At 44.5% G+C, this 72,089-nt stretch overlaps 1 long non-coding RNA gene across 1 annotated transcript; it reads right to left on the bottom strand.

The window, feature by feature from the left end:
* Window positions 1–14,785: 14,785 nt before the first annotated feature.
* LOC140686968 (uncharacterized) lies at window positions 14,786–16,175 on the bottom strand. The gene is made up of 2 exons (XR_012060976.1): window positions 16,121–16,175; window positions 14,786–15,304 (listed from the first exon to the last, which is right to left on the bottom strand). It is a non-coding gene; the product is annotated as an uncharacterized lncRNA (long non-coding RNA).
* Between the last annotated feature and the right edge of the window lie 55,914 nt (window positions 16,176–72,089).

Raw genomic sequence — 72,089 nt, forward strand, 5'->3', positions numbered from 1 at the left:
CCTTCATCTGCGGGTTCAGCTCAGTTCTCTAGGCCTTCCTACCCAGGCTGGGAGGAGGCACCACCACCTGCTCGGGGCTCTCCAAGGGAGCAATGCTGACCACTTTGTGCTTCCCAGGTCTGCTTATGCCCAGCAAGTCCCACACTACCCTTTACCCACCTCCAGCTGGTCCAGCCCCAATGCCCAACATCTGCCTGAGCTTAATCCCCAGACCCAGAACTTCCCCTTAGAACTTGAGTTCTGCCCCGAGCTCTGTCTGGAGCTTGGCTGAGCCCTCGATCCATCTCCAGGCCCTTGCAAAACCCTTTCCCTGGAAGGCCAGACCCCATTGCCCCTCTCCACCTCCATGCCCAGGGGCCCAGCTAAAGCTGAGTATGGCACCTGCCACACAGTAGGCCCTAGATAGATATTTGCCAAATGAATCAATTCCACAACAACCCCTTGAATACTTCAGTGATCTACTTGACCCATCCCCTCATCCTTGACCCTAGGGGTGGGATGCTTTGGGCCAGGAAATGAGAACTTGCTTGATGCAATCCTATTCATGCCCCTTCCCCACTACACACACGCACACACACGCGTGTGCGCGCGTGCACACACACACAGCCCATTTGCCTCTCCCTTCCCTGGGGAGGGTATGCCCTTCCTGATTCAGACAGAGCGCCTCCTCTAGGGCACACAGAGCAGGGCTCCAGCACCAGAAGGTTCTCTGAGTGTCACCTTTTCTGTTGCCCAGGGGTTTTCTGGAGTTTTCAGCAGGCTTGGCTCACCTTGGGCTCTGGCCTCTCTTCCATTTGGAGACCTAGCCTCCCACCCTGTCCCTCCTGAGTCAGGCATCCTCCTGTCCCCTCTGTGTACATTTCACTCTCAGAGCCTGACCAAGGGCTTCAGGGCTGCCTCAAGCCCTGGGCACAGGCAGCTTCTCTGAGCAGAGGGAGGGGTACTGATGCAGCAGGGCATGTGAGCGCCTCCCCTTCTCAGTCAGCCCTCCTCCACTCCCCCTGCCTGTGATCCTGCAACCTTCGGGTTAGAAACAAATGAGATGATAAGGTGAAGGGTTCATCTTATGGGTCAGTGTTGTTCCGAGACTTACAAAGGGTGTTAGGGTGGGTGGGACCCTACCTCCGGATGTACCGCTGAGGGCCTCCCAGCCTCATTCTTTCATGACCCCAACAGGCCTCCCTGCCTCACCTTGAAGACCAGCTGTTCCCTCAGCCCCAACACATGACATCCTGTCCAGCGTGCCCACAGCTGGACACAGAGCTCTGCCTGGTGTTGGGAGATGCCTCTGCTAGCTGGTGGCACCCCGACACCTAGCTGGCCTGTATCCCTCCAAATTGGATGGTTAATGTATTCTCTCACCCAGGAACAGATCTGCAAGTGGGATTCAGGCTTTTTCTGGGCTTCAGATGCACAGATCTTTCCAGACACTTGCCCTAAAACTTCACTCTCATGAGCTTTTGCTCTGGCCCAACTGGACAGGTATCCAGCTCTTGGGCACCTAGCCTCATTGCTGCCCAGTTGAAGTCTTCATGGAGGGAGGAACATGTTTTTAAAACACACAAAATCCCATCCTGTCTGAACAGAACATTTTCTCCTGCTTGTTCGACACCACCATTTACATTCTTGGGCCGGTTGTCGGCCAAGATATTTATAGTACTGCCCTGGCACTCCATCTTGCCTAATTGGTGTGGCCTGACGCCCCCCCCCCCCATCCATCACAGTAAGTGGGCCTTTCACTAGCCTCTAGCAGGCTCTCAGCCGGCCTGGACATTCCCAGGCCCTGGGGGAGGGGCTGCCCCCTGCCCAGGCTGCCCCCTGTGCCCCTTACCAGTGGGTCCAGTCATGGCCAGGGGCCCCCCAGAGAGCGAGTGTATGACTCAGGCTGTCTGTACCCTCGAGCTCAGGGGTGACTGGGGATCCTAGACAGCATCTCCCAGACACTCCTAGGCCTCCACACTGCCTTCAAGCTTCCTGTCGCCCCTCACTCCATCCTTCTAGCTTATAAAGTTGTCTTGTCACTCTGGACTTCGTGGGTTCCCGGCACTGCAGGAAGAAGCCTCAGCGGCTTCATTAGCCCTGGAAGGACCACCACCATTCACTCCATGTCACCTCTAGCCTCTTCTCTCTCTCCTTCAGCTCAGCCCCAGGGAGCTATATGCAATTCGCCACAAGGGAAGGTGCGCTCCAGGCCTTTGGAGGGGCCCTTCCCTCTGCCTGGCACACTTTTCCACCTTTCTCAACCCCTCTGCTCCTCCTCCAGGATCTGCCTTCAACATCCCCTCCTCCATGAAGCCTGTTTGTGATCTCCCCACCTCCCCAGCAGGGTTGGGGTCTCCCACTCACACACCTAGGAAGTCCTGGGCCTCCTCACCACAACACACAGCACATTTGTCTTGCTGGATTGTCCTTGCTCGACCTTGAACTCTCCAGGGCCAAGGGCGGGGCTTCCCCATGCTTGCGGGTGACAACAGAACAATCGTTAGCACTGCTGAGAAATCCAGCTATTATTTTGTCCCTTGGGTCCTAAGGATGGAATGGTTTTTGTTCCCAAAATACCATATTTCATCAATTCCCCCAAAATACTGTTTTCACATTTTCACATCTTTGAAACTGGGATGGCATGTCCTAGTTTAACTGTCAGAGTTTTTAACCTTTCTTAATTGGCTGTAAAATGATGGTGCCTCCTTAAATCGATGACTTCTAAGACTCTCTGGAATGTAGGCACGGCGCTGATTACATTACACCACTGAGACAGCATAGTGGTAACAAAGTTATACCTCAGATTTGACTAGCCTGGGTTCTGAACCTGGCTCTGCCATATTCTGAATTTCGGTCCTGGGTAACCAATCCTCTGATCCTTGGTTTCCACATCTGAGAAATGGGGAGCATGGATACTACCTACCTCATCGGGTGGTGGAAATGATTATATTCAACACAAGAGAGAAACAGAAGAAGAAATTGCTCAATCACTTCAATTATTCAGTCAATTATTATTTCAGTTGTTAATTCTTTCAGCAGAGATTTAAGTGCCAATCAGAAGCACAGAGGTGAGCAAGACAGACGTGGCTCTGCCCTCATGGATGGCTTTTCGGAGACAAAGGGGAAATACATAATTCTAAATTAAGGCAAATTCTTATAAAGGAGACAAACAAGGGACTCTGAAGGAATGGCCTGGGCGAGATCTAGTTGGGGACGTGAAGAAAGTGAGACACAAGCTAAGATCTGAAGGACAAGAAGGGAGCAGCTGGGTGCAGACCCATGGGGAAGAGCTTCCAGGCAGAGGGAACAGCATGTGCAAACACACAGATACAAAAAGAAGATCACGCTGGGAGACTGGAAGGAGGTAAGTTAATGCCAGGTCACCAGGACCTCAGAGCCATTGAGGGGATGTCAATTTTGCTCCAGAAGCAATACGAAGTCACTGGGGGGAGGAGCAGTTTAAGCAGAAGGATGGGATCTGATTTATATTTTAAGCCAATTCCTCTGGTTCCTGTTGGACAGGGAGGGCTGGTCGGGCAGAGGGGAGGCAGGCAGGAGGCTGGTGTTGTTGTCCAGGGGAGAGCAGGCAGTGACCTGCACACAGTGATGGCAGCGGGAACAGAGGAAAGTGGCTTGCGGATTTATTTTGGAGGTAGAATTGACAAGTCTTGGCAATGGAGGGATGTGGGTGGTGAGGCGAGGGAGGATTCAAGGATGCCTCCCAGTTTTCTGGCCCAAGCAACTGGGCGGACTACGGTGCCATTTCCTGAGATGGGGAAGACACAGGGAGGAGCAGGTTGGGGAGGAAATCAAGAGTTTACTTTTTGACGTGTTAAGCTTGAGCTGTTATTTGTCTTGCCTGGTTAATTGCTGACAGAGCTTCATGAGCCTCAGAGCTGCAGGGAGGCCAGAAAGAGGGGCATCTCTGGCCCAGAAGCTGCCCTGGCGATGTGTGGTCCCATTAGTTGTTTCAAAGGGCCAAAATTGTTCAAGCATCCTTTATCCTGCCTTCGAAGCACCAGAGGCCAAAGAGGAGTCCCTAGCAGGAGAACTGATTTGCTCCAACCTCTTCATTCTGCGGCAAAAAAGATCACAGCCTGGTCCACAGCCTCAGTGTGGAGATGTCGCATCTCTGTTGGGACTACTCATTCACTGTAAGCTCCAGGATCTGGGCCTGTCCCTTCTCTATACTCCTGTCCAGCCTCCACCTGCACATCCTGGATCTCTGCTGCAGAATTCTCTAGAACCACAGAGACTCCAGCTCAATTTCCACCTTTTCCTTCCATATCTACTAGTTATGAGCTGGGTGGCCTAGGGCCATCAGTGACCCTGCAGTGGTGCTGTGTGCTCTCATTGAGCTGATGCTTGTAAGAGGTCCGTAGCAAGGCTGCTGAAAGGCAAGTGAACACGTACTGTTCTACTTTATTATTGCCAGAACCCTTACTCAAGTCCATGGAACACCCTGAGTGTGGAATCCCTAAGCTGGGTCTCCCAGACCTTTCCCTCCTTTTCCTGTCTGCCCTTCTGTACACCCCAACAAAGCTTTGAGGATGGTATTCCAGGCAGTGGCAACCAATGGGAAGGGAGGGGACACTGAGTCACCCCCTGCTGGCACGTGGTGGCCTCTGGGGCCTGCAGGCAGGGCCGGTCTTGTCTGGTGACTGGGGCGGGAGCTGGCAGGGGGCCGGGGAAGGGGGGACAATGGGCCCTTGTCTTTGCCGAGCTTTCTCTTTCCAAGACACTTCAGCCCCTAGACAAATATGACCTCATTTCTCCTCAAGGCTCCAGGATGAAGGGCAGAAACAGGCCTGGAGTTGGACCCACCCACCCCATTTCACAGGCTGGAAAACCAAGTCACCAGGAGAAAGAAGACAAGAGGGCACTGAGGCTCTGGCTCTCATACCTGGCCTGAAATCACACCCTCCTCGGTGGCCAAGCCCAGAGGAGGGACCCCGGAAGAGGGCCACAGCCCAGATGGACGGTAGGTAAGCTTCTGGGTCAGACAGGCTATGACTGGATCCCAGTTCTGCCACTCACAGATGTGCACACTAAGCAACTCAATCAGCTTCTCTGGGCCTCAGTTTCCACATCTGACGAGGGCCTGGCAGCCCCTTCCTGGCAGGGTGGTGGTGTCCTTAGTCATCACTGACTAAGGACAAAGGCTTCAACTGGCCTGCTTAAAGCAGAAGTGCCTGCCCTCCCCCTCCCCCACCCCCATCCAGGACAGACAGGTTTCTCTGAGATGGGGATTAGGGCCCATTTAACTCAAGTCCCTGGGGCCACCAATGCCCCTATCATCCCTCCTGCAGCACGAGGTGTGGTAGGGGCCTGGCATATCCCTCTAACCAGTTTCTAAAGGACATTTTCAGGCACCCCGTTTCTCACACCCCGGCCCACTGCAGCCCTGACCTCCTATGCTGCTACTCCCCCACTCCCACTCACCCCGCGGCCAACCACACCCAGGGCCTGGCCTCTACCCCCACCTCCAACTGGGCATGCCCCCAGTACTGTAGCCTCTCTCTAATGTGGGATCACGGTAATCCACAAAGACGTGAGAATTTCAGGTAAGAGCAGGGACCCCCAGAGCCAGCATAGAGTGGGCACAAGGTCGGTGCTTATGAAATGGCAGTTTTATTGTTCATGGAAATAAGCATTCTCAAAGGTCATTTAGGACAACTTCCAACTCACAGATGGAGAAAGCAAGGCCCAGAGAAAGTCCTTTCTTGGTCTGGTCACACAGCCCATCTGTGGCAGGGCCCAGTCCAGAACCCTGCATGTTACAGGTTCTCAAAGTGGGCCCCTCCCTGTATGGTTGGTGCCGAGATGGCTGCCCCTGGGCAAGATCAGTCCAGGGACCCAGGTGAGAGAGGCAGATGATTGGGGCTGGGGCCTTCCTGGAGATGGCCCAGGTTCTGGCCTTTCCCTTGGCCTCAGCTTTCACTGCGGCTACATTCCCAGCGAGATAAACAAGGGATCAGTGGGAGCAAAATGAATGAAGTAACGGGGAAGATATGAGCGGCCGCACCCAGCCCCCGGCCCACCCCACCCACTGCCCAACAAGGAAGGCTTTGGAAGAGGCCAGGCCCACCCACACCCCCAGCCTCAGCCAGTGCCAGGCACCAAGGGAGCTCAGCCCAGGCCAAGCCTCAGCTAATCCACAGGCTCAGGACACAAGCCCCTCTCAGAGCCCCTGGATCCTCCCTGGGCTCTGTCCCTGAGCCCCACCCTCCTTCCTGGCCTCCTCAGCCCCTAGCTCTCATTGAACTGGGATTATTTCAAGTCCGGAACTTGGTGATCTGGAGAACGACTCACTCCCATGTGCAAAATGATCAAGCCCCTAAGCTGTCTGAGCAGCATGGAGTCTGTTGCCCTGGCTCAGCTGGGTAAGGGGTTCAGCCCAGGACAGCCACCTATGTCTCTGGGCACACGCTGAGCCTCAGCCTATGAGTGGTGGAAAAGTTGTTTATTACTAAGGCCTCCTCAACCCTGATGCCAGCATCCTGACCTCTCTCAGCAGAGCCCTGGAACTCTGGGGGCTTCTCTGGGGCCAGATGGGAGGCTGGCACTGCTGACGCAGCCTGGATACCAATCAAGCTGGACACCAACCCAGGCACCTTCCCCTGCTGGGATGCAGACAATGAGTATCAGTTGGACAGGGCTCCGCCTGCTGGTGATGGGGCCAGGCTTCCTGCTGTAGGAATCCAGGCCTGTCACCCCGGCCAGGGACGCTTGAGGCTTAGCCCCTGCCCTTCCTTGCCTCAGAAGGGAGAGATGGAGGGAAATGGGCCCCCTCCCTCCTGGGAAACATGCAGAGGGCTCACCTGTACCTAGAAGTCTGACACAGACAGGGCACGGGTGGGACCCCCAGGGCCTGCCTCCCTGGCTCACCCTGGGCCTCAGTCACCCTCTACAAATGGCCCCCAAACTGCCCCAGGCCCTGACCAGGCTGAGATGGGGCTATCTTCCTCTTCCTCAGATTCTTCCACCCCACCCAGCTGGAGCTGTGGGGCTTCAGGCCTGGAATCTGCATTTTTATAACTCCTCAGTTGATAGGAGGCAGGGGATCTCTGGTCACATCTGGAGAGAGACCCAGCTCACGTGATCTGCCCTTCCTGCTGAGTTTTGCCCAGCCCCTAGTTCCCGGCCCCCAGGACCCCACTTTTCCAGCTGAATTCCTGCCACCTCACCCCACGCACCCTCTGCTCTGACCACCGAGAACCACATCCGTTTCCCCAACACAATAACCTTCCCTCTTCCATGCACAGGTCCCTCCGTCTGGAACACTTGCTTGTTTATTGGCCTCCTTTCTACCTGGGATACCCCTGTTAGGTCTCAGAGGTCAGCCCCAATGACACTCCGAGAAGCCTTTCCTGATCCCCACCTTGCCTGAGCTTCCCCTTCATTCTGAAATATTTTCTAGTAGTACTTGTCACCCTGCACTAAACTTGCCTCCCCTCCTGGCTGGGGCCATATCTGAACCCCCAGCACAGAGCCAGCCCAGGACCTCTGGGACAGTAGGCAGACCAGCCTTGCAATGACACATGTGCCCAGACTTGGATGTCTCTGGGTTGCTTTAGTCCTACTACCTACTCAGCTTTTTTTTTTTTTCCACCTTATTTCAAAGAAGATTGAGCCCCAGGCAGGGGAGGTGTCTTGCCCAAGGTCATTCAGCTTAGGTGGTGGCATGGATCCTGGAACCATGCCGGTCTGACCTCTGTGATCATTCCCTGAACTGGTGGCCTCACTGACTGGGACCAGTCTTGGACAGTGGCTTGGACACAGGCTCATCCAGTACCCAGGCCCCAGATGGACCTTGAGGAGACTGCAAGAAGAAAAAGAAATTCTGATATCAAAGGCTTGCCCAGAGCCAGGGGCCTAGACACCACCTGCCAGAATAAGGGGATGGAAAATAGGACCCTAGGGACATAGGGCAGCGCTGCACGTGTGACACACCTTGTACACAGGTGCTAAGACTTGCCTGCTCTCACCCGAATCAGGGCCCAGGGCCCCCTGGCCAGTGGTTCATCTGCCCTGTGGGGCCTCTGGTTCCCAAGGCTGTTCCCCCCCAGGGAGTCACCAGACAGGGGCTGGATCTCCAAGCTGATGCTAAACACACCCGATCGTGGCAGACAGACGTGGGAGGCACCCTGAAGAGGCCAGCGCTGTTTGAGCAGAGTGAGGATGAGGTGACCTTTGACTCTCTGCCAGCAAGCCACTTAGCGGCAGCTGCCGGCACACTGAAGACACCCAATCTATCAGCACCAGCCATGTGACGGGCCAGCATCCAGCCATGGCGGTGAGAGGAGCCACCAGAGGGGGGCCAGACTCAGCTCGGGGCCCTGACTCCGAAGCAGGAGGGGACGGAGGTCACCATACTGACGGAGCCACCTTGTTTGGTAACAAGCTCAGGGTCCTTGAAGACAGCTTTAACCAAGGTCCACCTACCACCCTGGGATGCCTTCTCCATCCTCTGCCGGAGGAGCACCTAGGGAGGCTTGTCCTGGGCACCAAAGTCAAGGTCCCAGGCCTGTGCCTCAGCCACTTACCATGTAGTGGCTGTGGGCAAGTCCCCTCACTACTGACCTTCATTTTCCTTCCCCATAATGTGGACTAAAAATTGCCACTTTGAAGGGTGATGATGGAGTAATGCATATGAGGTGCTCATGGGAAGAGGGCAGGAGAGAAGTTAGGATGTTTATCCTCGGCTATCTTCAACTCTGGTCCTAACTTTGCCAGAGTCTCAGCTCCTGGGTAGGGTAGAGGCCCCTCTGGCATGGTGCCTGCTCATGGTTACACCTTGCCTTCCTGTGCTGCTCCGGGCCTGAGGGCAGATAACAGCGCCCCACACCCGCCACACTGGGCCTCTGCAACTCTTCTCTTTGCCCAGCCCCACCGCCTTCCCCACACTCCCTTCCTTAAAGTTGCTTCTGTTAATCCTTTTGGTTGTAGTACAGACCCCTTGCCAAGACCCTCCTGATGGGATGTGGTGCCCAGGGCCTGCTTGACAAATAATATTTGTCCCCAGAAACTTCTTCACCCCTACAAACCTGGGAATTGCGTACTTTAGCCCTAAGACCCCACCACCAGTTAGCTGAACTCTCCCAGTGGCCCAGACTTTGCCCTTTCTCTTTAACCACTGCATAGCCTGGTCCACAGGTCCAGGCTTCTGCCTCAGTTTCCCCACCAGGACTGGAGTCCGTGCTGAACTTCCCTGGCCCAGGCCCACTAATGCTGGCACCTCCTCCCCCAGGAAGTCAGATGTCTCTACCAATGACTGGCCTGACTCATGGTATCCTGGCCATGTGCTTCCCTGGGTGGGATGGATGGACCATCCCTGGCAGCCACCTCACCTCCACTCCTTACTGCACCCAAGCCTTGTCTGGTCTATCTCACTGCTGGACAATGCCATGGGCCTTTCGAAGCCTTGCCATGGCATGCCCCAAAGCCTGCCTCGTGAATGTGTACTCAGCTCCACATCCCTCCATATCCCCTATAGGTCCCATATGCCCACATCTGGTCTCAAGAGCTGGAGAGGCAAATGCAGTGGGTCACAGGGGCCTTGAGTGCCAACCCAAGGGGCTCAAATTTTAGCCTCAAGGCAGTGGCTCCACTTAAGGGTTCCAGCAGCAGCTGGTAAGGTAACCCATGGATAACAAAGGGGGAGAGGCAAGGCAGGAGGCTGCTGGAGCAGTGAGAAGGATGCTGGCTCCGACCAGCAGAGATGAGATGGGCTGGTAGAGAGGGGATGCTGCCATCAGAGTGGGGCTGGGTCCCTGTTGCCTGCCCTGAGAGCTGAGACTCATGTTGGCTGCACACCTCGAGGCTAGGTAAGGATGGTCCAGGGCAGTGCTTTGTGACCCTCAGGTGCCAGAGGCTCATGGGGTGGGAATAGAAAGAAAGTGGGGGACAGGAGGGATGTGAGGGAAATGGGGGCTGTGTGGCTCTAGGCAGCAGTTCCCCAGCTGTGCACCAGCCTAGGAGAATAGTGGTGACACAGCACAGCAACTCCTTGTCATACTTGAGCCACATGCCTCCCGGCTATGGGAAAGCAGGCCACACACAACTTTGCTAGAAACCCAGAGCCCACCTACCCACTGCTGTTTCCAGCACCCCTGGGAACCAGCCTGCTGCTGGGCCCTGCTCACTGGGCTGCCTGCTCACCTGCTCACCTGGCGGGGCCCGGTGAGAATCCGGCCAGCTCAGATCTCAAGTTCTTGCTGCCTACCGCTTCCTGACTCACATTTTGGTCCTGCTCACATTTTGGTCAACCCGCAGGTCATCTGCCTGGTCTTACTGGCCTCATAAGGCTCTGTACCTTCTTACCTAGGTTTTAACTCCTCCCACTGCTCCTTCCCTCCCTAGTCTGGCCCCTGGGCTTCTGCAACTTTGGTCTCTCAATCCAGACTATTCTCCTGGTTTCAAAGAAAACCTGGTTCCCATCACCCTCTTTCTTCCCAGCTTCTCAACCACTCCTTCAGACTGGAAGAGGGAGTGCTCAATCTTCTTGCTTCCTAATGCTTTTTCCAAGACATTCCTCCACTCTGAGCCTGAGGCTCAGGCCCTCTGGTTAACCCACTCTCTCTCTATTGACCTTCTAGTCACCCCTATCCTTCACCAGAGATGATGGCTTCTAGTTTGCATGCTTCATCTCTGGCCCAGCCCCAGTGCCTCTTGCTGCCCAGGGACAATACAGACAGCCTGATGGCTTCTTGGCTACCTTCACCTTTACTCTATTTCTGTGCCCCAATCCCATCCACACCTGGACCACGTCATTACCTACACTGCTCCTTCTGTAACTACTACTTAGTGACACCAGCATCCTGACCTCCTGGCTCCCATTCCCACTATGCCCCCACTGTACTAGGACCTCCAGTCTGAGGACCCTTCTATCTTCCAACATCTTTGGTCCTCATCACCCTCCCTCTCCAGGCCAGATTCCACCTCTCTTTTGCTGTATCTGTTAGGAAAAGGCTGAATCATAAGTGATGGAAAATCCAAAATAAAAGTATATTAAACAAGAAATTTATATCTTGTTTAAAGAAAAGCAGTTAAGGGTTAAGAGTGGGGCTTAAAGAAGCACCAGGATCCCAGGATCCTTCCTTCTTGCTTTTCTGCTATCTTTAACATCAACATAGAGCATCCATCTCATGGCCCGAAATGGTTGTTCAAACTCCAGCCATCACATCCTCATTCCAGTCATCAAGGAGGAGGAAGGGAAGAAGGAAGCACATCCTCTTCCATTTCTATCACCACTTCTGCTTTTGTCTCCTCTTCAACTTCTCCAAAATGGAGACAAACATTCCTTTGTGCCCAGCTTATTTTTCTCGGTTAACATGTTTCTGAGATTCATCCAATGTTTTACGTGTATCAGTAGTTCTTTCTTTTATAGCTGTGTAGATTCCATTGTATGGATATACCACAATTCATTTATCTGTTCTCTGACGATTGACTTGTGGGTTGTTTCTAGTCATTGGCATTATGAATTAAACTGCCTTCCTGAACACTCTTATGCAAGTCTTCTGGTGGACCTGTGAACTCACTTCTCTTGGCTATATACTTAGGTGAAATTGTTGGGTCAGAAGGTCATTGTGTGTTTAACTTTGTGAGAAAATGCTGAACATTTTTCCAAAGTGGTTGACCATTTTATGCTTCCTCCAGCATCATGTGAATATAAGATGTCCCCCCATTCTACCAACACTTGGAATTGTCAGTCTTTTTCATTTTGGCCATTCTGGGAAACATGTGGGAATGACTCACTGTGGTTTTAATTTGTATTCCTCTGGAGACTCAGTCCCCAGTCCTCTTCTGTGTCCCACACCTTCCTCTGGGGAGCTCATCTTCTCCAAAGACTTCAATTACCATTCCAGGCGAGGGGTATCAACCCTGGCTGCATGTTAGAATCTCCAGGGAGCTTTAGGAAAATTCCAATGCCAAGCAAAATCCTTCCTCAGAGATTGTACTGGTCTAGGGGTGGGGCCCAGCTGTCAGTATTTTTGAAAAAACTTTCCAGTTTTCATTCTAATAAGAAGCCAACATTGAGAACCACTGGACGAGACACTGGTGACTCCCAAGTCCTCTCTGTCTCCACGTAATGGCCTCCGGCACCACAAATTCAACATCCTCAAGTCTGAGCACACCTCCTCTCCCCTTCAGATCTGCACCCCAGCAGCATTTACTTGAACTGGAAACACAGGGGTTATTTTTGGTTCCTCAGCCTCCCTTGCCTCAGACATCCTCAAGTCTGGCCAAGTACCTTTTAAATGCCTCCTGAGACAATCCACTTCTCTCTGCCCCATTTCTCCTTTTATGGGACTTAAAATTTAGCAAAAGATGAGTGAGCGTGGGAGTGAATGAGTGAGCGAACGATCATGTATTTAATACTTCATCCATAGTCCTGGACATGAGCTCATGCCTCAGTGGTCGCCTGCTGTAATTTTTATGTTTGTTTATCTGTTTTGGGGTTTTTTTTACAGTTTTACTGAGGTTCAATTGACATATACTAACTGCAATTATCTGAAATGTACAATTCATATGTTTTGACATATGCATATACTCATGGACTCATCATCACATTTAAGATAATAAACACAGCCATCACTCCCAAAAGCTTCCTCCTACTCCTTCCCAATCACTCCCTCCAGTCTCCCACTACGTCCCCAAACAATTCATTATAGATGTATTTGCATTTTCTAGAATTTTACTTACTCTTTTTTTGTCTGGTTTCTTCTACTCAGAATGATTATTCTGAGATGCATCCATGTTGTAGCATGTATCAATAGCTCATTCTTTTTCATTGTTGAGTCTTACTCTACTGTATTATTGTATCTCAATTTGTCCTACTCCACTCCACTTTATAATTGTATCTCAATTTGCTTATTCATTCATTCACCCATTAATGGACATCTGGGTTGTTTTCAGTTTGGGGCTCTTGCAAATAAAGCTGCTATGAATATTCACGTATAATTTTTTGTGTGGATAAATGCTTTCATTTCTCTTGGGAAATACCTACGAGAGGAATGGCTGGGTCATGAGGTACACGTATGTTTAGCATTTTATGGAACTGCCACACTGTTTTCCAAAGTGATTGTTTCACTTTACAATCCTACCAGCGATGAACGAGAGTTCCAGTTTTGGCCCGTTTTTAAATTGGGTGTTTGTCTTACTACTGAGTTGTAAAATTTCTCCATGCATTCTTTGGTAGATACATGTTTTTAAAAAATTCCAGTCTATGCCTTGCCTTTATCATTTTCTTAATAGTGTCTTAGAACTGCTAAACTTTTGCATTTTAATGAAGTCCAACTTATTTTTTTCTTTTATTATTTGTGCTTTTTGTATTGCATTTCAGAAGTATCTGCCAAGCCCAAGGTAATTAAGGTTTTTTCCCTCTATGTTTTCTTCTAGAAGTTCCATAGTTTTAGCTCTTACAGGTAGGTCTGTGATCCATTTTGAACTAATTTCTGTATATGGTGTGAGGTAAGGTGACTTCTACCAGTCTTACTTCTTTACCAATTAGCTTTCCTCTTTGAAGGATGGTTTTGCCAAAATTCAAATCTTACCATGTAACTCCCCTGCTTTAACTGGTTCCCGCAGGCAAGGCTCAGCCTCCCTAGCCCAGCTTTGTAGCTGCCTCAGCTCACAGCTGGCCCCAGTCACCCTCTCCAGCCCTCATCTCCCGGTCCTTCAACACCACAGCCATTTCTCAAACACATCAAACGTCTCTCTCTTGCTTCTGGATTTTGAATGTGCTGTTCCTCCTGTCTGGAAGTTCCCACCCATCACCACAAACTTCTACTGTTTCTTATGGATCCTTCAGGGATTAAACTTAGATATTGCCTCCTCCCCCAGGAGTCTTGGTTGGGGCAGAGGGTGCCTCTGAGTGCCCACGTAATGCTGAACACTGAAATCATTATCTATTACCTGCCCATTCTCCCCTCTAGAATGAACTCCTTCCAGGCAAGGGGCAGATGCCCCTCATTATGGGCCTCAGTCAAAATACTTAACCACCTGTACCACCTTTCCAGGACACACCAGCTAAAACTCAACCCGGCCTTTATCTGCATCCTTGGTGGCTTGGAGGAGGCCTAGTGTGGCTGTGGAGGGAACGACTCTGGGAACTACCCCTGCACACCTTTCCTCAACCTGGACATATTGCCTCCAGGACACACTGAGCTCATGTTTGTTCCTTTAGAGGCATCCTTGGGAAAAGGAGGAGCTGGGCTGGGGAGGGAAAGAGCAGAAGGAAACAGAAGCTGAGGGTTTGGCAATGCAGGTTCGGGAAGCTGAGGACAAAGGGGCTCGGGGCCTCAGGATAGGGTGGGGTGTGGGGTCTGAGTCAGGGCACAGAAGGGCAGCCTCCGGTCAGGGCTCCCCAGGAGCTCCCACATGAGGCCACAGGGTCCCTGGGCAGCTACAGGCCTTTTGCACGGTCCTTCTGCTCCGGCCAGGCAAGGGGGGTGAACCTGAGGTCACCCTAAGCCTCTTGCAGTGCTCTCAAACAGCTGCCTGCCCCAGGAGACCCGGGAAGCCAAGTCAATAACTCGAAACCATAAAATCTTGAAGGCGTTGAGCGCTTGGACGGAGGAGCAGACGCGGCAAATGGGGCCTTTTCCCAGGCAGCTCGTGTGGAACCAGCAAAACAGATTTATGAGCGTCTGGTTGAAACCGGGTTGTGGGGGTGGGAGCTAGTCTGAGACGTGGATGTTTCTAGTGCACAGGAAAGATGATAAATGGAAATTAATCGCATGGTCCCCATGACTATGATTTAAGATGCGTGAAATGCTGCCTCTTTCTTTAGTGTGCTTTGTTATGGTGTCATTTGGAGGAACATAAATACATTTATTGGTGCTTTTATGGGCTCTCCGAAGACCTTCAACCCCCAGGCCTCTGTTCTCTGAAAGGCGGGCGATCAGAGGGATGCTGGCCTCTGTGTGTGTATGGGGCCGGTGGGCTGTGAGCCCGTCCTTGGCTGGGACCGTGGACTCCCAGATGGAGAAGCATGGTCTGCCTCAGAGTCACGGGGTGCATCTAAATTGTCTCTGTAGACTCTGGACAGACCCTGAGGCTTCAAGCATGCATGGATTTGCACACGTGCACGCTGCAGCCTTTCCTGAGCACCAAGCTTGGCCACAGGGAGGAGCTTGGCTCTCCAGAACCATCCCTCCCTCTAGCTTAGCTCTTGGGGGACTGGCTCATCTGTGGGGACTGTGGTCCCTGATCCACTGGGGAGCCTTCTGGTACCGTCCAGGAAGACACTGTGTCAATTCTTCAGACACTTTTCGGGCTGATGTGGAACAGGTGGAAGCTTCCTAGTATCTGAGGCAGCCTGCGGGGGGGGGGGGGAAGTGGGGGTGAGGTGAGCAGAGATTATCCACGTCTGGTCACCTCAGACTCTAAGGGTGCCTTGGGGAGCCCCCTGCTCATCCAGTTTAGTGGAGGTGGGTTTGCCAGGGTCAGAAGGCCCAAGAGACTCCTGCCCCTTTGGGGGCTCCACATCCTTGGGATGACCCTTCTCCCTCCCCAGGGCACCTGTGAGCCGCCCCTGCCTCAGACACAACCACCCCACTTGTCAGCTCCTCATTCAGCCCCAGGAAGCCCAGGCTGGTCCCTAGTCTCCTGATTCCTGGGCCTGGGAAACTCTGGGGGCCACAGGAACATAACTGAGGCTCCCAGGAAAGGAGGCAGGTATCCTAGGCAGGTGGCTTTGGAAACTGATGTCCAAGGAGTTTACAAACCTCCTGAGCCGGTGCTTGAGAGTCCCAGGTGGTAGTCAGCTGACGCCACCGTCAGCCTCTAAAGTTCCAGTCCCAAGGGTGTGCTTGGGAAGTGTTATGCAGTGCTGCCTGGCTGTCAGCACCCCATAAGAATGAGCAAGATCAACAGAGCTCTGCCATCTTGCATACCACCCAGCCCTGCGGCCCGGCCATGTCCTCCCCTCATGCCCATTCCCTGGGCCAGAGAGCTACAAGCCCCCAGGTGCCATTTACCCTGGTCACCCCAGCCAGGGGCCTGGTGGGGTCCTCAACCCAGTGCCACACAGCTATATGAGCACTCCAGCACCCCCATTTCTAGAGATAGGGGCACCAACCCTTGCCATCAAGTAGTCCAGCATCAAAGTGTGACCTCAGGCTATCTGCCATACCTGGCCTCAGGATGTCTGAGATCTGCTCCCTTATTTTGTTTTCTGGTGAACAGAGGAGACGGGCGTGAGTGGCAGTCCGGGTCCCTTGTTCACCTCTTGTGACATCACAGTGATGACCACTCATATTGCATTTGCAATAAGAAAACTCTAGGCCTCCTGCTTCAAAGAGAAGATTTTTCACCAAAGATTGATGGGGGTACTTCAGGGGACTTATCAAATTTTACCTCTATGTGTACAGGTGTGTTTTTCTGGGAAGGGCCTCAGAGATTAATGACTGCAGCTGAGGGAGAGGACAGAAGGATAGACAGGCCGTAGGTATGCAGTCAGAGACCAGCATAGCCCTTCTAGATGCCCCAAACCACGCTGTGAGGCCAGTATCAACGCAGCCTCCCTTTTCCCAGAAAGGAAACTGAGATCCAAATAGGCGAGTGACTTGGCCTGTGAAGGCAAGAGCAGGCCCAGAAGGTGGCCTGGAGGTCTGTGGGCATCTACATCCTCAGATCTCCAGGCTATGTCATGACAGCAGAGATGGGGCAACAGCTGACAGGCTCCAGGGGTGAGCATGTGTGTGCACAAGCACGTGCCTCCTCCAAACCCCAATACACACACGCATACACACAAATGCACACATGCACATATGTAAACACACAGGAGCACACACACCTACATGAAAACACACATGCACACTTCCTGCCCTGCTCACCCACGGGACCCTCACTCGCTCTCCAGTGGATGACAAGCCCTCCCACTGATGCTGCTGTGGGTGGGTGAGGTTCAGTGAAATTATGGATGAGAAGCCCAGGGGCCCAGGGCCTGGGCGATGAGGGAAGCCTCAGCAGGATGGCATGCAGGCCCTATCCAGACTGGGGCGTCACCCAGAAAAAAATCATGAGGCAAACACAGTGAGGCTGTAAACATGGGCAGACAATAGGGGAGACAGGCCCTGAGGTTCCATAAAGAGCGTCCGGCCCGGCCAGAGCTCAGGGCCTGCTTGGCTCAGGGGCGGCGGAGAGAATGGCAGGCGGGGGGCTGCTCTGGGCTTGGCTGGGACGGCCGTCTCGGGCCACGGCTGGCCGGTCCAGCTCCGAGTTGGCTGGGAGGCCTGGCCTCCACACAATAAACAACAGAGAAAGATAAATCGCAAATGTGTCTGGAACTGGTGGGGAGCGGGGAGAGGTACTCGGGGGTCACCAGGGGGCCCATCTCCTTCCTTGGCCGCTGCCCCCCCGGGAGGAGGACCCGGTGTTCCAGGGGGGCCTCAGTTCTGGAGCCCATAGGACTGCGGGGGTCGGGGGTGGGGGTGGGGTGGGACCAGAGACAAGATGTATTGAGTATGTGGGGCCAGAGGGCTTTTGAGGTGAATTTCCACCTGGAAAATTCCAAAGGAGTGTGAGTGTTGAGTGGAAGGCCCGGAGGCGGGGGTGGGAGGCCTCAGGCCAGGGCAGTGGGACTTAAGGGAACCCACGGAGCCATCAAGCATCGGCTGCTTTGGGCCCCCTACTCTAGCCAGGCAGCACGTGTCCTCCTCTCCTCCAGAAGAGGAAAAAGAGCCATTACAATGGGGGCTTTCTCTTCCCTGCCTCTTCCCTGTTTCCCCGACCCAGCCTCAAAATCGCTCCCTCTCCCCTGGCTGTCTCAGGGGCACATGGCAACTCCACCTGCAGCCCATCTCCTCATATTCAAACTTCTCCCAGGGCTGCATTCTGGACACCACCACCTACCCGGCCCCTAGGCACCTCACAGGTGCAGGCCCCAAATGGCCATCACCATCACTCCCCTGCTGTGGACCCTGCCTCAACTGCCCAAACCAGAACCCATGGTCCTGGGCCTGACTCCCCCATCCTGCTCCCTCCCCCAAGCCCATCAATTCTTCCTCCCCAAATAGCCCCACCCCATGCCCTCTTGTCCACTGCTCGGCAGCCCAAGCTCCTGTCTCCTGTGGCCTGCACAGCAGCCAGAAGGATCTGTAGGAATCGCCCATCTGACACTCTTGCTCTTCTCCCCAGCTCCCCATAATCTTCAGGGTGAAAGCCCAATCTTGGGGTGCCACAGGGCCCACAACCTTTCATTCCATTATTTTCCCTCCTCTACCGCTTATACCCATCACCCATGGGACCTTTCGTTGAGCCTTGAATTTGCCATGCTCCCCCCACCAACCAGGTGTTTCTAGAATGTTCTTGCAACCCCTCCCCTTCCTTAGTCCGAGCAGGAGTCATGGTACTGCCCCAGGAAGCTGGTATAATGGAGGAGGCATGGACAAAAAAGTAAGTTAATCCGAGGGGGGTGTCACAGCCCTGATTCAGAAAATCTAGACTGAGGAGGGGTGGTATACAAGGCCCTGCTCTGAGAAGTCCCAGTTAGAGGAAGGAGGTGTCACCCTGCCCTGGTTGCTGTGACCTGAGGGAAGATGTGGCCCTTCTCTGACAAGTCTTCATTCATCAGGCCTCCCTTGGGAGGGTCAGCGGGTGTGGGCCTGGCCCTAAGGCACCTTCAGCTCTGGGGAGGGCCTGCCAGGACAGGGCACAAGCCTGTATCCGTCTGCAGGAAGTGGGTGCCCAGGCAATGCCAGTGGGATGCCAGGCACAGGGCCAGGCCCAATGACAGGCTTGGCCCTGACAGTGGCCATGGGGCCAACGCTGGGCACACCCGGTACTGGCTCTAGTGGGCTGCCGAGAAGTGCAGAGGGCAGGGGCCATGGCAGCTTGTGGGCGGGAGGGGCCCGCAGGCACTTTTGTGCCCCCGACTCAGGCAGCCCTTTCTCCCAAGGCAGAGTCCTCCAACCAGGACAACTCTGCTGCCCTCATTCCCACAGGACCACCTCAGGATGGCTTATATAGCCTGGGGTAGGGGTGGGGTCCCAACTCCCTGCTTCTTTGAGGACAGGACCCAAGTGCCCCATATTGAACCAGAAATTCTCCAAAGAAGGAAGGGGTGGTGGGTAACCATCTATCAAGCACCCACTATGTGCTTTACCAGCACCACCTCACTGCTTACAAAACCCTAAGGGAAAATGTCATTGTAGACTCAGCTGTATAACTGGCTTACCCAGAATACACAGCTAGGAAGTGGGAGAGTTTAAAATTAAACCCAAGCTGTCCTGTGCTCGAGGCTACCGCAAAATAGGATCTCTCTGGGGAGGGGGCTGGGCCTCCTCATCAGAGACCAATAATCTGTACCTCCCTTTGCCTCTCAGGTCCTGTCAGCTGTCTCCAAACCCTGTGGTTTTCAGCATGACTGCCCATGGCTGTCCTGCTTGATAATATTGTCTGATCTTCAAAGAACACCTCAATAGTGTAGAATGAATGAATGAATGAATGAATGCACTTTCTGCATCCTCTCTTTGCAGCAGACCCTGTGCTGGGCCCTGGGGCTGCAGAGAGAAACAAACAGAATTCCTCCCTCTAGGAGCTTCCATTGTAGTGAGGAAGGTAGGCTAAGACCCACATCAGTGCCCCAGAGTGTAACAGTCAGGGAGGGACATGGGTGAACTGCAGCAAGTCCCCCAGGCTAGCGGCATCAGCAGGAAAGCTTCATGAAGGAGGTGTGTTTTGGCCAAATCTTATGGGAATGACTTTCTAGGCCTGGGACTGAGGAGTTGCCATTGAACACCCCCAACTTTCCAGTGGCCAGAGATGTTTCATCCAAAAGGGAGACTGGAGCCCAGGGGCCTTGACAACTAGCTAAAGCTCTGGAACTTTCTTTGCGGTCAACAGGGAGCCAGGGAAGACGTAAGGCTCAGGGTGACATGTCCCCATGTGCCACTTTTACAAGCCTACCCTGACTACTGATGGGGCTAGACAGGCAGGCAGGCAGGCCTGAAGGTAAGGGGACGGTCTCTGGCAGAGGCTGGTGAATGACTGCATAAGGAATGGAGAGGTCTGTCCTGGAGCAATGACCATGTGGCTGTCTTCAGAGGGCTGCTAGGACTCTGAGAGGGAGTGAGGGGCTGGCAGGTTCACCCACTGAGACAGGATCCACAGAGGAGTAGGGGGAGGTAGCTAATGGGCAGAAACCCAGGGCCATCCTGGGGTAGACGGTTGGGTATGTGGGCCTCAAATTGCCTCCTTTTACCTGGAAATTCTCTTCTAAAATGCCCATTGCCTGGGCCCCAGCTCCCTATTCCACCTCAGATAGCTTTCCCCTAGGTGGATGGTGGGCAGCAAGGCACTCCTTTGCCTGGGTAGTCTGAGTCCAATCAGGGCCAGAGGCAGGTCCAGAGGCCCTGCGCCTCCTGTTCGGTGGGGCTATGTGTCCATGGACAGAACCCAGCCTACCTGCTCAGCACCCATGGCTGGCTGTGTTGGGCTACAGAACTGGGGCTCACTTGTGGGTGGTGCTCTGGGCATCCAGGCCCATTGGCATGGGAAGCTGTGCCAGGGCCATGGGGAGAAAGGGTGGTGGCCCCAGAAGTTTGGGCATCGCGGCCGCCCGCGGTGCAGCAGGCAACAGGCCCTGGCAGGGAGCGGGCTGGACTGAGGGTGGCAGGGAGCCCTGGCCCACAAGGCAGCTGGCTGGGGCCACAGCTGCTCATCTTGTTTTCCACTTCTCCCCAAATCTCCATCCAGCTCATCCCTTTCCCCACAGGCTCTAGTCAAGTACATAGAGATGGGAGGCTTTGGCATGAGTCTCATGAGGGGGCATCAGACAGCCTTTGCATCCAACCCCAGCCCTGCTTAACAAAGCTCCTTGGGCAGGTGACTTAACTTCTCTGAACCTCAATTTCTCCACCATAAAATGAGGATCCTAACTTGACACAGCGCCTGGTCTCTAGTTGGACTCACTGAAGGGCAGTTCTAGATGACGGTGAAGCAGGATGACCCCCAGCATGATCGCGGCACAGGAGGGAGGCTCTCCTGACAGATCTCTGGCCAGAAACCCTAATGTTGTTGGGTCACTCTCTTGATCATTCTCTTGAAGTCCTTCTCTGGAAAAGGGCCCCAGGACCCTGATACGAGAATAAGGAGGACAGGACAGGACAAAAGTCCAGGACTCCAGCTCGTGCTTGACTACCAGACTTTGTGACACTAGACGATTGTGCTAATGGTCAGAATGACCCCTCCAGTCCAAGGTGGCAGGAAGGAGGGAGTCCAGAGACAACCCTGGTTCTGCCCCTGCCCGGCCCTTCTCTGGCTTTGCTTCTCTTTTGAACCAGGTGGGTACACTGATGGTCTCCAAGGACCCTTTCAGCATTCAGCTTTCAGAACCCAGGATCCTTTGTACCCACTGGCCAGGCATCTGCCCTCTTGTACCCACACATGCCATGTGCCCTCTGTCTCTAATACTTGCTCAGTTTCCCTTAACTGGGATGCCATCTTCCTTCCCTCTGGTGTTCCAAGACCCCCTGGCTAACACCCAACTGGCCCAGCCTTTCTGAAGCCCTCGCCCCTGAGTTCCCCAAGAACTTCCTGCTGAGCCCCAAGCCAGGCCTGGAACAGCACACTCCCTCTTGGCCCAGCTCTGCTGCCAGGGGCCCAGGCTTCTCCCCTGGCCCAGGCCATGGGCTCCAGCGCAGGAGCCGGGCCTCAGCATCCCTGTGTACCCCCCACAGTCTGGGCATGCATTCCCAAGTCAACAGGAACTCAGAAAAGGAATCAGAAGGCTCGTGGCCTGGCTCCCAATCCTTGCTCTGTCACTAAGCAGATGACCTCAGCAATTCTCCCCACTGACCCCCATATCGCCAGCACTGCATCCCCCTCTCCAAAGTGGGGTGACACCATCCTGCAGGCCTGAAGCACTGGTAAGAATGTGAACTAAGTGCTGTCCATGGATGATCTTAGTTAATCCTCATGGCAGTCTTAACAGGTACAGTCTAGTGTTTACTCGCTGCTTATAGATGAGGAAAGGGAAGATTTGCAGAAAGAATGAGTGACTTCCTTAAGGCCTCAGAGCTGGTAAGACATGAAAGCCGGAAATGCACCAGGAGGGCTGACAGGGTGCCCCATCAGGGAAGCGGAGGCTGCAGACACATTTCGCACCTGTCAAGAGCTCTCCATGGAGAAAGGGAGGATTGCTTTTGGAAGAGAGGGTCCAGAGAGACGCAGTGACTTTCGAAGGCCACCCTGAGTCCATGGCATAGCCAACGTGCTGAATCTCACTTAGGGCTCCTCCCTGACTCTGGGATCACCTGCCTTCTTTGAGGTCACATGTGGGGACAATTTCCTTGGCCCCAGAGCACATGAACCAGGTGGCCCTGACCATGAGCTGCCTCAAGATTCTCAGGCATTGCCTGCATGGACTCTAGCTAGTCACTCCACCATTAGGCCACCATCATCATGCAAGAAAAGAGTTCCAACTCATGGGCAGACAGACGTGAAACATGAGGCAGCTGGGACCTGCAGTTCTGGCCACACCTCACATCCAAGGTCACCTCTCCAACCTGACATAGACCTGGTTGTTAAGAAATGTCTAATGACATCAGGGACCCAACCTGGGAGATGGGTGGGTGGCAGTGGTGGTGATGGTAAAGGTGGTAAAGTTGGTGGAGGTGAGGATGGAGGCAAAGATGGAGGTGAGGATGAAGGTAAGGATGGAGATGAAGATGGAGGTGAGGATGGAGGAAATTATAGAGATGATGGAGACACTGTCAGTGACAATGGTGGTGGTGATGGCAGAGCTGATGAAGATGGCGGATAGAAGTGGTGGATAGGATGGAGGTGAGGATGGAGGAAATGATGGGAAGGATGGCACTATTGGTGGCAGTGACGGTGGTGGTGATGGGGATACTGCTGCGGCTAGTGAAACTGGAGGCAACAGTAAGAGTGAGAGTAATAGCCAGGGAATTGCTGTGAGCAGCTGTTGACCCAGGACTCTCCACCAAACGTAGAAGCTTCTCTAGCCACAACTTTATTTCCATCTCAGAAGCCCCTCTGACCATCAGTGACACTGAGGAGCATTTGGCTCCAGATAAAATAATGAGCAGGAAGGGGACCCAGTTGCCTCCCAAGCATTAGCTAATGTGAGTGAAGCATCAGGCATGACTCAGGCAGCTGACAGGGTAGGGGTTTCCAACTCAGTGAGAGGCCTAGTGCCTGGGGTGCCAGAGAGTCAGGAGGTAGCCTGGGGACAGGCCCTCCTGTTCCAGGAAGGAAACAAGGCCCTGGCCACAGTTAGGCTGGAGAGCAAATCCATCTACTGGGTGGGTGTAGAGCAGCCCTGAGTCCCTGAGGCCATCAAGTGGGGAGACAAGGCCCAAGAGAGGGTCTGCTGAGAATGACACTGGGCAGGTAGAAGAGGCACACTGAGTACCAGTGCTGGGTAGGCTTCTGGCCTGGAGGGAGCTGACAGGAGTGGGATAATGAGGTTGATGGAGGTATCTGAGGCAGAGGGGCTTGGGGATCTTGCTGGCAGCAAGAGTGGAGCAATAGTGGCAAGAAGATTCCAGGAGTGGTTCGAGCATATGTTCTCAGGCGGCCACTGGGAATTCCAGCATCTTTGGCAAAGGTCACAAATTCCTCTTCTATTGTTGATAACAACACGAATACTGCAGGCCCGCCATGACCAATGTTCTAGCTTTTCCATTACCCACGGGCTGTCTGGTCTTACACACCCCTCCCCGTCCCCCGGCGCACCTACTTCTGGCCTCTGCCAGGACCCTGGCGAGGGGCTGGCCTGGAAAAGCCTGGCCAGAGTGCCGGCCAGGCTCCCCTGCGTGCTGCCCAGGCGTGGGCCTTGCCAGGTGTCAGACTCAATTTCCCGATTCTTCTTGCTTAGAGAACCAAACATCTTGTCCCTCCACCCAAGCTGGGTCCTCCCAGGTCGCCTCCTTGGCAGTAGGAAGACCCCTGGGGCGGCAGTCAGATTCATCAGGCAAGGCAGGGAGGGGGCAGAAAGCAGCAAGGATATTCATACAAGTTGTCGCCCACCTCTCAGCAGGCTCCTGGCCAAAGGGAAGGCAATGCTGCAGAAGGAGTGGCTAGACAGGGGCAGCTGCAGGCAAAGTGGCTGGTGGTGGCGGGGGGAACACTGGACCAGGGAGTCTGGAGTGCTGGGTTTAAGTCCTTGACTCACCCCTTCCCTGTGCCCCACTGGTAAACAAGGTGGATAAGTAAAAGAACTTTTGAGGTCCATCCCACCTTACATGAGTCAGCAAAGTTCCCTCCCTTAGCCAACCCCATGTCCCCTGCACAATTTTGCCCTTGTTTGTTTGTTCGTTTTTTAAATAACAGCTTTATTGTGATATAATTCACATACCATACAATTCACCCATTTAAAGTGTACAACCCAGTGGTTTTTAGTATATTCAGAGTTGTACAATCATATCCACAGTCAATTTTAGAACATTTCAACACCCTGAAAGGAAACACTTGAGCTATCATCCCCAGCTCTCAAACTTTGCAGGCCCTACCTCCACCCCAACCAGCCGTAGGCAGCTACTAATCTACTTTTTGTCTCTATAGACTTGCCTATACTGGACATTTCTTGTAATCACTGCTTCTTTAGAGAAGGAGGGCACTGGGCAAACTGGATCTGCCTGCTGCCCCCAAACCAGCTCCTCTCCAAGATCCCATCCTGCCCTAGGCCCCAGCTCCAGGCTGCCAAGACTTTGGGCTATAGACTCTCCCTTCCCCCTCCAACCAGCCACAGTCCTGTTTCTCTCCCTCTCAGTGAGTCCTGTCCTCTTCCTTCCCCTACATCCACCAGATGACTCCCTCTCCCACAGTCCACTGTGACACTGTCCACTTGGGAACGTTCTAGAGTGAAAATCCAATTAAGTCACCCTGGGGGCATAACTTTCTCCAGATCTCTGTTAACCTCAGGATTCATTCCAAAACTTCTCCAGGCGTTTTAGTCTGGGATTCCCCAAATGCAGTGTCTGAGTGAGGGCATGCATTTGGGAGATAATTCCAAGAGACAGGAGGGAGGAACAGGGAATGCATGTAGGCCACTTAAGGATGCTCTCAAGGTCTGCCACAGGCAGCAAGAGCTCAATTCCACCAGAACCTCCAGGACTGTACAGAATGCTACCCAGATTGCTCTGTTCAAGTGACAGGAGATGGGCGTGTTCCCACTGATCAAGGATTACTGCCAGAGGAGTTCACCCCCATCCCCAAATCCTGGGATGCACTTGCTGTCAGGTAGAGAGGGCCCTGACTTGAAAGACTCCGAGACACAGAAAAATGTCATGGTTGAGGCTGTTGCAGGACTCCACCCAGATCCCCTTTGCCGACTGTGCATCCACCCAACTGTGAGCTGTGAACATGGGCTGCTCACATCTCACAGCTGCCCCTTCTCCAGAGAACGGTCCTCAGCTGATGAGAGCTATTAGCTTGGAAGTCAGTCAGCGGCCAGCCTACAGTCAATGGCCAGCAGAAATGGGGGCCTTCTTGCTTCCAGGGGAGTCAACACAGCAGCATAGTTTATGCTCCAGAACCTTCCTTGTGGATCAGGCCAAGAACACACTTCCGCTGAGGCCACATCCTGCCTCCCTCCCTCAAGAAATTGTGGCACCTAATTCTAATAACAAACTCAGATTCTGTTTCTGGGGAAAATAGAAGGAAAATATGGCCCACAACCAAGAAAAAAAAATCAATGAAATAGATCAAGAAATGACAAAGATAATCAAATTAGCTGACAACTCTTTAAAATAGCTACTACAAATGTGTTCAAGATTTTAAAGGAAAAATAAATGTAATAAGGAGAGAAATAGAAGATATAAAAGAGAACCAGTGGAAATTCTAGAGCTGAAAATATAATGTCTGAAATGAAAAATTCATTAGATGAGCTTAACTGCAGATAAGAGGAGAAAAAAGATATTTTAAAAATTTTTAATAAAGACTTGGAGACCTATAGAACAACATTAATTCATCCATCACATGTACAACTGGAGAACAAGAGGCTGAGGAAATAAGGGCTGAAATTTTCTCAAATTTCAAATTTGATAAAAGCCATAAACCCAAATATCCAAGAAGCTCAAAAAAATCCCAAGAAAAATAACTACAAAGAAAGCCACACCAAAGCACATCATAATCAAGTTGCTGAAAGCCAATGATAAAGAGAAAAGCTTAAAAGCAGCCAGAGAGGGAAATGATGCATTATACAGAGGAAATAAAGATAGGAGTAACTGCTGATTTCTTGTCAGAAGCAATGAGAGCTAGAGAGCAATGAAATGACATCTTTAGAGAGATGAAAGATCACCTACAATTCTTTATTTCACAAAAACAGCCTTCCAAAAATGAAGATGGAAAACAAAGGTTTCTTCTGACAACTTTATAAAAGGTGAGAAAATTCACTGCCAGTGTACCTTGCACTACAAAAAAATTTTAAAGGAAGTTTTTCAGACTGAAGGAAAAAGATACCCCATGTAACTATGATATACAAGACAGTGAAGAGCACCAGAAATGGCAAATATGCGGACTTATAGAAAATATATTTTCTCTCATTTTTCTCATCTTTTTAATTAAACCTTTTATTTTGTAATAACTGGAGACTCACATGCAGTTGTAAGAAATAATACACAGCAATCATGTGTATCCTTTACCCTACTTCCTCCAAAGATATTATCTTCAAAACTATCATACAATATCGTCAGAATATTTTTTGCTTTTTTTTCAAAAAATTGAAGTATAGTTGATTTGCAATGTTGTGTAAGTTTCTGGTGTACATATATATATATATACACACACACACACACACACACACACAGACATATTCTTTATTTTCTCTCTTTCTTATTTCCTTAAAAGATAAGTAAATTTAAAAGAAAAAATAACACTGTATTGTGGGGCCTCTAACCTACACAGAAGTAAAATGAAGGACTGTAATAGCACAAAGGATGGAAGGAAGAAGTGGAGTATACTGTTGCAAGGGTCTTATATTATTCATGAAGTGTTAAATAGACTTTAAAGGTAGACAGTGATAAGTTAAAAATCCAAAGTATAAGCTCTAGGGCAATTACATACACACACACACACACACACACACACACACTAGATAATAGGCCGAAAGTGATAAAAATGGAAGGCAAAACCAAAAGAAAAAAGCTTGATCCAAAGGAAGGAAAAGAAGCAAAAATAAACAGAGCTGAGGGAACAATTAGAAAACAAATAGGAAGGTGATAGAGTTAAATACAAACATATCACTCTGCACCTAGCCACATGGAGTAACGGGCTAGATTTGCCCTCCCACCTTAACAAGTAGAAAACCAAATAAAAGATATGACCTAGCAGTTGTCCAACGTGGACAAGAGGCAGTTCTGAAATGTGATCCATAAGAGAAGGGAAATGAAGTAAATTCTGAAATCGGGAAAATTTTAGATATTAGGAAATAAACATCCTTCTAAATAACCCACAAATCAAAGGAAAAATCACATGGGAAATTAGAAAGTATCTGGAACTAAATGGGAATGAAAATACAATATATCAACATTTGTGGGATGCAGCTCTAAAAGCAGAGCTTAGAGGGACATTGACAGCTTTAATTTCTATACACATTAGGGGACATTGACAGCTTTAATTTCTATACACAAGATGAAAAGCCTATAATGAATGAGTAAAGGGCCTATCTTAAAAAGCTAGGAAATGAAAGAGCAAATTAAACCTGAGACAGAAAAAATGTGAATAATAAAGAGAAGCACAAAAATCAATGAAACAGAAAGTGGATAAAGACAATCGTGGATACTAAAAACGGTTTATTTGAAAAGTCCAAATCATTAAAGTATTTGTTATCTATTGCTGTATAACAATATTACTATAAACATAGTGGCTTTAAACAGTATACCTTAATTTTCTCATACCTTTTGTGGGTCAGGAGACCATGCACAGATTAACTGGGTCCTCTACTTTAGGCTCTTACAAAGCTGCAATCAAGGTGTCTCATCTGAGGCGTGGCGGGCTAAGAGACCACTTCCAACTTATGTGGTTACTGACAGGATTCAATTCCTTACAGGATTCTTAGAGCATCAGTTTCTAACTGGCTGTCAGCTGGAGGCCAACCTCAGCTCCTTGCCACAGGGCTCTTTTCAAATGGCAGCTTGCAACATGGCAGCTTAATTGCTCAAAGCCAAGGTGAGGGGTTCCTAGAAATGTGGATTATTATCTCATATAAAATAATCACATACATCACTTTACCCTATTCTACTGATTAGAAGCAAGTCATGAGTAATATCCACACTCAAGGGGAGAAGATCACCCAAGGGAGTGAACACCAGGAGATGGTCGGGACCATTGGGTTACCCTAGAGTCTCTTGTCACAACTGGTAAAACTCAGACTAGATCTCTTAAACAAAAAAGAGAAAATACTATATAATCAGTATTAGTAAAGAAAGAAGGGACATCACTAAAGGGGACTTCATTATATACACATTAAATAGATAATAAGGGAATATTATCAACAATATCATGCCAATATATCTGATAACTCAAGTGGATTGGGCAAATTCCCGAAAGACACAAATTATCAAAACTAGCACAAGAATAGGGGCTAAAAGGGCAAATAATAACTGAGTGAAGAAGATAAAAGGGAAATAAATGAAACAGAAAAACAATAGAGAAAATGAATGAAACCAAAACTTGGTTCTTCAAAAAGATCAACAAAATTTACAAATCTTTAGCTAGACTGAATGAGAAAAAGAACAAAGTCTCAAATTATTAAAATTAAGAATGAAAAAAAGAACATTACTGTTAACCTTACACAAGTAAAAAGAGCTGTAAGAGACTACTATGAACAACTGTACACCAACAAAGGGGATACCCTAGATTAAATGGACTAATTCCTAGAAAGATTCAAACTACTAAAATGGACTCAGAAAGAAACTGAAAACCTAAAAGGCTCTATAACCAGGTGGCTGGCTTCACTGGTAAACTTTTCTCAAATTTAAAGAATTGATACTGGAGGAGTGACATCAGCAAGATGTCAGAATAGAAGTTTTCTGTTATCATCCCTCCACAGAACATCAATTTTGACAAACACTGATGGATGACAGTACATTTGTGGGAGTCCAGGAGTCCAGCAGAGAAGTTCTACCACTACTGGAGGAAAAAAAAAAATCTGAGAATAAGTGCATTGAAGAAGGCAGATGAACAGTTTCACTTGATCCATGTCACCCCTCTCTTAAGGTGGCATAGCTCAGCGCCAAGAGAGACCCTCTTGGCCTGCAGTTTCTCCTATGGGGAAAAGTGAGAGTGCAATGAGTCAGCACTGGCTTCTCCAACCAAGGCAGATGGTATCCAAGAGGACCACGTCTTTCTCACCCACCCAGAATCCTGGGGTGATCAGCATAGCTGAGGGGTTGACAAAGGCTGAGAGCACAAAAACGAGAGCTCAGAACTCATCAAAGGCCTGCAGATCCTACAAACCACTTTGTGGATTCCATTCAAAAGCGCATCTATGAGCCCCTTGGGATGACTCACTTGCAGAACCCACAACTGGTCCAAGGGTACCCCTAACACTCTGCACACCTAACCTACCTCTGACAGCCAGCTCCCTGAACGTGACCCCAAGGACAGCGAGTATGAATCTTTGCAGGCAACTTGCAAGCACATACAGAAAGCTGGCCTAACTCTGGGACTGAGAGTAGGACACAAACTTGAGCATTCTCAGGGAACAACCCTAGGGAAAACAAACAGGAGGCTTCCAGCCTGGCTTTAAAGAATCAATAGAAGGCATACAATCTTAAGAATTTGCCTCCAAGGGGGATCAAGAGATGTGGAGTGGGCACTTCCATAGAAAAGATCTGAGAGAGCCTCAGAATTCCTAGCTGGGCTGACCGGTGAAAGTATTTCTCTCCTAAAGACAGTCAGTAAACACTGAAAGAAGTGAATCCTTTTTCAAATGTGAAGACAACAACACAAGACTTCAAGGAACACAAAAAAATCAAGAAAACATGACCACCAAAAGAACACAATAATTTTTCAGTAACTGACCCCTCAAATATGAAGATTTATGTATTGTCTGACAAATAATTAAAACTCATCATTTTAAGGAAGCTCAATGAGCTACAAGAGAACACAACTTTCTCAACGTGATAGAGGGCATTTATGAAAAACTCACTGCTAACATCATACATAATGGTGAAAGACTGAAAGCTTTCCCTCTAAGACCAGGAATAAGACAAAGATATCAAGGCAATTAGGCAAGAGAGAGAAATAAAAGCAGCCAGCTTGGAAAGGATGAAGTATAACTACCTCTAAGTGCACATCTTCTGCTTTGAGCTACTATGGATAATGTTGCTGTGAACATTTGTGTACATGTTTTTGCATGAACATATGTTTTCAGTTCTCTTGGGTATATACGTAAGAGCAGATTTGCTTCTTTGGCAACTCTGTGTTTAACTTTTTGAGATAGGATCTTGTTCATATAAAATCCTAAGGAACACACACACACACACACACAAAACACACACACCTATTAGAACTAATAAACAAATTCATCAAGTTTGTAGACTGCAAGAGTAATATACAAAAATCAACTGAACTTACATGGATTAGAAGTGAACAATTCAAAAGTGAAAGTAATAATTCCTCTCCCCACATCCAAAAATCAATTTAAAGGATCACAGCTCTAACTGTAAGAGCTAAAGCTACAAAACTCTTAGAAGAAAATACAGTAAATCTTTATGACCTTGGACTAAGCAATAATTTCTTAGATGTGAAAAGCACAAGCAACAAGAGAAAAAATAAGTAAATTGGATTTCATCAAAATTTTAAGCATTTGTATTTCAAAGCACTATCAAGAAAGTGAAAAAACAACCCAACACAATGGGAGAAAATATTTGCAAATCATTTATCTGATAAGGGACTAGTTTCCAGAATATATAAAGAACTCTTATAACAACAATAAAAAGATAAATAACCCATTCTTTAAATGTGAAAAAGATTTTAGTAGATATTTCCCGAGAAGATATACATACAAATGGCCAATAAGCATATGAAAAAAAGTTCAACATCATTAGTCACTAAGAAAATGAAAATCAAAACCACACCATGATGTATCAAAACCACTATAATGGCTATAATACAAAGAAACACAGTAAAAAAATGTTGACAAGAATGTGGAGAAATTGGAACATTTATACATCACTGGCAGAAATATGAAATGGTGCAGCCACTTTGGAAAACAGTTTGGCAGTATCTCAAAAAGTTAAACACAGAGTTGCCAAAGAAGCAATTCCACTCTTATACCCAAGAGAACTGAAAACATATGTTCATGCAAAAACATGTACACAAATGTTCACAGCAACATTATCCATAGTAGCTCCAAAGCAGAATCAGCTCTCATACCCACCACTGATGAATGGATAAATATAATGTGGTATACCCATACAACGGAATAACATTCAACTATAAAAATGAATAAGTACTTATAAATGCTACGGCATGGAGGGACTTTGAAAACATTATGCTAAGTAAAAGAAGTCAGCTGCAAAAGGTCATGTGTTATGTGATTTATATGAAATGTCCAGAATAAGCAAATCCTTAGAGACAGAAAATGGTTGCCCGGGGCTAGGAGGAGGGAAGAATGAGTGTCTGCTAATGGATATGGAGTTTTTTGCAGGGAAGACGAAATGCTTATGAAATTAGAAGATGGTTGTACAACTCTGTGAACAACAACTGTTCAGTTTTTAAAAAGTGAATTTTATGGTATGTGATTTATACCTCAATAAAAAAGAAAAAAAGAAAAAAATCTGAATGAGTCTATATCTACTAAAATTTATGTTTTACAGTTAAAACTTTCCAACAAGGAAAAATTCCAGGCCCAGATGGCTTCACTGGTAAATTCTAGCAAGCAATTAAGAATGAGGTAATATAAATCTCACAAAAACTTTTAGAAAACATAGAAGAGAAAACTTCCCAACTAATTTTATGAGGTCAGTGTTACTCTGATACCAAAACCAGACAAAGACATTACAAAGAGAAAAAACCCTAGTAAATGCAGATGAGGGATCAGCAAACCACGGCCCTTGGGCCAAAATCAGCCTGCAATATGTTTACATAAATAATGTTTTATGAAAACACAGCCACATTCATTAACTTATGTATTGTCTATTGCTGCTTTTATGCTACAGTTGAGTAGTTGTAAAACAGATTACACAGTGTGCAAAGCCTCAAATATTTACTACCTGATTCTACACAGAAAAAGTTTGCTGATTCCCTGCTATGAATGCTTTCATGAATCAAGATGCAAAAAGATTAGCAAATCAATCAAGAAATATATAAAACAGATAAAACATCAAGCCAAATGGACTTTATCCCAGAAATGCAATGTTGGTTTTAAAAAAAAATCAGTCAATGTAATACAACATATTAATGAATAAAGGTTAAAAATGACATAGGCTTCTCAATAATGGCAGAAAAAGGCATTTGACAAAATCCAACATCCATTCATGATAAAAACACTTTTCAGCAAACTAAAAATAGAAGGGAAAGTTTCCAACCCGGCATGAAGAAGTTTGGAAGTCATCACTCAGTCCCAACAATAAGTAAAAGGCTGAACAAACTGAAATATTAACAGCTCTTCTTAGATCCAACAGAGAAGTGAGGTTACAGGGAAAACTGCTGCTTCCCCTACATTGCAGGACTGTTGTAGGGAAACCTGAACTACAATTGACAAATTGCTGAGAGCTCAGTGTGGACAGGTCTAAATTGATAAGAACTCCAGAGAGATTCAGTCATATGGTGACCTCCCTACACTTTTGTGAGTTTTACCTCCTGAAGCTCTACCAGGATCTCACAATGAATATCAGAGAAAAACCCCCTCATGCCTCTGGCAGGGGGAGAAGAAAACAAACCATTATGAAATATGTCGAGCATTCTGTTCTTCTTAACAAAGCCTGCACTCAGGAGAAAAGATCTAACCAGAGGCTTACTTGCAGACGTTTTATCAGAGCCTAACTGACTTGGGGGAAGGGAAGTACCCAGCTCCAGCCCACTCTAGCCATCCTGTCTCACCTAAGTGGGAAAAAACAACTGACAAGCACTTGTGAAGTTCACAGGCTTAGAAGCACAGATTCACTAAAAGTCTGAGATCTAATCACAGGACTATGGAATGCTCCCCCAACCCCACCTTATCACTACATCACTGAAGGTCTGTTTAAACCATTCCTTTCACCCAGTACGTCATGTCTAGCTATCAAGAAAAAACTACAAGGCATACTAAAAGGCAAAAAAACACAGTGTGAACAAAGTATGGTTACCAAAGGCGAAAGGGATTAGGGTGTGGTAAATTAGGAGTTTGGGATTAACATACACACACTACTATATATAAAACAGATAAACAACAAGGACCTACTGTATAGCACAAGGAATTATATCACTATCTTGTAATAAGCTATAATACAACAGAATCTGAAAAAGTATATAGATATGTATATATATAACTGAATCACTTTGCTGTATACCTGAAACTAACACAACATTGTTAATCAACTATACTTCAATTAAAAACAATTAAAGAAAAAACACAGTCTGAAAAGACAGAGCAAGCATCAGAACCAGACTCAGATATGACACAGATCTTGGAATTACCAAACCAGGAATTTAAAACAACATGACCAATATACTAAGGGCTTTAATGGATAAAATAAACAGCATGCAAGAACAGATGGGCAAGGTAAGAAGAGAGATGGAAATTCTAAGAAAGAACCAAAAAGAAATTCTAGAGATCAAAAGCACTCTAATAGAAATGAAGAAAGCCTTTGATGGGCTTATTAATAGACTGGACACAGCTGAGGAAACAGTCTTTGAGTTTGAAGATATCTCAATAGAAACCTCCAAAACCAAAAAGCAAGGAGGAAAAAGGCTGGAAAAAACAGAGCAGAATAGAACTGTGAGACAGCTATAAAAGGTGTATCAAATGCATAATGAGAATACCAGAAAGAGAAGTGTTTAGAAAGGCACAGAGGAAAATTTTGAAATAATAATGATTGAGAATTTCCCCACAAATTAATGTTAGACACCAAACCACAGATCCAGCAAGCTCAGAGAACATCAATCAGGATGAATGCCAAAAACTACACCCAGGCATATTACAGTCAAACTACAGAAAATCAAAGATAAAGAAAAATTCCTGAAAGAAGCCAGGGAAAAAGTTACCTTACATACAGAAGAGAAAATATGAGAATTACATCCAACTCCTCAGAAACTATGCAAACAAGAGAGTGGAGTGAAATAAAGTATTAACAGAAAAAACCCATCAGTCTAGAATTCTAGGTTGAAATTATTCTTCAAAAGTGAATGAGAAATAAAGACTTTCTCAAACAAAAATTGAGAGAATTTGTTTCCAGTAGACCTACTTTGCAAAAAATGTTTTGACAAATTCCTTTCAGAGAAGGAAAATGATAAAGATCAGAAATCCACTTCTACATAAAGCAAAAAAGTACACTGCAGAAAGAATAAGTCAAGGTTATATAAAAGCTTATTTTTCTTATTCTTAATTAACCTAACAGATAATAGCTTGTTCAAACTAGTAACAGCAACAGTGTATTCAATTATATATCTATATGTGTGTGTGTATACATACATTTAAGTGAAATGAATGACAACAATACAAGGGACAGGAGGGAGGTATTAGGATTATTTTGTTATTATAAGGTACCTGCACCACTTGTAAAATGGTAGTGTTATTTGAAAGTGAACTTGGATTGGTTGTAAATGTGCACTGCAAACTCTAGAGCAACCACTAAAAAAAGAAGTATAACTGATATGCTAAGGAAGGAGAGCATATGGAATAATAAAAACACTCAATTAAAACCACAAAAGGCAGAAATGATAAAGGGATCAGTTCTCTAAGAAGACATAACAATCCTTAATGTGTACATGCCTAATAACAGAGCACCAAAACATGTGAGGCAAAAACTGATGGAACTGCAAGGAGAAACAGATGAATCCACTACCATATTAGGAGATTTCAACACCCAGAAATGGACAGATCCAGCACGCAAAAAATCAGTTAAGGACATAGCTGAAATCAACAGCATCATCAATCAACTGGATATAATGGACATCTATAGACTACTTCTTCCAACAATGGTAGAATACACAATCTTCTTAAGTTCACATGGAACATTCACCAAGAGAGGCTACGTTTTGGGATACACCTTAACGAATTTAAAATAGAAATCATACAATGTCTGCTATCAGGCCACAATTGCATTAAACTGGAAATTAATAACAGAAAGATAGCTGGAAAGTCCCCAAATGCTTGGAGATTAAACAATAGACTTCTAAATAACACACAGATCAATGAAGGAATCTCGAGAGAATATTTAAAATACTTTGAATGAAATGAAAATTAAAACACAACTTACCAAAATCTGTGTAATTCGGCAAGAGCAGTGCTTAGAGGGCAATTTATAGCTTTCACTATATTAAAAAAGAAGAAAGATCTAAAATCATTCAACTAAGCTTCTACCTTAGGAAACTAGAAAAAGAAGAGCAATTTAAATCCAAAGTAAGCAGAAGAAAAGATAACAAAAATAAGAGTAGAAATAAATGAAATTGAAAACAAAATCAATAGAGAAAATCAATGAAACCAAAAACTGGTTTATTGAAAAAAAAATAAAATTAATAAGCTTCTAACCATGCTAAGAAAAGAAGAGAGGACTCAAATTACTAATATCAGAAATTAAGTAGAAGACAGCCCTATAGATCCCATGGACATTAAAAGGATAATTAAAGAATATTATGAACAACTTTGTGCCCACAAATTTTAAAACCTAGATGATATGGATCAATTCCTTGAAAGACACAATCTGCAAAACTCACGTAAGAAGAAACAGACAATTTGAACAGGCCTATATCTATTAAAGAAATTGAATCAATAATTAACAGTCTTTCAAAACAGACAGCACCAGACCCAGTTAAGTTCTCTAGTCAATTCTAACTATGAATTCAATTTCTTCAATAAATATGAAACTACTCAGGTTAACTACTTAATCATTTCAGAAATTTGTTTTTGTTGAAGAATTTATGTTGTGGGCTCCGTTGGGATGTCTCACATCACCACCGCAAAACTGCTTAGGGCTGTGGCATGAGAGACTGGAGGGGAAAAAAGAAAAAAAAATTCTCCCCTCTCTCTGAGCATTAGGTCCCTCTCCTGCTCCTCCAGCAGAAACTAGAAGGTTTCTCCTGGACTTCTCACTGTTCATGCCAATACCACTTCTTGGTTTCAGGCTGTATTGTGCTTAGGCTGGAGGATCCTGTAGGAAAAAAACTGGTAGACTCACCACTGCTTCAGTGGTGCTCCAAATTCTTGTCTTCTTTTCCAATGTTCCTACTAATATTGACTTTTCAGAGTCCTCAGATAGCTGTTCCATGTATTCTGTCCAGGTTTTACAGCTGTATTCAGTAGGAGAGACAGGGTGGAGTGTGCTTACTCCATTTTACCCAGAACCAGAGCCTAAAGATTTCTTTAGACATACAAAATTGAAAGAATTAATCACCAGCAGATCTTCACTTCAAAAAATGTTGAGGAAGTCTTTCGGACAGGAGAAAAATGGTACCAGATGGAAATATGGATGGACACAAAGGAACGAAGAGTGTCAGAAATGGTAAGTGTGTGAATAAACATAAAGTCTTTTTCTTATTTTTTAAATCTTTACAAAAGGGAATTGACTACTTAAAGCAAAAATAATACCTATGTATTGTGATGTTCATAACATGTAGAAGCAAAATATATGACAACAAAAGCACAAAGGCCTGGAAGAAGAAAAACAGAAATACAATGCTGTGAGGTTTTTATACTATATTTTAAGTGATATAATGTTATTTGAGGTTAGACTAACAAGTTAAAGAGGTACACGATGTCATAAAACAATCACTAAATAATTTTTTTAAAAACTAAGAGTTATATCTAATAAACTAATGAGATCAAATAAAATCATAAAAAAAATACTCAATTAATTCAAAGGAAGGCCAAAAAAGAGGGAACAGGGAACACAGAACAGATGGGTCAAACAGAAAACAAGTATCAGGATGGCAGATATAAATCCCACCATATCAGTAATTATATGAAACATAAATAGTTTATAGGACGGCTGGCAAACTATGACCTTCAAGCCAAACCCTCCCTGCAGCATATTCATACACAGCCCTCAAGTTAAGACTGGTTTGTACATTTATAAAGTATTGTTAAAAAGGAAGTGAAGGAGTATGTAGCAAAGACCATATGTGGCCCACAAAGCCTAAAATTATTTATTACCTGTCCTTCATAGAAAACATTCTTTAACTGCTGGCTTAAATGCCCCAATTAAAAATTAAAAGGCAGAGATTGTCAGGTTGGATAAAAGAGTAAGACCCAACTATGTTGCCTACATAAACCAAAACAGAAGAACAAAAAAATACATATGAGATAATGGGGAAAATATATCTGCCTTCAGTTCCTGACATGGAGCTCCCAAAACCTTTGCAATTTCATAAGTGATAAGAGCACTAGAAACATCTTTTAAAAAGTTTTTGGTCTTTGGCCCTGGTTCCTGACACAGGGCTCCTGAAACCCTTGGAATTTCCTGGGTGAGAGCAGTGTCTTTTGTTCTAATATTCAGATTGTTTGTTGGGCTCCTGGATGGGGGTTGATCACCAGAAAGACCAAGCCATGATTAGAAATTTGGAATTTTCAGTCTCACCTCCCTCTCCTATTCTCCAGAGAGGGGAGAGGGGAGAGGGGAGAGGGGAGAGGTGCTGGAAATAGAGTTAATTAATTGATCATGCCCAGATAATGAAGCCTCTGTAAAAATCCCAATAGCATGGGGTTCAGAGAGCTTCTGAGTTGGTGAACATGGGGAGGTGATGAAAGTGGTGCCTGGATACCTTGCCCTACACACCTCTCCCATCTGGATGTCCATCTGTATCATTTATCATGTCCTTTTATAATAAACTGGTAAACTGTGTTTCCCTGAGTTCTGTGAGCCACTCTAGCAGGCCATAGGAACCTCCGAGCTGAGCATCAGAAGCACAGGTGGCAAGCTGGACCTGTGATTGGCATCTTCAGTGGGGAGGGTGCGGGGAGCAGTCTTGTAGGACTGATCCCCTAACTTGTGGGATCCGACACTACCTCCAGGTAGATAGTGTCAGAACTGAGTTAAACTGTAGGGCATTCAGCTATTGTCATAGAAAATTGTTCAGGGGAGAACCTCCCCCCACCAGTATCTGGTGTCAGGAGTGTTGAGTGCAGTAGTATTAAGAGAGTAAAGGGAAGGACTGAAGTTTTTCCTTTGTTATCTTGTTCTGGACTCAAAGGTAGCCCCAAATTAGAATTACACACTGGGTACAGGCAGAAAGAGCTCCAAAATACGTTCTCTATTTATGGTTCAAGAAGTAGGAAAGGGGCCTTCTAAAGATCAAAGAAGATGGAGAAATTCCAAGTTCCCCCCACCCCATCCCTTCTCTCCTGTCCCAGTTTCTAGGCAATCCCATGTTGGCAGTGGGGGAAGGCAAAAGCGATTGGGCAGACACCACACATGCTCTGCGCAAAGGGAACATTCTCTATGACTAGAGACATTGTGATCCCAAGAGTGCTGGGGGGCACTCCTGTTGCTTTTTTTCTATCTCCCTGCCGTTTGGCACTGAAGGAAGACATTAAGGGTGAGTAATGTGTGGCAGAGCAGAGAAACTAAAGCCCAGCTTTCTAATCAGAGGACTAGGAAGAGGGGTTCTTGGGAGATGGAAACTATCAGTGAAACTGCTGAGACAGAGGAACTCAAGAAAACAATTTGGTAAAGTTGTATTATGAACTCCTGGGTTCACCTCTGAGCTTTGTGTGTGTGGATCTGGTCCTAAACAGCTTAGACTTTGAGGAGTGAACTACGGGACAGACCACTGCCACAGTCTGAGGCTGGCCACTTAGTGGTGCATACACAGGATGTATCTGGATAGAACTGTAACATCCTTGGAAACAGAACTGACTTTGCAACCACAGCCACAGAGTGTATTTTAAATGTGAAGGTATCTGACAACAGAACTTCAAATCATGAATCAAAACCTGAAAGAACTGAAGGAGAAATAAACAAATCTACAATTGTAGTCGGAAACTTCAATGCTCCTCTTTCAGTAATGGGTAGAACGAATAGAAAATCAGCAAGGATATAGAAAAACTGAACAACACCATCAACCAACTAAAAATGATAAAACACTCCATTCAAAACAGTATAAATTACACTTTCTGTACTGCACATTCTTTTCGAGAGCACACAGAGCATCCACGGAGACAGACCATATCCTCAATCATAAAATAAGCTTTAATAACTGTTTTTAAGTTAGAATTATATAAATCATGGTCTCAGATGATAATGGAATTTAACTAGAAGTCAATAATAGAAATGAAACTGGAAAATATTCAAATACCTGGAAATTAACAACACACTTCTAAACAGTCAAGTGTGAAAGAGGAAATCTCAAAGGAAATTAGAAAATATTTTAATTTGAATAAAAAACAAAAATACAGCATATCAAAACTTATAGGATGTAGGGAAAGCACTATTAAAGGGAAGCCTATTGCATTAAATGATTATATTAGAAAACAAGAAAGGTCTCAAATCAATAACCTAAGCTTTCACTTCAATAAATTATAAAAATAAGAGTAAAATAAACTAAAAGCAAGCAGAAACAAGGAAATGATCAAGATAAGAGCAGAAATCAACGAAACTAAAACCAGAAACAATAGAGAAATCATTAAACCAAAAGCTGGTTCTTAGAAAAGATGTATTAGAAAATTCCTAAACCTCTAGCCAAGTAACAAAAAAAAGAAAAAAGAAAAAGAGGGAAAGAAGGGAGGGAGGGAGAAGGAAGGAAAGAAAGAAAGGAAAGAAGAAAAAAGAAAGAAAGAAAAAGGGAAAGGAAAGGAAAGCAAAGAATTGGATTGGACCAATTTCTAAAACCAGAAACTACCAAACTCACCCAAGGTAAAGTAGATAACCTGACTAGTTCTGAATACTATTAAAGAAATTGAATTTGTAGTTCAAATCTTCCAAAGAAGAAATCTCCAGGCCCAAATAATTTCTCTGGAGAATTTTATCAAAGATTTAGAGAAGAAAAACACCAATTCTACACAATCCCTTCCAGAAAATAAAAGAAGAATGACTATTCCCCAAATTGTTGTATGAGCCCAGTGTTACCTTAATACCAAAATCAAACCATGATAATTCAAAAAGAGAAGTCTACATAGACCAAGAGTCCTTGCGAACATAGACATAAAATTCTCAAAAAAAAAATAGCAAATTGAATTCATCAATGTGTGGAATAAGACAGCACAACCAAGTGAGTTTTATCCCAGCAATATGAGACTGGTTTAATATTTGAAAATCAATTAATGCAATACATTTTATTAACAGTCTAAAAAAGAAAGAGCATATGATTGAACCAATGTATGTAGGAGAAGCATTTGACAAGATTCAACATCCATTCTGTATAAAAACTCTCAACAAAATAAGAATAGAAGGGAACTTCCTCAGCCTGATAAAGGGCATCTACAAATTACCCAGAACTAAAATCACACTTACTAGTAAAGCACTGAATACTTTCCCTAAATTCAGGAACAAGATAAAAATATTTACTCTCACCACCTCTATCCAACATTGTACTGGGAGACCAAAGCAGGGTAATAAAATTAAAAAAAAAAATAAAAGGCATACAGATTGGAAAGGAAGATCACTTCTCGGCCTTTTGGCTAAGGTCAAGTGAAGTGAAGACTGGAGAAGAAGAAATTAAACTGTTCCTATTTGTGGAATATGTGATTGTCTCCATAGAAAATCCCAAGAAATTCACACTAAAGAAAGCTTCTAAAACTATAAATAAATTTATAAAGATGGAAATATACAATTTAATATCTATGCACTAGCAGCAAACAATTGGAAACTGAAATTTAAAAAACAGTACCATTTATAATAGTACTCAAACAAGAAATACTAAATCTCAATAAAACTGTAATTTAAAAAAGACATTGTTTGGAAAAGGAAAAAGTAAGCCATAGAATGGAAGAAAATCTTCACAATAGCTATAGACGACAGTGGACTTTTACAACTCAATAATAGGGAGGAAAACAATCTGATCTTTAAAACTGGGCAAAATGCTCGAATGCTTCTCAAAAGAAGATGTACAAATGGCAAATAAGCATAGGAAACATGCTCAGTATCACTAGTTATTAGGGAAGTCCATACAAAAACAAAAATACATTATCACTACACACTATTAAAATGGTTATATTTTTTCCATCAAATTGTGAACCTGAAATATGTGTAGCTTACTGTACAGGAACCATACCACAATAAAAGTGTTTAAAAAATTGGTTAAATTTTTTTAAAGTGACCATACCAACTAATAACAAAATGTGGATCACCTGGAACCCTCATACATTGCTGGTGGGAATGTAAATAGCACAGCTACATTACAAAACACTTGGACCAAGTCTTACTAAGTTAAACAGTTACCATATGATCAAGCAGTCTCATTCCTGGGCAGGTATCCAAGAGGAAAGAAAGCATATATCTACAGCATAGCCTTATATATAAATGTATATAGCAACTTTATTATAACATCTCCAAACTGTAAAGAACCTAAATATCCATTAAAAAGCGAATTAAAAAATATGGCATATCCTTACAATGGAATACTACCCACCAATAAAAAGGAACAAATTACTGATTTATACAATTACATGCATGACTCTCAAGAACTCTATGCTACTGGAGGAGTAATGTCAGTGACAATGGCACAGTAAGGAACTCCAAAATTCCAGTCCTCAATAAAAGCAATAAAATAATGCAAAAATGTCAGAATCAATGTTTTGCAACTGTGGAAATTAAATAAAGGTTTCAACAACCTCGGAGCACTTATTCAAGAAAAACAGGTGAATCTCAGTAAAACAGCAAGCTTTGCGGTATATAAACTTACCCCAGTCCCATCTCCCACTCTCCAGCTCAGTTGTAGTTTTGCAAATAATAACCTATACTGCTGGTGGTGGAGGGATTAGACCAGACCTAATTCATTAAAAAAAAAAGTAATTATTTGTTTTGACCAATCTTGTGGTTCCCTGTAAGATCAACTCAGAAAGATTGTCTTTATTTTGCCTAACTCAGAACTAGTCCAGGGGTGGAGAGTGGGTGCTGTTTATCAAAAACATTTACGGGCAAATGTTTTAGTCACTGCTGCCTGAGGCACTGGATGAAAGTTGAGGCAAACAATAGTCTAACCAAAAAGCTTAGTAGGAAAGGCTGGGGAATGAGATGTCCACAAGGATTTGAAAGCTCTGATATATTTCTGGGAATCCAGAAGGCAACATAAATACCCAGGGATACGTGTATGCCAAAAAAAGACCTGAGAAGCAATAGTTATAAATCTATGTTAATGGACACACAATGGATAAAAATGCAGTTTGAACAAGAACGGTGTAGGTGGAGGGCAATGAAGCTATGTAGAAGCAAAATTTTTTGTACACTATTGAAATTAAGCTAGTGTTAACCTAAACTAGGTCGTTACAAATTAAAATGTTAATTTTAATCTCCATGGCAACCCCAAATGATTGAAAAAATATAGAGTAAAAGAAACAACAAGAAATTAAAATGATACATAGGAAACTACAAACACAAAAGAAGGCAGTAATGGAGGAAATGAGGAACAGAAAGACATAACAACATATAGGAAAAAAATAGCACAATGGCAGAAGCAAGTCCTTCCTTATTGGTAAACTAAATGGATTAAGCTCTTCAATTAAAAGACAGAGACTGGTAGAATGGATTTAAGAGAATAAATAAATAGATTTAAAGAGCACAGAAAAAGGCATTCCATGCAAACAATAACCAAAAGAGAGATTGAGTGCCTATACTAATATCAGACTTCAGGGAAAAAATTGTTACTAATGACAATGAAGGACATTACAAAGTGATAAAAGAATCAATTCATCAAGAAGATATAACAATTGTAAGCATATATGACCTAAAAACAGAGCCCCACAGAATAAAGCAGAAACTGAAAGAATTAAAGGGAAAAAGAGACAATCCAACGATAATATTTAGATATTTCCCTCTTTAAATAATGAAGAGAACACTAGATGAAGGTCATCAGGAAATAGAATATATACCAACTAGACCTAACAAACATCTACAGGACATTCTACCAAACAGCAAGATACACATTCTTCTTAAGTGTGCATGGAACATTCTCCAGGATAATTGATATGTCAGGTCATAAAACAATTCAGTCTCAGTGAACTTTAACAGATCTAATTAGTGCAAAGTATGTTTTCTGACCACAACGGGATGAAATTAGAAATTAATAATATTTGGAAAATTCACGAATATATGGAAACTAAACACACTCTTAAAATGGATCAAAGAAGAAATCACAAAGAGAACAAGAAAATATTTGAGATTAATGCAAACAAAAACACAACATACCAAAACTTTAGAAATGGAGCAAAAATAGAACCCAGAGGGAAATTTATACCTATAAACGCCTAAATTAAAAAAGATCTCAAATCAATAACCTAATATTCATTAAGAAACTAGGAGGGAAAAGAACAAACCAAACCCAAAGCAAGTAGAAGGAAGGAAATGAAAAGGATTAGCACAGAAATAAATGAATCAGAGACTAGAAAATCAATAGAGAAAATGAACAAAACCAAAAATTGGTTATCTGAAAAGATCAATAAGATTTACAAAACTTTTCGCCAGACTGATGAAGAAAAAAAAGAGAAAAGACTCAAATTACTGAACTCAAGAATGAAAGAAGGGACATTAATACAGATCTTACAAAAATAAAAGAAAATTATAAGAGAATACTATAAACAATTATATGACAATAAATTAGATAGCCTAAATGAAAGGAAAAAATTACTAGAACTGTACAAACTCCCAAAAGTGACTGAAAAGAGAAAGTAAATCTGAAAATGCCTATAACAAGAAATTGAGGTAGTAATCAAAACAATTTTAACAAAGAAAAACCTAGGACAAGATGGTTACATTGTTTAATTCTACCAAATATTTAAAAAAGAATTAGCACCAATTTTTCTCAAATGATTCCCATAAAAGAAGAGGGAGAAAACATCCTAAGTCATTCTGTAAGGCCAGTATTTCCCAGATACCAAAGCCAGACAAAAATATCACAAGGAAGGAAAATTACAGACCAACATTGCTTATGAAAATAGATAGAAAAATTCTCAATAAAATATTAGAAAAGTGAATCTAGCAGCATACAAAAATTATTGTATATTATGACCAAATTGTATTTATTCCAAGAATGCAAGCTTGGTTCAATATAAAAAAAATCCATCAATGAAATATACTATATTAACAAAATAAAGAGGAAAATACATAGGTAGAAGAAGGATTTAACAAAATCTAACACCCTTTCCTGATAAAAACACTTAACAAACTAGAAATAGAATTTCCTCAGTATGATGAAGGCTATCTACAAAAAACCCAGAGCCAATGTCATATTTAATTGAGAAAGACTGAAAATTTTCTTCTCTAAGATCAGGAGCAAGAGGAGAATCCCTGTTATTACCACTTCTGTTGAACGTTATATTAGAGGTTCCAGCCAGGACAATAAGGCAAGAAAAAGATACAAAAGCATTCATTTTAGAAAAGAAAAAGTAAAACCATATCTATTTGCAGATGACATGACCTTACACACAGAAAATCCAGATTATCAAACTTACAGGATACAAAACCAATATACAAAAACCAATTGTTTTTCTATATACTAGCAATGAACAACCTCAAAATTTATAATAGCATCCAAAAGAATAAAATACTTAGGAATAAATTTAATGAAAGTAGTATGAAAGTTGTACTGAAACTAGAAAATACTGTTGAAAGAAACTAGAGTTAAATGAATAAGAAAACATCCACCTATTATGAAAAGGAATATATGCATGTATATGTATGACTGAAACATTACAGTGTACACCAGAAATGGACACACTGTAAACTGACTATATTTCAATTTTTGAAATTCTAATTAAAAAAAAAGAAAACATACCATATCCATGGATAGGAAGACAGTATTATTTTTGTTAACATTTTTTAATTGAGTTATAGTCATTTTACAATGTTGTGTCAAATTCCAGTGTAGAGCACAATTTTTCAGTTCTACATGAACATACATAGTCACTTTTTTCACTGTGAGCTGCCATAAGATCTTGTGTATATTTACGTGTGCTATACAGTATAATCTCGTTTATCAATTCTACATTTTGAAATCCCAGTCTGTCCCTTCCCACCCCCCGCCCCCTTGGCAACCACAAGTTTGTATTCTATGTCTGTGAGTCTGTTTCTGTTTTGTATTTGTGTTTTGTTTTGGGTTTATTTTTAGACTTTGCATATGAGCAATCTCATATGGTATTTTTCTTTCTCTTTCTAGCTTACTTCACTTAGAATGACATTCTCCAGGAACATCCATGTTGCTGCAAATTGTGTTACGTTGTATGTTTTTATGGCTGAATAGGATTCCATTGTATAAATATACCGCCTCTTTTATCTAATCATCTGTTGATGGACATTTAGGCTGTTTCCATGTCTTGGCTATTGTAAATAGTGCTGCTATGAACATTGGGGTGCAGGTGTCATTTTGAAGTAGGGTTCCTTCTGGATATATGCCCAGGAGCAGGATTCCTGGGTCATATGGTAAGTCTATTCCTAGTCTTTTGAGGAATCTCCATACTGTTTTCCACAGTGGCTGCACCAAGCTGCATTCCCACCAGCAGTGTAGGAGGGTTCCCTTCTCTCCACAGCCTCTCCAGCATTTGTCATTTGTGGACTTTTGAATGATGGACATTCTGACTGGTATGAGGTGATACCTCATTGTAGTTCTGATTTGCATTTCTCTGATAATTAGTGATACTGAACCCTTTTTCATGTGCCTATTGATCATTTGTATTTCTTCCTTGGAGAATTGCTTGTTTAGGTCTTCTGCCCATTTTTGGATTGGGTTGTTTGGTTGATTCTTATTAAGTCGTATGAGCTGCTTATATATTCTGGAGATCAAGCCTTTGTCTGTTTCATTTGTAAAAATTTTCTCCCATTCCGTAGGTTGTCGTTTTGTATTACTTATGGTTTCCTTTGCTGTGCAAAAGCTTGTAAGTTTAATTAGGTCCCATTTGTTTATTCTTGCTTTTATTTCTATTGCATGGGTAGACTGCCCTAGGAGAACATTTTTGAGATGTATGTCAGATAATGTTTTGCCTATATTTTCTTCTACAAGGTTTATTGTATCTTGTCTTATGTTTAAGTCTTTGATCCATTTTGAGTTTATTTTTGTGTATAGTATAATGGAGTGTTCTAGCTTCACTGATTTACATGCTGCTGTCCAGTTTTCCCAACACCATTTACTGAAGAGACTGTCTTTATTCCATTGTATATTCTTGCCTCCTTTGTTGAAGATTAGTTGACCAAAAGTTTGTGGGTTCATTTCTGGGCTCTCTATTCTGTTCCATTGGTCCATATGTCTGTTTTTGTACCAATACCATGCTGTTTTGATTACTGTAGCTATAGTATTATCTGAAGTCCAGGAGAGTTATTCTTCCAGTCTCTTTCTTTTTCTTCAGTAATGCTTTGGCAATTCTAGGTCTTTTGTGGTTCCATATAAATTTTATTATGATTTGTTCTACTTCTGTGAAATACGTCCTGGGTAATTTGGTAGGGATTGCATTAAACCTGTAGATTGCCTTGGGCAGTATGACCATTTTAACAATATTGATTCTTCCAATTCAGGAGCATGGGATATCTTTCCATTTTTTTAAGTCTTCTTTGATTTCCTTAATCAGTGTTTTATAGTTTTCCATGTTTAAGTCTTTCACCTCCTTGGTTAGATTTACTCCTAGGTATTTTATTACTTTGGGTGCTATTTTAAAGGGGATTATTTCTTTACTTTCTTTTTCTGTTGATTCATCTTTAGTGTAAAGAAATGCAACTGATTTTTGAATATTAATCTTCTAACCTGCTACCTTGCTGAATTCTTCGATTATTTCTACTAGTTTTTGTGGACCTTTTAGGGTTTTCTATATATAGTACCATGTCATCTGCATATAGTGACACTTTTACCTCGGGAAGACAGTATTAAGATAGCAATAATCCCCAAATTGTTCTACATAGTCAATGCAATCCCTCTTGAAATTTCAACTGCCTGTTTTGCAGATGGACAGGTTGATCCAAAACTTCAAATGGAAATTCAAAACCTCATATAGTCAAAACTATCTTGAAAAAGAAGAACAAAGTTGCAAGTCTTACACTTCCTGATTTCAGAACTTACTACAAACCTACAGTAATCAAGACTTTGTGCTACCACCATAGAACAGACATACAGACCAATAGAATAGAATTGAAAGTCCAGAAATAAACCCATATAATTTATGGTCAATTGATTTTCAACAAGAGTGCCAAGACCATTCATTGAGAAAGAATAGTGTCTTCAACAAATAGTGCTGGGACAATGGGATATCCACAAGCAAAAAAGTAAAGTTGCACCTTTACATAACATGATATACTTTTCCCTCACACTATAATCTACAATTCAAAACAGATCCAAGACCTAAATGTAAGAGCTAAAACTATAAAACTCTTAGAAGGAAACATAAGGATAAATTTGCATGACCTTTCATTTGCATTACACAATGATTTTTTAAGATATAACAACAAAAGCTCAAGCACCCAAAGAAAAAATAGATAAATTGGACTTCATCAAAATTTTAAACTTTTGTGCATCAAAGGACAATATCAATAATATTAAAAAAAAAAAAGACCCACTGAAAGGTAGTGGAATTATTGAGTCATAGGGTAATTCTATGTTTAGCTTTTTGAGTTATCTGCCAAACTGTTTTTCATAGAGGCTGAATTTTACATTCCCACCAGCGATGTATGAAGTTTCCAACTTCCTAGATGATACTTGTTTTGTCCCTTTTTTTGAGTATAGTCATCCCAGTAGGTAAACAGTGGTATTACATTGTGGTTTTAATTTGCATTTCCCTAATGACTCATAATGCAAAGTATCTTTTCATGTGTTTATTGTCCATCTGTATATCTTACCTGGAGAAATGTCTATTCAAATAATTTGCCCATTTAAGAATTGCGTTATTTGTTGTTGTTGTTTTATTGAGTTGTAAAGCTAAAACTACAAAACTCTTAGAAAAAAAACACAGGAGTAAATCTTTATGATCTTGAATTTAGTAATGATTTCCTAGATATCACACCAAAGGCACAAGCAACAAAAGAAAAAGTAGGTAAGCTGAATTTCATCAAAATTTAAAACTTCTTGTGGGAAGGGAAATAACTCAGTGGTAGACACCTCAGTTCAATATTTGTATGTGTATATATTTGCATGTATGTAAAAGTTATTCTGTTCCAAGAAGGAAGTCTTTCCCTAGGGAGAGAGTCATACATACAATAAGTGGCATACTTTCTGGGTAGAATTTATAAAATATTTCATTAACAGTAATTCCTCTCAGATAAGGAAATTAGGAAGTAAATTTATGTCATTATCTTATCAATAGGTTCATCAAAGTTCATCTAGGTGACTGGATTTGTTAATTTGTTTGAAAACGTGTGTCTCTTACATATTTAGTTGTGATGTTTCCTTGTAGAATCCTTCAGATTCTTCCATGAAAGTTTAAACTTTAAAAAACATCAGTTTCACTTTAAAAATCAGACAAACACAAAAGAAAATGACCATCGTACTTTGTATTTTTTGTTATACTTGAAAATAGTTCATAAATTTTACAATAAATCCTTGTTGCTTATCTTAAAAAAAAAAAAGAAATAGCTCAGTGGTAGTGTGCATGCTTAGCATGCATGAGGTCCTGTGTTCAATACCCACAACCTCCATTAAGAAGTAAAATAAAATGTATTTTAAAAAAAACACTTCTGTACACCAAAGGACACTATCAAGGAAGTTAAAAATAAAACCCACAGAATGAAAGAAAATATTTTTCAATCATACCTCTGGTAAGGATCTAACATCCAGAACACATAAAGAACGCTTACAACTAGACGACAAAAAGACTCAACATAGACACTTCTCAAAATAAAATACATAAATGGCCAAAATTATATAAAAATATGCTTAACATCATTAGTCATTATGGAAATAGAAATCAAAACTTCAGTGAGACACCACTTCATACCTACAAGGACGGCTATCATCAAAAATGGAAAGTAAGTTTTGGTGAGGATGTGGTGAAATTAGAACCCTCATACTTTGCTGGTAGGAATGCAAAATGGTGCAGCCACAGTGGAAAACAGTCTGGCTGTTTCTCAATAACTAAACACAGAGTTACCCTATGACCCAGCAATTCCATTATTAAGTATATATCCAAGAGAACTGAAAACATGTTTACATGAAAACTTGTGCACAGAAGTTCACAGCAGTACTATTTACAATAGCCAAAGATGGAAACAGCTCAAATGACCATCAGGTGATGAATAAACAAATTGTGATATACTCATACAATGGAATATTGTTCAGATATAAAAAGGAATGGAGTTTTGATACTTTCTACAGTGTGGATGACCTTAAAAATATTATGCTAATTGAAATGAGCGAGACACCAAAGACTGCATACTGTATGATTCCATTAATATGAAATATCCCAAATAGTCAAATCTGTAGGGACAGAAAGTTGATTAATGGTTGCCAGGGGCTGGAAAGTGGGAGAATATGGAATGACAGCTTAATGTGTACTGGGATTCCTTTTGGACTGATGAAAATGAAATTAGACAGTGGTGATGGTTGCACAATATTGTGAATGTAATAAATGCCACTGAATTTTAAATTTTAAAATGGTTAAGATGGTAGATTGTGTATTCTGTGTATTTTATCACAATAAAGTTATCAATAAGAAAAGATACTAACAACTGTATATTAAATAGATAAACAGCAAAGTCCTACTGTTTAGCACAGGAAACTATATTCACTATCTTGTAATAACCTATAATGATAAAAATATGAAAAAGAATATATATATATAACTGAATCAACATGCCATACACCAGAAACTAACACAACATCGTGAATCAACTATACTTCAATAAAAAAAAATAGAGAAGCCACAGATTTGAAAGAAAATATTTGCAAAACGTATCTGACAATTTGTCTAGAACATGTAAATAACTCCTACAAATCAATAATAAAAAAAGAAAAACCCAATTTAAAAAAAAAAAGGCAAAATACTTCAATATAAGACACTTCTCAAATGAAGTTTTACAAACAACAGGAAGTTCAACATAATTAGTCCACAGGAAAATGCAAATTAAAATCACAATGAGATACCACTACATATTAGAGTGGCCAGACTAAAAAAGGATATATACTATATACTTTCACTCTAAAGGCTGAAATTAAAAAGACTGGCAATGCCATTCTCCTTCATTGTGAGGGAGAATGTAAAAAATACGAACACTGTGAAAAAAGTTTGGATCATTTCCTGTTTGGTTAAACATACACTTTCCTCATCACCCAGCCACTGGGCTCCTAGTCAGTTACCCTAGAGAACATTCTGAAATGATAGGAATGATCTCTACCTTATAGTGTTATGTACTGAATGTTTGTGTCCCTCCAAAATTCGTATGTTGAAGCCCTGACCCCTAAGGTGATGGCATTTGGAGTGGGGCTTTGGGGAGGTAATTGGGTTTAGATGAGGTCATGTTGGGGGACCCCCCCCCATAATGGGATTAGTGAACTTATAACTTATAAGAAAAGGAAAGCGATCAGAGCTCTCTCTCTCCCCCTCCCTGCCTTGTGAGGATACAGCAAGAAGATGGCCATCTGCACCCGTGGAACAGAGTCCTCCTCAGGAACTGAATCTGCTGGCACCCTGACCTTGGACTTCAGCCTCCAGACCATGAGAAATAAATGTCTGATAGTTAAGCCACTCAGTCTATGTATGGTATTTTGTTATGGCAGCCCCAGTTGACCAAGACAATTGGGCTGTGGGTAATACGAGTGTATGCATTTCTTGAAACTCATCAAATTATACACTTAAGATCTGTATATTTTATATATTAAATTTTTTCATAAGGAAATGTAAAGAAATACTGAACTCCAGTTATTAGGTTTTCCGGTTAAGGTGGTATGAGTTATCAACTCTGAATGATTTTCTTAAGTTGTAGGCTTGAGTAAACAAATAAAAATGAGAGTTAAGTTTCTCATTTTTGGAGAAGGGGAGCATATGTACAGGCAAAGAAGAAGTCTAGAATTAAACTAGGTTGCTGTATAAGAATTGGATGTATCAGTATGAACTCACAGTTTTTAATACATGTGTCTATGTGTCTGTGTATCTGTATCCATGTGTGTATGTCTGTGTAGATGGAGATTAAATGATAAAGCAAATGGGGCAAATGATAAAGCAACCAGCAATGAAACCAGGTTAAAAAAAATTGCAAGGGAGTTCCTCGTAATATTCTCACAGCTTTTCTGTAAGCTTTAATTATTTCAAAATAAAAAGTTTCAAAAAGCAATAAAGTGATTTGGCAAAGGCTACCTACAGGGATGCAGAGAGTGGAGATGCTTTTGAGAATTAACCCACCCAAGGATGCTTAGGAAGGGAACCTACTTTACACGCGAAGGCTTGTGAGCATCCACACAATCGCTATTATCATCCCTTCCAGAATCAAGAAGAAATGCCACGTGGATTTTCCCATTTGGAAGAGGCAGTGGCGGCGGCCTGACAGGAAGAAAAGAGGCTAGGCCAGGAGCCAGGATACCTGGGCCTGCATTCCAGATTGCCGCAGAGGATGGCCCTGGTCCTCTGGACCTCAGCGTCCTGTCCTCACCGTGAGGTGGCCAGAATCTCCAGCCACTCTGTTTTCACCACTCTGGATGGTCCCGAAGCCAGAATGGTGCTCGCCAGCGGCTCAAAGACCCGCTGCAGCCCCATGGGGGTTTCTACTTTCCAAGAATTAGTCTCTCTTCTTGCACAGGCCGCCTCTTGGAACGCCAGCCCCTCAGCAATTTCCCTGCCTTGTCCTGAGGCCAGCCTCGAGCTCGTGATGTGATTTTCCAGGCCAAAGCATCTCTTTACCCTCAGAGTCTCCAGCTCCAACTCACCCCTGCTGCAGTCTCAGGACTGCCCCGCCCCAAGTCTGCAAACGTGCAGCAGCCAGACTTTCTGACCTCCAGGGGGTGGCCACAGAGAGACGTACAACCTCAGGACCCAGGACTCACTGGGCTATGACTCCAGAAAATGGGATTCACCTGCTGGCCCCATATGCTCATATCCAATAGTCTACCCTGGAGTCCTGGAGACTTCTTCTTCAGGCTTCAGCCTTCCAAGGCCAGAGAGAACATTCCTTTATACACTGAACACATTTTTATTGAGTGTTCTGGGTAGGGTGAGCACACACAGATCCTTACATTCCAAACAGACAGGAATGTATACTTGCGCATGGGGAGAAGTGGTCTGCACGAGAGGAAGTAGGGGCCACTCGTATTTCCCAGGCCAAAAGAGGAGAAAGGAGTTTTGGTCACTAAGAGCAGGAAGTGCAAAGGCCCTGAGGCCATGTCAAGTTCAAAGGATAGAATGCGGTCAATGTGATAAGTCAGAAGGGTCCAGATGTGCAGAAAGGCCATATGTGCATGTCAATCATGGGGTGATCCAAGTATCTTTGCATCTGCAAAGGTGCCCTGACTACAGAGTGGAGGGTGTACAGAGGAGAGTGGGCTCCCCACTCAGGAGCTATTGCAGACAAGTAGGTGATATAACTGGGGGCTCAGACAAGTGAGTCCTCCCCATAGTCCCAACAGAAGGTGGAGTCTGAAGTTAGTGCCATCAGGCTCCAGTTTGCCTGGGGACCCCAAGGGAACATCTGAGCAATAGCTGCCTCTACCCCTCTACAGGGGCCCCAGCCAGCCCACAGGAGAGCCTTATGGTTCAGTCTCTCTGCCAAGCACCCTTTTCTGTGACCTGTCCCAAATGGCACACTTTTCTAAATACAACAACAAAGCTTTATTAAGATATAATTCACACCCAGCAGTGGGCAGGCATCATCTCCTGCCAGGAAACCTACATAAGCCTCTAGTCCAGCCTCATTCATCAGGGCAGGTACCAGAAATAAGAAAACAACAATCCTGAAGCCTGTGGAAGGAATCCACAAACACAGGCCAGACTCTACACTGGGACTGGCTGGACCCTGTCCCTTGGGTGACAAGAGAGGAGTGTACTGCTGGGGCACATAGGACTTCTCCCACAGAGGGCTACCTCTCCAAGGTCGAGAGACATAACTAACTTGCCTAAAAATACAAGTAGAAAGATAAACAATATGAGGTGGCAGAGGAATACCTCCCAGGCCAACGCACAAGATAAAATCCCAGAAGAAATAAGTGATGAGGAGCTAGGCAATTTATCTGAGAAAGAGTTTAAAGTAATTATGATGAAGATGTTCAGAGAACTCAAGAGGAGTATAGATGCACAGAGCAAAGTTTTTAGCAAAGAGATGGAAAATATAAAGAACACCTAGAGTTGAAGAATAAAATTGCTGAAATGAATAACACACTAGAAGGAGCCAAGAACAGACTAAATGAGGCAGAAGAACGGATCAATGAGCTTGAAGACAGATTACTGGAAATCAGTACTGAAGAACAGAAAAAAGAAAAAGGGATGAAAAGAAATGAGGATAGTTTAAGAGAACTCTGGGACAACATGAAGCACACTAATATTCACATTACAGGGATCCCAGAAAAAGAGAGAGAAAGGACCTGAGAAAATTTTTGGAGAGATAATAACCGAAAACTTCCCCAACTTCAGAAAGGAAACAGTCACCCAAGTCCAGGTAGCACAGAGTTCCTCAAAGGATCAACCCAAAGAGGAACACACCAAGGCACACAGTAATCAAATTGAAAAAAATCAAGGATAAGGAGATTAAAATCAGCCAAGAGAAAAGCAACTAATAACATACAAGGAAGCTCCCATAAGGTTATCAGCTGATTTTTCAGCAGAAACTCCACAGGCCAGAAGGGAGTGGCACTATATAGTTCAAATGATGAAAGGGAAAAACTTACAACCAAGAATTCTCTATCCAGCAAGGCTCTCATTCAGATTTGATGGAGAAATTAAAAGCTTCACAGATAAACAAAAGCTAGAAGAATTCAGCACCACCAAACTAGCTTTACAACAAATGTTAAAGGAACTTCTCTAGTTAACAAACCATAAGAAAAGAGAACAAAGAGGAGGGGGAAAAATAAAGAAGACCTACAAAAGATTGCTTTGGCAGTTCAGGGTCTTTTATGGTTCCATATAAATGTTGAAATTGTTTGTTCTAGGTCTGTGAAATATGTTGTGAGTATTTTGACAGGAGTTGCATTAGATCTGCAGATTGTTTTGAGCAGTACGGCCATTTTGATAATGTTGATTCTTCCAATCCAAGAGCACAAGATTATCTTTTCATCTCTTTGTATCATCTTCAGTTTCCTTCATCAATGTTTTACAATTTTCAGAGTACAGGTAACCTCCTTGGTTAAGTTTATGTCTAGGTATTTTGTTGTTTTTTGATGCAAAGGAAATGTTTATGCCAGTTATAAAATTCTGGTTTTTGAAGTAAAAAAAAAAAGGGGGGGGGAATGAAGGGCTGCAAATGGCAAAATATCCTTCTTTCTTATGGGTGAGTTGTATTCCATTACATGTATACGCTGCATCTTCTTTATTCATTCATCTGTTGATGTGCACTTAGGATGCTTCCACATCTTGGCAATTATAAATAATGTTGCTGTTAATAGCAAGGCGTATGTATTTTTTCGAATTAATCCTTATTTTGTGGTTGGCTTTATTCCTCTGATGGCTGTGTGAGTTTGAAGAGCTAAAGTTCTGAATGTTTTTGGAAACAATGAACAGTACATATGTGTTAATTAAAATATATGTGCAGTATATTGTGTATATGTATTTGTATGCATTATGTTGCATATATGCAGTCAAACTGTAACAATTCTACCTAATAAAACTGAAATAACGAATAAAAGATATAATTCACGTGCCATATAACTCACCCATTCAAAGTGTACAATTCAGTGGTTTTCAGTATACCGACAGATACGCATACCGATAAGCATGGTCCATTTTAGGACATTTCAGCACCTCTAAAAGAAACCCTGGATCCTTAAGCTACCCCTTCCTGCCTCCCTCCCGGCCCACTGTCAGCCCTAAGTAACCAATTTACTCTCTGTCCCTGTAGGAATGGCATGCTCTTTGCCTCCCTGTATCTTGGGGCTAACCAGTGCCCCAGGTACTGACCGAGTCTATTATGTCCAACAGCAGGGTTACAGTTCCAGGGCCACCATCAAACCTCCCCTGGCTTCAGATGCCAGCTGTGTCCCCCTGCCTGACTACTGGAACAGCCCTTGCAGCTGGCAGATCCTCTTTCTATCTCTGCCCAGCTCCCCCTATGAGGCTGGAAATGGGAAATGTCTGTTCCTCTACCTGCCCCATGAACCATCTTCCAGGAGTAGTGTCTCCAAACCCCAAGCCTAGACCCCTGGGGTTTCAATTTAGGGCCTGCCTCTGCCCCTTCCCCTGTCCCAAGGCCCGATCGCAGACATGTTCCAGCCACCCAGCCAAGGCTTGTTTCTCATCTCTTTCTCTCTCGAGGACAGGACTCACATGGCCCTCCATTTTCCCCATCCACCCTTCCTAGGATCCAACTTGCTCTTCCTAGAGACCTTTGGGGGAGGGCATCCCCATCTTAGAAACACATGGGGAGGCCAAGTGGCCACCAACAGGTAGAAAGGATGTCCATGGTCGTCAATCCAGCACTTCTTTCCTTTCTTTCAAAAGCCAAACCCTTTTTCTCATGGAGAATCCATTTCATCTGGTTTGGAGGGGCTGACCCTTCCCTGTCCTCTCTCATGGAGATAGTCTTATGACTTAGGTCTGGGTGTAATATAAAAGAGAAAGGGAGAGAGAGAGAGACCTGGGAAGTGGATGGTTTGGAGCAGGATAATGGTGCCAACAGTGGGTCCTTTCAGGATAGGATGCCCTATAGTGATGGGCTCAGGGATGGGCATATGATCCCAGCAGGACAATTAGTCTTCTCTGAGATTTGATACTTGGCAGATGCAAGGAAAACTGTCTCTCTTTTGTACTGAAAATCCTAACAAAGGCCCCTTCCAGCCAGGAGCCTGGACTGACAGTGTCATCCACGGTGCCACTCTCAGTGCTCTCCTCTTCTGGCTCTGATCTCTCCAGGGCCAACCCATTCATGCCAGCTTCAATGACTGTCGATGTGCTGCTGACTTGGAGAGTAGACGATGTGCTGCATCTTCCTCACTGCAGACCACTGTGTCCCTGGCCTTGGTAGGCTCTCCCATCCAACGAGCTCATGCTCCATTTTTGGAGGACTGCCCTTGGGCTGCTGGAGGCTTCGCTGCATTTGCAGGGAGCCAGATGCCAGGAATTTTCCTACCCCTCGCTGCCACAGTCCCCAACCACTGGCTAACACAGGCAGGAACAATCACACTCAGGAAAGTCCAATTCGCCTGCTTCAGGCCAGGAAGCATAAGGCACACTTGAGAGTCCCTGCGGAGTCAGGCTATAAGGGCTTGCACCTGAGATCACATTTTTCACTTGACTTCCTCCTCTGTGCTGTCCTATGTCCACCACCATCCTTTTCCAGGCTCTCCTGGGAGCACTTTCTTAATAAATCTTTTGCTCAAAAATTCACATTTCAGGGTCTACTTGTGAGAAATCCACCTTTAGATGACAGCCTCAAACTCCAGTCCAGAGTTTTACTGCAAATCCCAACCTGCACATGTTCAGACCCCTCTGGACATGTCCAGCTGGCCGGACCACCTTAAACTCCATAAGCCCCACATGGAGATCATTCTTTTCTGTCCCAAGCCTATTCCTCCTGTTCTTTACCCACCCGGTTTCCTGAACCCAAAGTGGGAGGGTTATCCTCAAGCATCACCACCCTCCATCTACAATATCCAGCCAGGCACCAGTTCCCCTGGCTTCTGTCTATCATCTCTTGGCTTTTTCCCTTCCTACTACTTCACTTACTTTAAGGACTACCCTACCCAATCTTTTCTTCACTATGGCTCAAGTCCAAATACTTGAGATTTGTAAACCCCTCCACAGCTGCCACTGTCTTAAAAATAACAACTTCCTGGCCACAGTGTTTGAGGCCCTCCAGGATCTCGTTGATGCCTGCTCTGGACCCTGCCTCTGGCTGGGCACAGGGAACATGGGGAGGACGCAGCCCCAGTCTGGCCTGGGTATGGCCCTCAGGAAGACATCCTTCTCCAGCCCAGCCTAAGTCTCTGACCCCTAACCCACCACACAAGGCAGCCTCCTTTCTTCATTTACAAAACATAATTTTCATAGTTCAATTATTTAGAATTTTCTGGCACTCCATTTCACAATCTGATCACCGTGGCTCTGTTTACCACTGGGTGTTTAGTATTTTGACGGTTTCTAGCTGGGCTTTGGGCAATCCAATGTTTCAATGATCCGATGTGTCCTCTTGTGTCCTCTGGTTGTGTCTTCTTGGACCTCTTTTCAGAGCCCTCATGTCTGGCAACCAGCTTCCCGGATAACATCGTCAAGCAACCATCTGGATGTCTTTAGACGGGGACCAAAGCTGGAAATCACTCCACAAGGTTGCCACTGCTGCCTCCCTCCACCAGTACTCCTGTGGGCCATCTGGGTCACAGCAGCATTCCTGGCCTGCTCCCATAAAAGGACACACGGGCCTCCCCATGTGGGGTCCAGCAGGACCAGTCACCGGGCACCTGCTTGGGACCACACTCTCCTGGCTTGGCCACCCTGGCTTAGTCACACGCAGGTCATTCCCACAGGAAACTTACATCAAAGTGGAAACAGAACAGAAAGAAGCATCACGACCAAGTCCTTTTTATAGTTTACAAAGTGCTTTCACATGCATGTATCCCATTGCACCCCATAAGAAGTCTGGGAGGTAGGTATGATTATAACCTTCTCAACTTATAAATGAGGAGCTTGAGGCTTGGAGAGAAGATGCAGGCTGCCTCTTGTCTCAGCTAGACAGCAGTGGTATAGCAAGGGACTCCAACCCAGACCTTTGGCCTCCAATGTCATGCTTTTTTTCTGAAATAAACAGATAAATAAATACAACCAGGTATGCACGTTAAGTGCATAATGGTGCAGAGTATAATACTGACATGGCATCCATGGGGGTTACAGTGGTCCAGGGAGGTTTCTTAAGGAGGTGGCCCATAGGTGGACCACGAATTGCAAAGAACTGGAGGAACAGAGGTGAAGCTCAATACTGGTGATGGCCAAGCACAACGGCGGTAACCCACAGGTGTGCCTTCCCACCTCCCCCATTACACAGGCAGTTACTCTCACTCTCTCCATTTCGCCCACTGGGAAATAGAGGCTCAAAGATGCAAGGACTTGGCTGAGGTCACCCAGGCAGTGAAGGAGAAGAGACAGGGCGAGTATCCAGGGAATTGGGAGAAGCTGGGCCCTCTCAGCCCGACCTGGAAGCCAGGCAGACCACTGGGGAGAGGACAGAGCACAAGAAGGAGTAGTGGGGACTAGGGTCAGGGCGGAAGGCTACAGAGCACAAACCTGATAGACATAGGGCAATAGGCGGGCATTAACACTACTGAGTGAGACTGTAGTTTTGACTCAATTCCAGAATTGCTCTGCCGGGCCCTGTCTGTAGCCTCCCTAGCGAGCAGGCAGGATGGACAGATGGATGGGGAGTGCGACTTTGGAGAAAGAGCCCAAGTTGGCTCCCACTCATCCAAGAGGAAATGGCCACTCTGCTCACTGCAGGGAGCAGGGTCCCAAGGCCCTCAGCCATCCTGTTTTGCTTGGTTCTGCCCTTTTTTTTTTTTTTTTTTTTGGCCTCCAAAAACGTTGGGGGAAGGGCAGGGAGGGAAAGTTTGTTTCCAATTGGTTTCAGAAGGCTGGAGCAAGGCCTCTGTTTTTCCAAAGCACAGTGGAGATGGTCCACATTAGGGCAGGGAGCATGAAATCCATTCTAAGAGGTTCCGTGTGTCACCCGAATGGGGGCTGGTCCTCACCACCACTATCTCACATTCAAGCCCTTTCCCTGAACCAGAGTGGGGGTTCACACTCTGCCAACCTCCCCCAGCCCCAAAGTGGCAACAGAATGGGCCAGGATAGACCACGGGAGCACTGGCTGCCAATCCCACAGAGCTTGACATCTTTGGAGCCAGCTGGAGCCAGCTTAGGCTTATCACTCCTGCCCCTCCTCCACCAGGAAGCCTGCCTTGACTGCTGCCACCCACAGGATCTTACAACATGGCAGCCCAATGGCCTTGGCTCTAGGAAGCATCAATGCCATTTCAGCCTGGTCAAACACATTGTACCTGCCACATTGGACGATTTTATCTCTCTCTTTTATTACGTTTTCTTATTGTGTGCCATTAATTCTTTCAATTACTTATCCAACAAACAGTTATCAGACGGTTATTTGGGGCACGCCCTAGAGGCATGGGAGTATCAGGAACAAGGAAATGGTTTAGACACAGGCTTGCCCTCAAGTTGCTAATCAGCTGATAAAAACGCCGGACAGATAAACAGATGTTTAAAATTAAAAAGAACAAGTGTTTTTGCAACATAGAAAAGGATTCAAGAGTTGAAGGAGGCTTCCCAGAAGAGGCGATTTTTGAGCTGGATCTGAAGGAGGAGTAAGAGTTCCCTAGCATTGACAAAAAGGGCCAAAAGTACCACTGAGGGGCTAGAGTAGCATTAGCATGGAGGGAGGGTGTGTAGAGGTGGGCTGGAATAAGCATACTGATAACAGTGAAAATATGTGTTGGGTATCCACTAGATGTCAGGTATTGTCCTAAATGCTTTACTTCGATTAATGTATTTAATGATTACAAATATCTGATAAGGTAGGTAGATGGGTGCTAATACTGTTATTGCCATGTTATAGATGAGGTGATAGAAGCACAGAGAGGTTAAGCAACCTGCCTAAGGTCACACAGCTAGCCAGCGGCCAAGCTACATGTTGGCCTCAGGCAGTCTGGCTCCAGAGCCCTTGCTCCTAATCTTGATAAAGTACGGTCTCTCTAAGATGTATTACTGCATCTCTTCCAGAGGGTTGTGGGCACACTACAGAACAAATAAATTAGCTTTCCAATCTCAAATGATCAACGCCACCTCCCCCACCACAAGAAAAAAGTCCTGCCAATCTCGTTCTCTTGTTGTTTCCTTATGAATCTCCTTCCCCCAGCAAGAGCACAAGCCTCTCCTAGCAGGGTCTGCCCCTCAAGGTTCCCCCCAAGACCCCAATTTGTGACCCATCTAGAGGTGGCCCCAGCCCCTGTAGTACTTGCTGGAGGAAAAGGTTGACTGAGGCCTCACCACAAGTCACCTGAGCTGCCAAACACCCATAGGCCAGCCAAGTGGTGAGCCTGAGTGTGAAATTTTCCAACCCGCCGCCCCAGCAGGCTCAGCCCTGAGCCCAGCTGCCCCAGGAAAGATGAGCTCACGCAGGGTCTACCCAGCGCCTCACGGGCTCTGAACTGCAACCAGTGCTGGGGCCCCTTCCAAATCCCTAACTCAAAAAACCTGTCTGTGAACCCTAGCCACGGAGCGTGTCCGCCATGCACGATCAGTGCTAAGGAATGGCGCCCCAGCCTGGCTCAGCTGCAGTCCAGGCCCAAAAGCAGGGCCCAAAGCATGGCCTCACCGCTGAGGCAGACATGGCCAGAGCCGGCTTTGGAGACCATGGATAGAGCCACAGGCCAAGCTGATAAACAAAGGCAAGGCTGGGGGTTAGAAGCCCAGCAAGGATACTGAAAGGAGATACTAAGTCCTGAACTGGGACAGTGGCCATGGGGCTAGAGAGGAGCAGAGGCTCCCCCAAGACATTAGAAAGGTGCTGTGGACAATGCCTGGATTCTCCAGACTGGTTGCTGGGGGAAAGGAAATAGACAGGGTGAAGGAAGTGGGGCACCCAGACTTGTGTGGCTGGAAGAGGTGGGCACTGAAGACAAGAGAGAATGAGCTGAGGGATGACAGAAAGGGTAATTGGTAAAGTGTGGATGTGAGGGGTCTGGGGCCACCCAAACAGAGACCTCCAACAAGTAGTTGGTCATTAGCCCACTTTTAGAAGGGAAGGCAGGGCTGAAGGTCAAGCCTTGGATTCCATATTTACTGGATTGAGAGTCAAGGCTTTGAAGGAGATGGCCAAGGTGGACAGCTAAGTCCAATGGAGAAGAGGGCCCAGAAGTGTCCTAGAAGGAAAGGACTCCAGCTGGGGCTTAATAAGAGTTAAAGAGCCAACAAGTAAAAGTTAAATGGGGTGGAGAGAAGCCAGCAGAGCAAAGCCACAGAATTCCTGGGAGTTGTGGGGTTCAAGAATTAAAAGGCCAAACCAGAGTTCAGGCTGACTGGACACAGAGAAAAAGCCATTGGGTGCAGAGGACATGGCATCTCCCAAGAGTCAAGTGACCTAGACAATCTTCTCCCAAACATATATAAAAAAGAAAAAAAGTCCACGCATCATATCAACCAAAAGACACATACAAGAATGTTCACAGCAGCTCTATTCATAACAGACCCAACTGGAAATAACCCAAATGCCCATCAATTGATGAATGGATAAATAAACCATGATATAGTCATACAGTGGAATTGTTTCAGTAATAAAAAAGGAATGAACTTCAGCTACATGCAAACATGGATGAGTCCCAAAAATACTAGGCTGAGAAAAGTAGCCAGACTCAGAGGAGTACCCACTGCTTGATTCTATTTATAGTAAGTTCTACAACAGGCAAAACAAACTTACGCTGATAAAGATCATAATAATGGTTACCTGAGAGAATAAATAACTTTCCTGAAATGGAAATGAAAGGACCTCTCAAGGAACTGAAAATGTTTTAGGCCTTGATCTGAGTGGCAGCTGCATGAGTGTATATATATATATATATGTAAAATTCATCAACCTGTATATACCTATTTGTAAATTCTACCTCAATAAAAATGTAAAGTTAATAATAAGTAGGGGAAGGGTTTAGCTCAGCAGTAGATTGCCTGCTTATCATGCAGGAGGTCCTGGGTTCAATCCCCAGTACCTTCACTGAAATAAACAAATAAAGCTAATTACCTCCCCTCAAAAAAATAAAAAATAAAAAGCAGAGACCAGGCTACATCATGGAAAATGATGGAGTAGGACAGTTATAGAATCATTCCCTCCACTGAAACAACCATAAGTTGGCAAAGATTGACTTAGTCAGCTTTTTGGGACTCTAAAATCTAATCCAAAATTTACAGCAACCAGAAAGATGCTTAATGAAGAAAAACGGAAACTGAATTTCAGCTAGAGAACACTGACTGTGACATTTTTACCACCTGACTCTAATTTCTCACTCCTCAGGCTAGTAGTAGCAGTTGTGGGGGATGACGACCTGCATTCCTGGTGTGGCTTACTAATGCTATGGGGCTAATACAGCCCTTGTTCTTAAAAACTGTGATTATGTGTTTTGACCTGTCTGATGGTTCTCTGAGGAATGGCTCAGAGGTTGACTCTTTTTATTCTCTCCCTTGTCACACACACACACACACACACACCCAAGCTGGAGTGGTTTTCCAGGTAGCAGCAGCATCTATGGAAAGATTTAAAGTCATATACACTTCATGCCCTTCTAGGACAAAGGATGGCAGGTGGGACAAGTGGCTGACAGAACTTAAAAAGCCTAAGAAAAGAGGAGAGGAAGAAGGGTTATTGGGGGAACAAGGGCTCAGAAGGACCACTGCATGTTCTGGAAAAAGACTGTAACATGTGCATGCCCAGGATGTAACGTATACTCCGAAAAGACCTGTGATGTCCCTAGGCTCCACCTCCGATTACTCTGTGGGCTCCACACAAACAGAAGGTGAATCCTGAGGCAGAGTTATAGGCAGCATAGCTCAGTGCTGAAGAAGTGCCCAGCTCAGAGCCAAACTACAAAGACTGAGAGAGTATTGTATTGTTTTTCTTTTGGCTCCAGGCATTTAAGGAAATCTCAATCAGATCACCTACTGACCACTGAGATAATGAAATAGAAATTTTAGAGACCACACACAAGAAATATATAGTATTTGTAAAAATAATCTGGGAAAGCCACTAGACAAATGGACATCAAAATCAACCAAAGCAAACCATGGGGAAGAGAGAAAATCTGGTTTCCAGAGTTACCACATTATAATATTACAAATGCCCAGTTTTCAACAAAAATTATAAGGTATACAAAGAATCAGGAAAGTACAGCTTATTCACAGGAAAAAATTAATCAACCAAAAACATGCCTGAGGAAGTCCAGACATTAGATTTACTAGATAAAGACTTTAAATATACTGTTTTAAATATACTCAAAGAGCTGAGGGTAACTATGGACAAAGAACTGAGAAAGTCAGGGAAAACACTAGAATAAGAAGATAAGAAACTGGGGAGGGTATAGCTCAAATTGGTAAAGTGCTTGCTTAGCATGTATGAGGTCCTGCGTTCAATCCCCAGTACCTCATCTAAAAAAAGTAAATAAATAAATAAATAAACCTAATTGCCTCCCCCACCAAAAAAAAACCTTAAAAAAAAGAAGATATGAACGTAACAAAGAGATAGAAATTACAAAAGAGGAACTAAATAGAAACACTAGACCTAACATGTACGACATATTTAAACCACTTAAAGAAAAAAACTATCAACCAAGAATTTTATACCCCGCAAAACTATCCTTCAAAAATTAAGGTAAAATTAAGACATTTCCCCTTATACATAACCTGAATTAGAAGTTCATCACCAGCAACCCTGACCTACCAGAAATGTTAAAGGAAGTCTTTTCAGGTTGAAATGAAAGGACAGTAACGTGAGGTCATATGAAGAATTTAAAAATTCCAGTAAAGGTAACTACACAGGTAAATACAAAAGCCAGTATTTTTATAACTCAGTATTTTTAGACTCAAGGACACAAACAGGTTGAAAGTAAAAGTGAGGAAAAAGATTTTCCATGCAAACTGTAACCAAAACAGTTCGGATGGTTATACTAATATGAAACAAGATAAACTTTTAAGTTAAAAACTGCTACAATAGACAAATAAGAATACTGTATATTAATTAAATGATCAATTCGTTAAGAAAATATGACAATTATAAACACTTACTCACAAAAGAGCCTCCAAATATACAGATCAAATATTGACATAAATACAAGGAGAAACAGACAATTCTACAATAAAGCTGTAGACTACAATTAGCCACTTTCAGGAGGGAGGGTATAGCTCAAGTGGTAGAACGCATGCTTAGCATGCATGAGGTCATGGGTTCAATACTAGTACCTCCTCTAAAAATAAATAAGCCTAATTACCTGCCCCCCGCAACACCGGTCAAAATAAAAAAAAAATTTTAATAGGCCACTTTCAATAATAATAGAATGGGCGGCACCTGATGAGATGCAATCAGCAGGATATCTGAGGGCGCAAGCTCCGGGCTTACTCACCAATGTGGTTAACACCCACAGCTGGACGTAGACGACCTCTGGGTTCTGACGCCTCTAATCTGTCTCGGGCTTCTGGAGCCACGAAGCCCCAGAGGCCTGAGGGGCGCCGCGAGCAACGAGGAAGCCCCAGAGGCCTGAGTAGCGCGGAGAGCAACGCAGACCAGGCGGTGGCAGGGAGAAAGAGCGCACCGCCTCTTCCGGCGCCCAGGCCCCGCCCCTTCCGCTCTGCTTGCTCAGGCGCGTCTGCAGCCGCGTCCCGCCAGCCTGTGTCTCCTGCCCTCTGAACCAGCGGCTTCCGCACAAGGGTTCTTCTGGGTCACCAATTCTGCTGTTTAAGGTCCCTGGAACAACCCCAAGGCCGTCCAGAGTTTGCCAGGTCTCTGGCCGGCTGCACAGCCGTGGGGGGCAGGGATTTGCGGCAGGAGGAGCCGAGGGTCGGGCGCTTTGGGTGCCAGGCAGAGGGAATCTGGAAATAGGGGCAGAGGATGAAGAGTCGGGGGCGACTATGGAACTCACTCCCCCTCTGAGGATTCCACCATCCCCAAAGCCACCACTTGTAGAAGGCCCTTCTCTCCGGATTGAGGTCTTCCGCAGAAGCAGGAAATACATCTGCCCCCCAGGGGGGTACTTAACAGCCGTGTGTGGATCCTGGTGGTGGGACCCAAAGCAGCTTTGACTTGAGTGTCTGCCCTCCACGGTTAGTGTCCAACATAAATCGTGACCCCGTTCAAGAAAACTGACGCTCCTGAGACCTGAAACAACTTGTTTGGAGAGAGGGAAACTTGCATGATGTGATGAAAATGACATTTGACCTCTTTGATCTTCCTTCCAAAAACCTATAACCCCACTATAATCATGGGAAAACGTCACACAACTTCCAGTAGGAGCATCCTACAATATACCTGGCCAGTGTTCCTCAAAATTGTCAAGGACATCAAAACCAATAAAAGTCTGGGAAAAGTCAGTCAAGAGTAGCCTAAGGAGGCAGTGATAATTAAAGGTAATGTGTCCTGATGGGATCCTGGAACCGAAAAGGGGTAGTGGTAAAAAGTAAGGAAATTTGAATAAACTGTGGGCTATTTAACTTTTTTAAAAAATAAATAGAACATCTAGACACAGAACCAATAAGGAAAAAGAGGACATGGACAACATTATAAAACAATTGGACCTAACAGACCTACATAGGTCACTCTAGTAAACAACAGCAGAATGCATATTCTTCTCTAAGGCACAGAAAGCATTCTCCAAGGTAGACCATATGTTGGGCCACAAAAATGAATTTCAGTAAATTTTAAAATACTGAAATAATATCTTCTCTGACCACAATAGAATGAAGCTATAAATCAATCACAGAAGGAAGACTGGAAAATTCACAAATATGTGGAAATTCACACAATCTTAAATAATCAATGGGTAAAGAAGAAATCACAAGGAAGATTAGAAAATACTTAGAGACAAACAAAATGAAAACAGAGCCTACCAAAGCATATGGAACATAGCAAAGGCAGTGCTCAAAGGGAAATTTATACCAGTAAATGCCTAAATTAAAATAGAAGAAAAATCTCAAGGCAATAATTAATTCTACTTTAAGGAAACAGAACAAGAAGAGCTAACTAAACCCAAAGCTAGCAGAAGGAAGGAAATAATAGGAATTAGAGCAGAGATAAATTATATAGAAGATAGAAAAACAACAGAATCAACAAAACCAAAAGTTGATTCTTTGAGAAGTTCAACAAACTTGACAAATCTTTATAGCTAGAGTGACTAAGAAAAAGTAGAGAAGACTCAAAGTACTGAAATCAGAAAGAGGGGACATCACTACTGACTTTGTAGACATTTTTTAAAGTTACAGAAAATACTATGAACAACTGTATGCCAACAAATTAGATAACCTAGTTGAAATGCATGAATTCCTAGAAACATGTGAACTAATGACTGAGTCAAGGAGAAGTAGAAAACCTGAATAGACCTGTAAAAAGTAAGGAGACTGAATTAGTAATCAAAAACTTCCCAACCAAAAAGAGCCCACCAGATGGCTTCACTGGTGAAGTCTGCCAAATCACAGCAATTCTGCTCAAACTTTTCCAAAAAGTTGAAGAGGGGAGAACACTTGATAACTCGCTCTGTGAGGCCAGCATTACCCTGATCCCAAAGCCATAGAAAGACACTAGAAGAAAACTATAGCTACTGCCCCTTATGGCTATAGATAGAAAAATCATCAATAAAATACAAGCAAACTAATTCCAGCAGCATATTAAAAGAATCACACACCATGACAAAATGTGATTTCTCCCTAGAATGCAACAGTGGTTCAACATATGAAAATCAAGCAGTGTAAAAATACCGCTTTAGTAGAATGAAGGAAAAAGCATGATTATTTCAATTGATACAAAGAGAACATTTGACAAAATCCAACACTCTTTCATCATGTTTATTAAAAAACACTTAAGAAACTGGAAAAGGGAACTGCCTCAACAAGATAAAGGCCATATATGTAAAACACATAGCTAACTTCAATGGTGAAAGGCTGAAAGTTTCTTCCCTAAGATCAGGAACAAGGCGAGGTTACCCATGTTTGCCACTTCTATTTCACATAGTACTAGAAATTCAAGAAAGAACAATTAGGCAGGAAAGTGAAATAAAAGGCATCCAAATTGGGAAGGAAGGGGTAAAACTATCTCTCGTTGCAGATAAAATGGTCTTATGTGTAGAATATCCTTAAGAATTCACACATACACAACTGTAAAAGCTAATAGACAAATTCAGCAAAGTTGCAGGATATAAAATCAACTCACAAAAATCAGTTGTCTTTCTATACACTAGCAATAATACAAAAAGGACATTTGAAAAACAATTCCATTTATAATAACATTAAAAATATTCAGGAATAAATTTAATCAAAGAGGTGCAATTTTTTGGTACAGTATAAACTACAAAACGCTGCTGAAAGAAATTTTGCAAGACTGAAATAAATGGAAAGATATCCCATGTTCCTAGATTAGAAGACTTGATATTATCAAGATGACAGTACTACCCAAACTAGCTAAAATGATCATGAAATAAAAGAACAAATTGAAAGACATATGACCTGCCTTCAAGACTTACTTAAATACAGTAATTAAGACAATTTAGTATTAACATAAGGATAGATTAACAACTCAAGGAAACAGAATTGAACTCAACTAATACCACTGAATTGTACACTTAAAAAGGGTTAAAAATGGAAATTTACATATATATTTACTACAATGAAGAGAAAGAGATGAGGGGGATATGGAAGAAACCCTCATATGTTGCTGGTTGAAATGTAAATTGACCATCATTTTGGAAGATGGTTTGACAGTTTCTTAGAGTTAAACAGACACCTGCCGTATAGTTCAATAATTCTCTATCCTTAGGCATTTACCCAAAAGAAATAGAAAACTTATATCCACACAAAGACTTGAACACAAATGCTCAGAGCAGTTTTATTTCTAAAAGCTGCAAACTGTAAACAACCCAGATGTCCATCCACAGGAGAATGGATAAATAACCTAGTATATCGGTCCATACAGTGGGATAGTATTCGAAACACAGTACAAGCAGCATCATGGATGAATCTCAAAAATATCATGCTGAGTGACAGAAGCTGGACCACCAAAATATATACTATATAATTCCATATATATAATTCTAGAATAAGGAGAACTAACCTATGGTGATAAAAATCAGATCATCAGTTGCTTCTGAGGGGTGGAGGACTTTGGCGAGGGGCACAGGAAACTTTCAGAGGTGATGGGAATGTTCTGTGTTTTGATGTGCCTTTGTCAAAACAGACTGAATGATTGCTTAAGATTGGATCATTTCATTGCAGGTAAATTACACCACAATGAAAAATAAATTTTTTAAAAGACTGGACAATACCAAGTGTCAGTGAATATTTAGAACTTTCACACACTGCAGCTGAGAATGTAAAATGATGCAGTTTCTCTGGAAAACAGTTTGGCAGTTTCTTATAAAGTTGAATATACCATCACCATATGACCCAGTGATCCCACTTCTAAGTCAGTTTCCAAGAGAAATGGAAACATACGTCCACACAAAGGGTCTTCTGCCTATGCTCATAACAACCTTATTCAGAATAGTTGAAAACTGGATATTTCCCTGATGTCTAACAAGTGAATGGATAAACAAATGGTTTATCTAATGGAATACTATTCAGCAAGGAAAAGGAATTAATTACTTACATACTCAGCAACATGGACAAATCTCAAAGCAGGCTGAGTGAAGAAAGCCATAGAGAAAGGAGTATATACTATATGATTCCTTTTGTATAAAACTATTACAAAGGCAAAAGTGGCCGATAGTGACCAAAAGCAAGTTAGTGTTCGTCTGAGGTTGGATTATAAAGGGGCGGGAGGGAACCCTCTATAGTGGTGGAAATGCCCTATATTTTGATTGTGCTGGTGGTCATGTGGGTCTGTACAATTTGTTAAAACTTATGGAGCTTAAAATGGATGCAGTTTATTGTGTGTTGATTAAACCTCAATTAAATTATTTTTCAAGTAAATTAAAAAAGAGAGAGAGAGTTGTCTGACGGGCTGGGGTGGGGATTGGAGCTCAGGCCACATGTTAAGTCCATGTGTGAAATCTACATGTGGAGTTTGGGCCACAAGTGAAGCTTTTCCTGAGCTTTCTAGGACACAGACCTCCTTAGATCCTCTACCAAAGTTCCTACAGATGCGTGGGACGCTGGACTCCATCTCTCACCCTCAACTGCCCCCTGGAAGTGAAGGCCTTGGCAGTAAGAATTGGCATTTCCCATACATTCATTCATTTGTTCGTTCAACAAACATTTTTTATCTATTGGATGCTAAGTACCTCCTCGAATTTAGGTTCTCTATTAAGTAAACAGAAACAGATTCTCCTTCCCAAAAAAGGATATTACTAAAATAATTTTAAAATGTGATTTAAAGTTTCTGAAACAGAATAATAATGGGGTGGAGCAATTGCTTTTAGGAAGGTCCCATGGGGCTCCTCTGAATAGGTGACATTTACACCAAGGCCCATGGAGGAAAAGTGCCCTAGTGGGGTCTCCTCACTGCTGCTTCTGCAGGGCCCATCACTGGTTATTGCCCAGAGCAGGTGTTTGATAAATGCTTAGAAATACCAAGATGCCTTACTTAATAAATTAGCCTTTAGGCAATGTATCAGTCAGTGTTCTCCAGAGAAAATAAGCCAATAGGAGACAGACAGAGACAGAGGGAGATTGATTTTAAGGAACTGGCTCAGGGGACACATGGCTCATGGGTCATCTGAGGGAGAATTGTGCCATGACAGGAGCAGAATTGTGCCTTACTAGACTCAGCGACAGCTTTGGGCCCCAGCATCCCTGCTGTGGGCCCCTCAGATGGAGCAGAGCCCAGAGGAAAAGGAACTGCCCTCTCCTCCTGCCCAACAGACTACCTGTCTGCCCCAGCCTGAGAGGAAGGGGGCAGGTCAGAGGCTGCAGCCATCACCTTCGAATCCGGGGTTGTCAGCAATTGGCCAATGAGACTTGTCCATGGATGCCCTGCCTGGACCCCTTGGCCCACCTGAGTTCTCCTGCTGCTGGCAAGTTCTTGGCATGGGGATGGCGTCCCACTTCAAGCTCGTGCCTCTGTCTTTCTTCTTCTCTGCCTGGGGGCTCTCTGACAGCAGACAACTTGCTGGGTGCCACCCAGAGATGTAGGGGACTTGATACTTCCAAAGAGCTGGTAAGTGCCCTGGCCTTCCCAGGAATGCTCTACAGTGAGTTAAAAGTAAATAAAAGTAGAAGTGCCCTCCTTCAATTGCACTAGCCATACTTCTAGTACCCAGTAGCCCACATGAGGCCAGTGGCTACCATATTGGACAGAGAAGATTTAGAGCACCCGCATCATCACAGAACGTTCTATTGGGCAGCACTGTCTCAGAGGGCCCCCAGGGCGATGGAGCCCTGGCTTCTGCTCCTGTTGGCTTTCCTCCCTTCCCTGCCTCCCATCCCCACAACTTTACCTGTGCTTCCTGGGATCTTCTCCCAAATAAAAGACCTGCCCCAACACGTTCTCTCAAGGTCTGCTTTCTGGAGAACCGAAATTAATGCACCTGTGACATCAGTATGAGAGCAGTTGGGGTAACTCAGCGACCGCCTCCTGAGAGCCCCAGAAGAGCTGAGGGACTGTGCTCCTGCCTCCTGTGCCCCCAGCCCCCATCTCCAAGGGTGACACGTGGAGGCATGTGCAGAAACCAACATGCAGGAAGGTCAACAAGCCCTGAGATCTGGGGATGAGCAGCCCAGCCCCTCATGCTCTGAGTGGCAGCAGTGGGGCCATAGCCGCTAGTAGTTCCTTCCTCCAAGTCCCACCCAAAGGTCCCCTGCAGCCAGGCACTCAGCCATCAGCACCACAACCCAGTGGCTCGGGGATGGGAGTTCCCTCCTAGGGGAACCTCCATGTTCCGAATAATGGCCCGGAGGCTCAGAGAGGGAAGGCAATTCTGAGAAGTCCACACAGCTGCCGAGAAGCTGAGCTGGCTTCTGAAGCCAGGTCTCCTGAGACCCCAGCCCCCACTGTACTCCAGCGCCCCCTCCCTGGGTTCTGAAGCAGACAAGGGGATCATATGAGTTTGGGCGATGCGGGCTCAAGGCAGAAGAGGCTGATGCTTCCCAGCTGGGCATCCTTTTCAGAGCCCCAGGCCCTCCTCTGGGAGGCAAATGCGGTGAGCAGCTGGCCTCCCCTTCCCTGGTGAGCTGCCTTCATTCGGCAGGCTGCTCCAAGCCCTGAGCAGGCTTCTCCGTGGGTGGAGATGTCAGCTCAGTGACCTGGAGTAAGGAGACACACTGGGACAGGGGGTCCCGACCATCTCGTCCTTTGCCCCCACACTCCCTCACTGCCTGGATTCTCTGGAGCAGGGCTGGACAGGGTGGCAGTCAGAGAGCTCAGAGCCACAAGCCTTGTCCCCAGGGCACTGTCAAAATTAAATTAACATTTTTTCCATTTCCCTTTTATTGCAAACATATTGAATGCTGTTGCACAAACTCCATTTCTCCACTGGCTCCTCCACCCGCTGGCCTTTCAGCCGGGGCTTCCAAGGCAGGCCTGCAGAAGGGTGGGGGACAGGTCTGAGGCCCCCTCCTGAGCCAGATCCTCCAAGGCCCTGATCCTCCAGAGCCAGGGCCAAGAGCCAGTCCAGGAATGAGCCTGTGATCCCCTGACCACTTACTGCTCCATTCCACAGCTGCCAGCCCTCCGGCTCCCGGACACCCATCCTGCTCTGCTTCTCCCCCGTGGGGCTAGAAATCCCAGAGGAGAATACGTTTCCACACACCAGCCAGCAGCCCATGGCAAAAATGCTCAGAACTCAGAACTGCCAGGGCCGAGAGTCACAAGTGGTGCTGGGACCTCAGATCGCAGCATCCTAGCAGGGTCCCCAAGGAGAGGACTGAGGCCTTCCTGGGCTTATTCATTCATTCGTTCAGTAAGTTTTTGTTGAGCACACCCTCCACTCCAGGCCCTGGAGAGACCCAGAAGGACTGAGCACAGTCCTGCTCTCAGAGTCCACACGTGAGTGGGGGACACAGCCAGGCAGTGACGGCAAACCACGTGGTAAGTGCAGGTGCTACTGGAGCGTGG

Source organism: Vicugna pacos, chromosome 18 (genome assembly GCF_048564905.1).
Source record: "Vicugna pacos chromosome 18, VicPac4, whole genome shotgun sequence".
Lineage (NCBI taxonomy): Eukaryota > Metazoa > Chordata > Mammalia > Artiodactyla > Camelidae > Vicugna > Vicugna pacos.